At 42.1% G+C, this 55,963-nt stretch overlaps 2 protein-coding genes across 5 annotated transcripts; both read right to left on the minus strand.

Moving 5' to 3' along the window:
* Positions 1-1,011: 1,011 nt before the first annotated feature.
* Positions 1,012-3,164, minus strand: LOC133983382 (endothelin-2). The gene is made up of 5 exons (XM_062422451.1): positions 3,095-3,164; positions 2,293-2,434; positions 1,922-2,023; positions 1,190-1,255; positions 1,012-1,075 (listed from the first exon to the last, which is right to left on the minus strand). The coding sequence occupies exons 1-5, from the start codon at positions 3,150-3,152 to the stop codon at positions 1,012-1,014; spliced, it is 432 nt and encodes a 143-aa protein (XP_062278435.1). The 5' UTR covers positions 3,153-3,164.
* Positions 3,165-9,661: 6,497 nt separating this feature from the next.
* Positions 9,662-52,282, minus strand: LOC133983223 (transcription factor HIVEP3). Of its 4 annotated transcripts, none has more exons than XM_062422223.1 (10): positions 52,053-52,282; positions 28,906-28,951; positions 20,564-22,926; positions 19,653-19,942; positions 17,402-19,435; positions 17,062-17,207; positions 13,087-13,262; positions 12,816-12,917; positions 11,434-12,077; positions 9,662-11,273 (listed from the first exon to the last, which is right to left on the minus strand). In XM_062422223.1, exons 3-10 carry the CDS (start codon positions 22,575-22,577, stop codon positions 10,602-10,604), a joined length of 6,078 nt encoding a protein of 2,025 aa, XP_062278207.1. In that variant the 5' UTR covers positions 22,578-22,926; positions 28,906-28,951; positions 52,053-52,282; the 3' UTR covers positions 9,662-10,601. The 4 variants fall into 4 exon arrangements, with proteins under 4 accessions (XP_062278207.1, XP_062278208.1, XP_062278209.1 ...); XM_062422224.1 differs by lacking the exon at positions 28,906-28,951 and adding an exon at positions 49,420-49,533; XM_062422225.1 differs by lacking the exon at positions 28,906-28,951 and having other exon boundaries at positions 11,434-12,074.
* Positions 52,283-55,963: the final 3,681 nt, after the last annotated feature.

Genomic DNA, 55,963 nt, shown 5'->3' on the forward strand with positions numbered 1-55,963 from the left:
TGAAGGAAAACCTGCTCCTGAAATCAGAGCCTCATTAACACTTGAGAGTCGTATTGTTCATCTGTGTTGTTTGATCAGACCAAATGGCTGTCGTTTTATTCATTAAATGGTGGTTGAATTATCTCCTGAGATTATTTTTCATCAGCTTCAGCTCTGTCTGCCGGCTTGCATATTCATGCATGCGTGGACGGTATGTACAGTACAAGCAATCAGAAAGGAACACGGGGTGACAAGACCACACCATACCTCTCTCTAACCCCCCTGAGCAAAGTTACAAAACACTGCATTCTTTCCACAGATCCTTATGATAACACAGGCTGTGATGATTTTGAATAGCAGGTAAACTTATTATTTTAATAATCAAACGCCTTAAAAGAGTGACACAAGCAAATATTGTCATGATTAAATATATAATTTATTAATTTCAAACAGTGGCACACAATAATGTTCAATACAGAGGGGTTGTAATTCTAAATGGTCAGTCTTAATGAGATGTCTAACTAATCTTCAATATTCTACAAACATAAAACTTTTTCAACATGTCTCCTAGATCACCCGTGACAAAATAATTTAACTGAAACTCATTTGACAAAATAATAAGTTAAAAACATGTTAAGAATGTCAGAAATTCCTCTACATGTATGTTCAGTACACATGTCTCTCTCCCTCTTACATTATTCTCTATCAGTGCTGGTCTGATCTCTCAGTACAGTGACAGACAGTCCAACTCTTTAATGACAGGGGGCAAAAATGACCACAGTAGCCCCCCTCGAAGTTGATCCTCCACATCTGCTTTCCATGATGTGTCTGCAGACCTCTGTCATGTTTTCCACCCTCTATATTCTCGGGTTACAAACAGACATCTTTGTGCTGCTTTGGCCTTCCTGTATCAGACACACCTTTTGGCAGCCCTTTGTTTCCCTCCTTTCTATCAAAGGAGCCTCATTTGTTCAGATGCTCGTTGCTCTCTTTCTTCCTCTCTCTCTTTCGCTGCCTCAAGAGCCACACTGTTTAGCGAGCGCGTTCTCTTTGAGCCTCAGAAGACTCATCTCTGTTGAACCCGCTGGCCACAGCTCTGAGGAGAAAAGCACATAATTAAAAAATATGAACAAATTGTAACAGAAGTCATGAAAATACATGTTTTTCTTGGGCAGTAGCGTTCTATGTAATCATGTTTATCAAAACTCACCTCAGGATGCTGAGTAGTTCAAGTTGACGTCTCTTCAAAGACTTCTCTGGGGAAGTGATTTCAAGGCTGCACACAATGAAACAGCATAATTAACAAATTTGATTTATTATCACTGCCTTTGAAATGATCTGACATTGACTACTCGAAATGCTTTACTGATATTGCTGTAGTTAAAGAACAACCCACTTAAATTTCACTTTCAGTAACCTAAAACGTCCTATCATTTCAAGCTCAGTAAATGTTTTATGTTACAACATAAAAACGTACTCGCACTCAGCATGCCTCATCTTATATGTCACCCATGTTCTGACAGTGTTTGTTTGCCATTCCCAGGAAATGTGAATTGTCCACATAGCCTCTAATCTCCTACAGACCTTACTCCTTGGTCCCTCATAGCCAATCAAAAAACATAGTGCGTGAACTTTGTGCACCAGTCTGAGATTATTCTACTCCCTTAAGCCTCAGATGTATTGATTTCATAATCACACCCTTAAGGACAAGTCAAACAAAGCAGTAACAACACGTTAGGCTAACAATAGCACTGAAGTGAATGAGAGGTTCCCTTGCACTTCATCACTCCTTGTCCTCTACAAAAGCAAAATAATGGCTGCCTTTGCCAACATAACTCTTAAAAACCCATGTTGGTACACAAATGTGGGCTCACATGGGCCTTTAGCTAATGCTTGACAGTCTGCCGTGGGTTTTGTGTGGGATTCAGCAGCCCCGACTCACTTGTGATAGCAGAAATTGGTACATGTGCGATCATCAGGGTTGGCACAGGTGCAGCGACCAGCAGACCTTCGGAGTCGACCAAGACCATAAACTGTTGTCTTGCTGCAGAGAGAGAGAGAGAGAGAGCCTCAGTGCCACACTCCTTATATAAACACTTTGCAGACTTTGCTCTTTATTATGCACCACTGCCCATATAATTATACAGTAATAATAAGAAAGTGATGATGCATTGACATTTAGGGTGTGATTACATACATTCTGACCTAGATGCTTATCCTAAGAAGAGTTTACTGCATTTTTGTGTACAAGTGTACAAGTGAGTATGCTGTATGTGTGGGTGTGTCTAATGCAGTGTGTTTCCCCATGCTCACCTGGGTGTATTGATCCAGACGATATCCAGGTGGCAGAAGTAGTGGCACTCAGAGTCCAGAGGGCTGCTGCAGGCACAACGTTTGGTCCTTACTCTCTGTGCTGTCTGCTTGTCCTGGGGCTCCATCACTGGAAGACCCAAACCTACCAGAGAAGGAGAACCTCTCAGTGATCCAAAGTCCACAGCATCAACTCTAGCAAAAGCCAAACCAACTGATTCCCTGTACTGTTGTTCACGTTATGGGTATGTTACTTGACTCATTTATAATGTATAGAATGTGAAAGTTTGAACATGATCAGCTATTCTTTACAGACTCATCACTCTTATATGTTCCCTCTTGATATTTTGCAGTGAGCACTCAGGATGGAAATGCTAAGGTGATGTCAATAAAGGCTCACAAATGGTTTTAGATAAAAGCCTGCATGATATGGGAAAAGTACAGCCATACTCACACACAACTTGCACTTGAGGTTTTACAAACTCTAGCTCATGTAACAATAGGAACAATCTCCTTGAGATTAAATGAGCAGCTGTTGTGTAATAAATGTATTAAGTGTTCTGTGCACTGACATACAGTGATGGCTGTTATTGCTTCGTGCAGATCAATGCAAATACAGCACATGAGTCAAAGTCTACAGTGCTGTTTAACAAAAACACAGATGTGTAGCAATATGTTTTGCTCCTCTAGCATTACTGAGAAAGTTCTTGTTGTCGATGAAAGGATGATGAATTTACAGCTTATAGCATGCACATCCCTCTAAAACAAGAATTAACAAAAAAGTAGAAGTAAAAAGTAGACTTACCATCCTGCAAAGAAGCCCAAAGAGCGATGAGAAGAAGAATGCTGGTGTGAGAAGCCATAGTTAATAACAGATGGATCTCTGCAGAGAGACTATTATCCGTACAGTTACAGCTGGGTTTTTAATTCACTGCTGTTCTGTTTCTGTGCAGGTGTCTGAGCTCTGTCCCTTCTTATACCACTGCTCTCCTCTTCATCCCATGATGTAATGGTAGAAGCTCCACCCACAGCTGCCTGCCATGGAACCATAGTGGACGACCGCAGGGTGTTCGGGCCTGTGACACATTCCAGGAATCACTGTCACCTGTAAGTTTGCATTTATTTGAATGTGGAATTGTCTCTTTCCTCTGGCTATACATGAGATTTGAGGGGGAGGAGGAGAGACATAGGAGACAGGAAGTCTAAACAGGGGAGAGGAGAGAGGACTTACTCATATGGCAGCACAGGGAGATGGAGGTAGATCCAGTGGGAACACTGGGAACACAAGTGGGAGGAGATAAGAGCGGAGATGCTTATGATATTCATTGGGTTTTCCCAAGGCCAGTTTCTCCATTGGAACAAAAATAAAATAAAATAAAGGGTAATAACTGATATGCAAATCACAGAACCAAAAGCTTTGCATTTTCATTATTAAACTAATGTGAAGCTCTTGATTTAAATACAGACACTATATCACAAGTACAAGTTTTAAATGTATTATAAAACTGTATCAGACACATTTTTTAAATTACTGATGCTGTTTTGAGCTACAATAGATTAATAAACTCCCTTTTGTAATAATAAGAATAATTAATTAGCACAGGACTGTCCTGAGTGACAGAATGATAATCATTTGTGATTCAATTTGATTTATTTGCACATATTATGTACAAGAGATACAAGTTGATATACACAGAAACAATAAAAAAAATGTTATGGAAGAGGTGCCAAAAACACTTTCCATTGTATATCTTAATCAAATAAAAAAGGGGGGGAAACCACGGGAACAAAAACATTTTAGTAATAAATTGGCTTAATTATTTTTTGTTTTGTTGTTGTTGTTGTTTTTTCCCAAGATAGAGACTCATCAAGCTGTAGGCCCAGAAGTCATGTAGACTGAGCTTTAGAAATGATAGACTTATTCATTTCAACATTTGTTTTATATTTCACCATTACCTGGCCAAATACAAAAGTACAAGTTTTCTTAATATTGATAGATTTGTTTCAGTTAATCCGATCACTTATCTTAATGAGTTCTTTATTTAACGCTTTAGTCATTTTGTCAGGGTCTTTATTTGAGTAAAAAACTGTTGTGTCATCAGTAAAGACAATTTGTTTGAAATATTACACAATATCATTAATATAGATTAGAAACAATAATGTCCTAAGGACTGATCTTTGAAATACACCACAAGTGAAGAATTCATATCATTATAAGAGACAAACTGCTTTCGGTCTTTAATATAACTTGAACTTGAAAACCTGAACAATGCAGATTTTTACTTCAAGGTGGGAAAGTTTATGAAGAAAGATGGGATGACTTGCTGTATTGAAAGCTTTAAAGAAATCTAAGAAGATTCCAGTTGTGCTTTCCTTTCCTTTCTATCTCAAACGTCATAGGTTTCATTTGCAACATATTGCCGTATTGATATGCACACAATAAAAGTTTGACTTTATTAACATTTAATAAATAAATTTTTGGTAATTTTTTGACTCCATGACAGATAGTGTAACAGTCACAAAAGAAATTCCAGTGGTACATTTAACTGAATTGATGCCTCCCTGATGGCTGGTGAAGGCCCACACATACAAAGATAAGCAGGCTGCTCTTCCCTGCCCGCAGGCACTGGTGATTCTGGTTATTTCCCACCCACGTGGTGCCCAGCATGTGGTTCAGTCATCCCATAGTCATGCAAAAAGCCTTCACTTATGTAAATGTAGCAAATGCACGCTCAGATTACCAGCCTGGATATTATCTTAACCACAGTCATTATGCACAAGCTGACAGGTTTATTGCCAGTTAACCGATAGAGAAATAGACTAATGGATATGAAAATTTGGAGTAGATCAGGTTGTCATTGTTTGTCACTGTAAACTCAGATTATTTTCAATAGTATGTTTGTTGTATTCATCACATAAATACACACAACCTAATCACAGTGCCAATCACAGGCCTGAGCAAAAGGAGAAAGAAAGAAGCAAGAATACAAATTAAAAACAATTAAACTATAAAAACGCGTTTTAACACACACACACACACACACACACACACACACACACACACACACACACACACACACACACACACACACACACACACACACACACACACACACACACACAAAGGTAGAAGGGAAACATTGTTCCTCTACATTACAAAGAATTTACAGGAAACAATTGGTGCTCATTTACACTAAATGTACCCTATTCCTTTGGATTAAGTCATGTGGATCACTGGGTAAGTGATTCTATTGGAGGCCATCATGTGTCCATAAAACTGCTGTCATTTTCCTTTTATTTTACAATGCACATAAGTCTGGCTGCACAGATGATTTTTGTTGCAGTAGAAACATGTTAGCAGAAACTGGCAGTGTTTGACTAAAGATGTGTCATCACTTGTTTGTTCAGAAGCTCTAAATATAAGGATACATTTTAAAAAACAAAACAAAACAACAACACATTTTCTATCCATGTGTCACTGTGTTTACTTAAAGGTGCTTATCATCCACTTTCTATGAAACCTGATGCCTGGCCATATAAAACACATCAGAAAACAGACAGTACTTTTCCTCTGAGTGATGGGCATTTCCAACACTCATAAAAAACACAAGTGCCTGTAAAAATAGAGAAGAGGACAAATTAACAACATAAAAGGACAAGGGGAAGGACAGAACAGAACATAGGACAATCATTGAAATTATTATAATACTATATAATAGAGTGTACAATACTTTCAGAACACATTCACACAGTGTGATGTTTAAACTTTCATTCAAGAAGCATATTCGTAAACAATCTAGATCCTTTCTTCCCTGACTCTCGGGGGAAGATATAGCCATAATTCACTCTACCAGGATACTCCAGTATCTAATACATAATCTACCAGACTTCCGGCGGAGAGGGCAGAATATGTTCCACTCACATAATAAGGATGTGTGGAATGTGTTACACAGTGATGGGATTGCCACATAGCATCATGATAGCATAGATTTTACAGCACATTCTTCCACCAGAGGTTACAAGTTCAGTTCCCTCAGGAGCACAGATGTGCCCCTCTCCACAGGCATCACATCACATTAGGCAGCCCCGTCTCTGAGAAAATGGATAACAGTGAAAGATGCAATTCAAAGGACATGTCTTCTCTCCAGCCACATCCCACTGTTAAGACTCTCAATGTATCTGCCTTTGTCCTAGAAACAGGTGTTTATTTTTAATTAGCAACGTTACCTCCTCAGTTTACTCCTTCTGAAAATAGAATTTACTAACCCTGCATGACTCTTTGTGTAACTATTGTCAGCATGTGAAGGGCTTCGGGGGAGGAAAAAGGACCATTCACTGATGTGGAGTTTCTAAAAATACAGGTGCCTCCATGTTAGATGTTTTGTAACATTTTCTGTCGAACTTTGAGTCACAGCAACAATCATCTTTTGGTGTTATCCATGTCTTGCTGTGCCATTTAATGTTGTTGTGCAAAGGGACCAGTGAGAGTGAACTGGAAGCATTTCTGTAGTGTGATGGGAGTGATACAGTTGAATATTCATTTATATGTGGATATATAATACCAGAGTACTTTGAACAGCCAAGAAAACTACACTTGGCCAAAGTATACATGGTTAGCATTCAAGATCAAAAATCAGATTCAAGTAATCAAAATCGGCCTGCCAAAAGTGATAAAGTTGTGTCTACCAAAACAAATGGGATGGGAGTTGTCAGGGAATGGTTACAGAAGAGCTAACTCACAAGCAGTAGACCTTTAATGATTATCATAGTTTGGAATTTATGGATGTGTCATTTGATCTCAGGCTGCTTCAGATTTGATAAGAACAAGTTCTTCAGAAAGGCGTGTGACTGATCCCAACTGACCCCAATCAACACTAATGCCAAGGGAGCCAAGGGATGGCAAGTGTCACTGTACATCAGGTTTAAAAGCACATCACATATCAGCTGCATGGATGAGAAGAATGTTTTCATGGCTAAGGGTTAGTGACAAAGTAATGACATCTAGTGGCACAACTAAAGAAATACAGCTGTGAAAAGAAATACTATTTCAGCTATTTAGGATGCTTTTGCTGTCTGTAAGGTGCAAAGGGTTGTGTCCTTGAAAACTGAAAATTGCAGTCATTAGACCTCAACCCATATGACAACTTACAGGGAATTTTAGACAGCAGACTCCCATCATGAAAACAACACATCTTTTGGAAAAATGGTCTACAATTCCTGAGTTCAAATCTATGCGAAGAGATATTAAAGCTGTTCTGGCAACTTGTGGTGCCCCAACACACCATCCGTAGTTGCATCTCAGTCCCAGTATTGTTTTCATTGTCTCTCCAAAAAAATATGCCATTTAATCTCTCTTTAGAAATGTTCACAAGCAAATATTGTTTTAGAAATGTTACACCAGATTCACCAGAAGATACATTTAAGAAAAGTGGGTAATGGAAGCCAATATAATAACTAAAGATGAGAACCTGGAAAAGACGTGCTTGAATAGTCATTAAACCCATTAATAGGCCAATATAAAAATCATTTGATTGGAAGATGTTATGACCTGGCTCAAGTGGCCACAACAAAAAGGAGACAAGCCATGGTAGCAATTCAACAAAAGATATTTTATTTAACCCAAAATGAATCAAACTAGAAATGTTGCCAAATTAAAGTAATTAAAGTATGAGGTATGGACATCAGTGGCATTAGTAGTGTAAGAGCTGGGTGATTAGCGCATGAAAGTGTGTGTGAGGTTGTTGAGAGATGCAGAAAGCAAAATAACTATAACTGAAACAGCATGCTGCAAACCAGACTGTGCCTCTGGGGAGAGTCAGGGGGAGACAGTCTGCAGGGAGGTCAGAGAACACAGCACAGCACACAATGAATGAGACCAAAGAGTCTCAAATAAGCTACAGGGCACTGGGACCAGGTGCCCTGAGTTACTGCAATCAGCCGCAACTCATTCACCTGCAAGTGAGAAAAGAAATAGCCACACCCCAACACACGACCTCACAGGGGCATCAAAGTAGACCAAAACAATTACTTTTTGAATCACCACAAGTGACCTCTACATTCACCAGACTGACATCATCATCATGTAGGAGAGGCTGTGTGGAAATTGGTGACCACACCCACATTTTTGGGACTTTCCAAAATGGTATTGGGAAGACATACACACTGAGATTAAATCTATTTAAAACACTGATGTACTGTCAAAACGGTGTTGCTTTATACTGGGAAAAGTACCAGCTGATGTTCCTTGTGGTAGTATTTATTTTAAGATCTCTATTGTTAATTGAGGAATACAATTACTTTTTGCAGGGTACAAAACCAGCCATGCAAAATCAAGCAATGGAAGGAAAGACTAAAACAAGTACACATGATGGAATACGTCACAGCAAATTTACAAATGAAAATGAACCTCTTTATGAACAGGTGGACTACAGTCACCACATAAAGTACCTTGCCACAGAAGGTGTTCTGAACCTGAAAAACCCTATGAGATTGCTTTATTACTTTAGGAGAGCCACTGGTTGTATCTTGTGTATTCATTTACATTGTACTCATTCTATTATTGTAGTCTTGTGTCTTTACATATATATAGTATGTGATTGTACATGCAAATATACATGTCATGTAAATGCTAACATCTTTTGTATTTCTATGTGGAGCTCCTGTTGGAATAAGAATACTGTCTTTCTTTTTTCCCCTCGAATAATTAATAATTACTGTCATTATTATTTTATTTTCTCTAGCTAAAAGGTTAAACAAAAACTGTTACAGATGAGACATATTTAACATTATGGGAAAAACTAACTACCACTTGTTTTTGGGAAGGAACATGAAAAACTTTCTTAAGGTGGGACATGTGAAGGATTGGGTTGTTCTGTCACCACAAATAGCCACATATTATCACATGACGTCACACAGTACAACTAAACATATCACAAACTACCACTTAGTGTAAATACAAGGTAAAAACACAAAGTACTATAAGAGACATGACACAGTACTGCAAAGAAGCACCCATAACAACTGATGTCCTGCCTCACAGTACCAGAGAGAAAGTTGGATTTCTGGGATATTTATTGTCTGACTGTCTCTAGTCTTGGTCTAACACACCCAGCAACAACTTATGTTCTTCTCAAAGGAGGTAAACACTACTCCAATCAGCTGGACACAGTTAGAGATATTTATGATGTAGTTTTGATATTTTCTTTGTCGACATTCAAACTTCACTGATTGCTTTTGGAAAAACTAGTTCAATGTGGTAAATAACAAAAGGCAATCATTAAACGTGTCCTAAACCTCCCACTGTAATTAAAAAGAACTGCAGTACAAAGTCAATTTGAGCAAAAAACAAGATATCGAATACAAAATGGAAGAAAGGCACAACCTCAAGGAAGTGTGGTGCATTTTTTTTTATTTTTTCAATGACTAGAAATTTTGCTGTGTGTGAAATCTGCAGGGCACTTGATCTTCCGGTACCAGCCAAACTCAATCCCTCATCTTTGTCACCAATTCAAGTCACAAGAACATCATGAAAAAGACACACAGATGTAACAAAGAAAACGTCATTTTTTTCAAATAACAAAAAAGTTAAAAAAACAACAACTTTGAAACAATGATCATTGTCATCAAATAACAATAAATAAGGAGCGCTCTTCCCTGTACAGAGATATATTCTAATCTAAAGTCTTTTGTAATAAAAAATAGAACTTCAGTGCATTTCCTCTCACACGTTTCTGCTGCTCCTTCAATATATCCGCGATGCAACTCTTGGTTACCCTGGCATTAAAGCAATGGCCTGAAGAACAGAAACAATAAGAACACCAAATATAAACCCTCTTTAATGACACAAAAAGCGGATATAAAATTTCACAGCCTTCTCTTTGTCTATGTGAACTGTACACCTCAAAACACAAACCTGGACAGAAAAGGCACAAGTAACTACAATTTGAGTAATACTGGACAAAATTTGGACAAACAAAAATGGAATTATTTTTGATTTAAGATTTTGGTCATTTACAAATGTATTCATATTCATTTTACATGTATTTAAACAGACATTAAGATTACCAGTATCAATAGAGATACAGGAGGGATATATTCATATATATATAATTTATATTTATATATATGTATAGATTTACAGAAACATTATTTTCACAAAGAAAAAAGTGCATTTTTTTTTATAACAAACCTGAATATTGCCAAAGAACAAACATTTAAGTTAACAATTGTATTGAAAACTGTATAAAAACAAAGCAATTAAAAAACAAGACTAGTGTAGCAACCAATAAAGCAAAAATGGGATGCATGATGCATCAAGGTGTTGACACTGTTAAGTTCTCTGATCTGTTCTGGCAGTCTCCTTCGGCTCCTCCTTCCACCAGGTCACTTCCAGGTAGTGGCTCCTCCCCCTCTGACTGCTGTCCAATGACACGCGAGGCTAAGGGGGCTGCTAGACTGAGGGATGCTCTGGAAAAATTGTCTCTGCTGCAGCGTTCGGTGGTCTCAGTGGCAGACCTGCGAGTGTGGGCGGAGCTATGTGAGCTGCCATATTGCTTTGAGTCTGTGGTCTCCAACTCCGGCTTGGAACATGTTAGTGCTGTGCTGAGACTGCACTGCCCTGACAGACTGGTTCCTGCTGCCTGGTGCTCTGACCAGTGGTCTCCAGGAGTCCTAAGCCCTTGAGTTCTGGGGGTCCCGCCCCAGTATGATTCAAACCTGGCCAGTGATGGCCCTTCCATGGGGGGAGATGTTGGGGACGAGAGGGTGGTAGGATGGGACCTTGGTTTGGCCTGTACCATTTGGATCCCACCAATGGGGATCATTAGATAGGGGACCTTGGCTTGTTGAGAGTGCATGGGAAGATGGCTAAAGATGTTGTCTGTTGCTTGGTGGCCAGGATAACCCTCACAGGTGGAAAGACGAAAAGCAGGTGGAAACAAGCTGGTTTCTGATGTTTGCCTTTCTCCTGCCATACCACTTTTGTCCTGTAGGGGGAGCAAAGACTACATCATTACAAATTATGGACTACAGTCAATACAGTAGGTACTGTACACTGGGTGCCTTTACAGGAGGACAGCATAAAGAATATGCACTATGACTGCTGTCTTATTAAATTTCGAGGAACAGATGCAAACTGAGACTTACGGGTGTGACATGACTGCCCTGTGTACCAGGGCTCTCCCAGGGCAGGTATCCAGGGGTCCTGTGCTGCAGCCCAAGTGGCAAGGGAGGGGTCCGAGCTTGTGATGGCCAGTAGCAGCTGGGAGAGATTGGACGAAGAGGAGAAAGGGGTCTGATGGGAGATGGTCCTCTCTCAGGGGAAGGTGAGACATGTCGGCCAGGTGAGGGCAGCTTGGTCCTAGGGGAGAGGCTGTGTATGGGTGAGGACAGCTCCAGGCGTGGGGAGAGGCTGCGGCTTGGGGAACAGCTCTTGCTGCTGGGGGAGAAAGTTCTTGGTGATGCTTTCCAGCCTCGCTGGGAGAAGAGTGCTCTCCTGCTGCCTGGCGAGGCGGCTCGTCTGCTGTGCCAAACTCCCCTCGGGGAGGGCTCCTGACCTTGGGCCTCAGGCTCAGGTGTGCCCTGCTGAGATTGCCTACTGCAGCTGGAACGCCCCCCTGTTGATGGATGGGTGTCTGACGAACAGGAGGATGGCGGGTCATCATGAGATGCGGACTCCTCTTCCTCCTCCTCATCATCATCGTTATCATCATCATCCTCAGACTCCTCCACGTCTGAAAACTGATGGTCCTCCTGTTCCTCTGAACCACACACACGTTCTTCACATCCTGCTGAAAAACATACATTATTTCATTTATATCCTTTGACATTTATTAGGTAACAAAACTCTTGCGTTGAAGTTGTGACAAAAATCCCTACACTGAGCGACATGCAAACACACGAACAGAACAAAGCACAAAGGGTAAGGACAGTGTACTGCATCTTTCTGTCAAACCTCACCCACCACCCATCAAACCCATGTTATAAATAGACTGGAATTTAATTGAATAGCACCATGCCTCTATTCACAAACTATCTCAACAGCCTTATGAATGGAAAGATGGTTTAAATGGCATGTCCTTGGCTGTGATGAGTGTAGTCTGTCAGCAAGAAAAGGACGGCGAGGGGAGGGGTGGGAGGGATAGCAGAGGAAGGTTAGGAAGCAGATTGGGAGCTGGCTTGCTTTGAGGCTCTTTTATGGCTTTGATGGAGGGGCAGACATAAGTGTTGGAATGCATATTGTTATATGCCAGCAACACATCCTTGACAATAAGGTATTTTTGCCAGACTGCCGCAACTACATCAAGATACTGTGGAATGCTCTATATTCTTCATTTATTTATCTTCTACTTTTTTCATATTTCTTATGCAAGGCCAAAAGGGAGGAGAATAGAACATGGTGTTGCATAACCTGTCAGTGCTGAGCAGCTACAATTCTTCATAGGCAGAAGTTCATCCAGCTGTGCACCAATATTTCTCTACAGTGGAAGGGAAATATGTGAGATGGCTCCCCATCCGCTCTTAAGTACCTGTTTCCTCACTCTCCGGGTCGTCCAGGGATGATTCAGATATTCCCATTGCCTGGCATTTTTTCCCATGAGCCTTTGACTTCATGTGTTTAGTAAGGTTCCCTAGGAAGGAACAAAAGAAGGATGTTACATTTACACAGGGTGAGGAAAATGAGAATATTTCAACAACAGAATGTTTTTGTAAAATGTCATGAACAGACAAAAAGTAGATGAACGAATAGTAATAAATAAAAAAAACAGGTTTTAAGTGATTTGTAAATTGTCCCTTTACCTTTGGTTTTGAAGGCAAAGTTGCAGTGTTTGCAAATGTACGGACGGACGTCAGTGTGCGTTCGGATGTGCTTCTTCAGCATGCTCGGCTTCTTACAGCGGATGCCACACTCTCCACAGATATACTTTCCCCTGCCGCGACCCCTCACGTAAACATACTCTTCATTAGACTTATACCTGAGACACAGGGAGACAGAGAGGACAAGTGGGCAGAGAAACAAACAGAAACATAAGATTTGGTCACAACAAAATCACAAATTGGGGTCATTTCTATAGAGACCCCAATCTCACTGCCTGGTAGAATGTGGTAGAATTTACATTATACTGTATATCCACCTTCTGATCAAAAATGACCAGATGTAAGCTTCATAATCAACTGACTTAAATTAATTTGCACTATTAAATTTAATGGTGCATCAAAAAAGTTTTCTGAAGAAACAATACTGACATATTATCACCTTGTACAGTTTTGTTAGTAAATTTGATTGTGTCAGCAAACAGTTGTCTAATAACACATCCTGTAGACAAAGAGCAACAAACATCAGGTTACATTTGGAGTTGTTTTTTCTGACCACTGGATAAATATTCTTTCAATACTGGTCCCCACTAACTCATTTGAAAAATATCCGTCTCTTTGTCTCCTAAATTCCTCATTATATTCACTATCTTTATCTGTCTGTTGTGAGACATTAGTTGTGATATGTGATTATGTAGAGTTGGTTTATCAGAACTTTTTCCCTGAAAACTTAGAAACAAGGTTATAACAAAAAACAAAACAATTCAATAAAAGATGCTGAAACGATGATGTGAACTCCAGAGTGCAGTGATAATTCTCTGTGACTTCGTCACTGCGAGCATCCCCTCATTTGATGTTTTGTTCTTATAAAAATGTTGATTTGTTCAGCTTTAATAATAATGACGACTGGGGATGTTACTTTGTGTGTTCGGCACAAATACATGCACACACATGCACCCAAAACGCACACATTGATACAACAGAAACTGGGAAACAAGGCTCTCTTTATGGAGGCGTGTTAGGGAAGCCCCACCAAAACCCCAGCAGCACTGAGTCCCTTGGCTGTTCCCTCCACTACACCCTCGACACACAGAGAATACCAGCCATTCTGCTGTGTTCGGCTGGCCCTGCCAACAACAGCAGCAGCTAAAGAGAGGGAAGGGAAGCCTGGCGATGGCCAACAACCTAAAATAGACACTATATATAAAAATCAACAGCACATTTGGGTCTACTCTATAAAAAACACTGGTTATACACAATCTTGATGTTTACCAAAAAGCTATTTGTGGACACAGTGGACCACAGACAAGTTATATTTGAATGAATTGTCCTCTATGAAAAACTCCATCTGCTCCCACTACTCATGAAGAGACATACAATCCATTTTCAATTGTAAATATCCAATGTGTGCTGACTGTTTTTAATTACAGGATATGCACCACATGTACAAGAACCCAGGCTGTGAATGCTCCCTGTTGTATACCAGAACCAGCAACAGGGAATCATAACAAATTGTTACACAACTGTAAAATAGTCTCAACAGTGGCATTATGTTGTAGTCACTCAGTAGCTGGCTACTGTTCACTGGCATGTATGTCTTGCCACTGCTAAAAATATCCACCCACATCTCAGGAGTAACATGGCAGAAGTTGCACTTCACACATTGAGCTTTAAATCAGCAGCACGTCTCTCGATAAACTCAACCGACGATCTGCCCCCGCTTGTACTGTAGCTTTACGACCACCATGGCAGACTGGTGGAGCGAATTCCACTTCTAACCAGAGTGTGATTGATTGATAAGACCATTGAATTTAAAAGCAGCAGCAACTGAATGACATTAGAAGGCATTTCGATCACCATTTGGCCGGAAACAAGTTCGACACAACTAATCCTCTTTACAAACTCTGCTCAGAGGGATGGTTATACTCCTTTAACCTGTATGGTTAAAGTGTTATGACAAATCTGCAATGTTAACCACTTACACCAAGGAAATCAATTTGCGCGTTGTAATAGAATCCAGAAGGAGACAGTTCAGCATGCGTCTAAGAGGGATTAAAGCTGATGTTCCACAGACTTTTGCTGCCACCAAGAAGGAACAGCTATGCTTACTTAATTGTTGAGACAAGTGTTGCTGCCTGGATGCCACATCTTTTGCTTTAGCTATGTGATAGTAATAAACTCTACAGACTCCAGCACCCCTCTCTCTTAAAAGAATCTTTGAAATTGGGAGAATCAGAATTAAATTGAGCAAGTCACTGCAACATAAAAAAGCTGCATGATGTATATTTATATAAAAAATGAGTCCTACTGTAACAGAGTCAGGGTACAAAACATTCTGTTGTGTTCAAAGTGTGGGTAGCTGTGCTTATTTGCATGCAAGAAGAAAATACAGGGCATCAAGGGATGCAGGTACAATGAGAGAGAGGACACAAAGGAGGTTGGGAGGGTGTAGCATTTATTTACTTTGCATTTTTACATAATTTCAGAACCACACCCACCTATACATCCACATACTGTACGGAAGAATGAGCATGTGTTGATCGTGTGGCAATAAATGAAGTATAATTGAGAAAGAAAGTGACATTTGGTTTGTTCTTATCGAACACCCCTACAGTGGAGCTGGATTTCCTTACTAACCAGTTGTAGCAAATAGTACTAGGGTAACACCACCTGTGTCCCTTGTTTTTACAGACGGAATGAAGAGTAAGAGAGAATACATGGCTAAGTAAAACTGGAAGAGCTGCCAGAGAGAAACAGAAACATAAACAGAGAGAGAAGGGTGGTAAAATGGAGACAGATGAAGGGAAGAAGGGAGGAAGCTGTGGGCTGTTTATGGATGAAAATGCACTTCCTGAATATGTGTAATGTGTGGCTTCAAATGATAAAGACTAGTAATTAGTGTCTTATCAACTGCTAAGCAGACAACTCTTTCACACTCAATCTGTGTGCACATAAGCACAAAAACCAGCCCTAATGTGTATGTATTGACACACACACACACACACACACACACACACACACACACACACACACACACACACACACACACACACACACACACACACACACACACACACACACACACACACACACAGCACACACACACACACACACACAGCACATACACACTATCAAAAGCCCTCCCTACAAATCTCCTCTATCTCCCCCTGAATATCTTTCTAAAATATTTTTTCCATGTCCACCAAAAGGAAAACCAGTGTGTTCTCATTTTACTTCTCTCCATTACCGATTCCATCTTTTTTTCCTCTTTCTTTTGTTTCTTATCTATTTCTAGAATTCATAGATTTCAGGGGATTAATTGTGAATAGATCTACACAGGATCAGCTTTTGGGGGAAACTTTCAGCTCTAAACACAGTAAACCTCGGAAAGAAGACAGGCTCCAGTGGAAACGATCACTCAGACATTTATGGAATACGCAAAGAGTCTGTGAATATGTGTACAAACACGTACAGGTCTGAAGACAAACACAATGCAACCCAACATGAAAATCATGACTATGACTCTGATTGCTTGCAGATTGCTTCATACTGTGCCTCTCTCTTTTCTTATGTAAGTGTAGAAAACAGGTATTAATGAGAGCCTCACAAAGTGAAGTTGGCGACAACCTTTTCCCCTTCACACATACACACGCACTCACACACTACCATCTCTGCAAATTAACACTTCTAAAACACAGAGATTCATGCCAGCAGTAAGAGGAAAAAGCTTGGCTGCAGGTACAAATGAAGTCCCTGTGGGCTCCACTACCTCCCATCTGTTACTGTAATTTTCTGTACACTCTTGTCTGCTCTCCATAGTTACTGTTTTGCTGTCATCAGTCATTGGTTTGTGACAGGAGAACAGATTACTTGTGTAATGAGGCACTGCCATTAATCGCAAATTTTGAATACTGAATTAAAAGATGGGCATTTTAATGGTCTTACTCTGGTAATTCTTACCCGCCTTCGAAGATGCGAACACGAGAGGCCTCACTCTGTTTGGAGGTGGAGGGTCCTTCCTCTTCTCCCATCTCTTTATTCTCCTCCTTTTCATGGTGCTCCTGATCCTTTACTTCAGTGACGGTGCTGGGTGGGGTGGCATGTACCTACACTCGAGACACACATAGGGAAATTCAAAACAACTTAAAATAAAATGTTACATTATTAACTGTTTTAATGTTGAACATATTAATGGGGCTACATGTGAAACCTAATTGCTTTCTATTCTGTAATGTCTCTTTAACAAAGTTGTCTAAATCACCTTATAAATACAGTAAGTGTATATTGTGGTTATGTTTACCTCTGACACACGTGGGGTCCTGCTACTGGCAGGGGGCAATTTGCTTTTGGCTGGGATCGGGGCCATGGCCATGGTGTACGTCTCTGAACTGTGCTTCTGTTTGGAGCACAGCAGAGACATGGCGACCTTAGTGCTGAGGCCCGGCAAGTTGGGGTTGTGAGCACTGACACTCCAGGTAGAATAAACCGAGGTACTGGGGTCCCTCTGTGGAGATGGGTTAGGTTTGACATAGTTCCGGTAGCACCAGTTGACTGTTGTTGAGGTGTGGAGGCTGGGATATAAAGGGGTGCTTGGTTTCTCAATCCCCTTTTCCACAACTGGCACGTCTTCCTTTTTTTGACTTGTCTTCCCTGTTGATTCCTGCTCCTCCTCCTTTTTCTCCCTATTAGGTTTTCTTTGTGCTTGCTCCTGCTCCCCCTCCACTTTTACGGCAGTCACCTCAACCCTCTCTGGTAGTTTCTTCTCTCCTTCTTCCAGTTTTCTCCCAGTGGCTTTACTTTCGTCCTTATCTCGTACCTTCTCCTCTACTTCCTCTTCCTCCTCTCCAGCCTTATGTTGCTCTCCCTCCTCTTCTTCTTTTACCCTTTTCTGGTGACGCTGGGCCTCTGTACTAAGCTCCAGACTGGCTGCAGGAGAGAGCATGCGTTTACTTCCTCCAGCCCCAAGAGGACCGTATCCGTCCCCAGATCCTGAGGCCAGCTCCGTAGGCAGGGACAGGGGAAGGAGACTCTTGATGTCTGGTGAGGGGACCTTCAAATAAGACCTCTGCAGTTTGTCCCTCTCCACCTGGCCCATGATGACCATAGCTGTGCAAGAAATGGGCTCCTGTGAGCAGGTGGAAGTCAGGATCTGGGACAAGGTGGTATACATGGCACTAGCATAGGTAGGTATATGGGTCTGGAGGCGCACTGGCACCACAAGGGAAACTGTTGGTGTAAACTGAGTCAGGCATGTGGCGATGACTGGGCGTGGGTGGTGGTAAGAGATCGTTACAAGGGACTGATGGGTAAGAGCAGAGGACATGGAAGAGATGGAGGGTCTGCACTCTGTAGTGGGAAGGGAAGGAACATGTGTGATAAGTCTTGGAGGAACAGGCAAGTACAGAGTCGGACTAGCTCTAGTCCTTGAGGAGAACTGGGGAGGAACCAGTGCCGAAAGCTGATGGAGTGGTATACCCAACCGTTCTGCCATGTGGATCTGTGCTGGGTGTACCTGTATAGGTGGGGGTGTTGTCTGTGAATGTAAGAAGTCTCTGTGGATGATTTGGGTGGTGAGCACTTCAGAGATGGCTGTGGTGACTGGGAGTAGCTGAGATAGTGATCCTGGAGGAAACGCTTGCTGGCCTCTGGGCTGCAAAGGCAGCACATCCTGAGAGAGGATTTGTGGATGTAACAGCTGCAAGCATTTCCCTGTGGCCTCCAGACTTAACTGAGGGCTTGCCTCGATTGAGTAAAGAGGAGGGTGGCTGGAGCGGGAAGGCCCAGGCTTCGGACTCTCTGCTCTGGATAACTGGCACATGCTGGCCCCCTCCTCTTGCTCAGGTTCCCCTAAGGTGGCATGCTTCACAAGGAGACACTTTCTCCTTTCCTTCCAGGAGGATGCAGACTGCTGAGGGGACAGGGAACCATAGTCAAAGGACTTACTTCTGGTCTCTGAGGTCTGCTCTGTTTGTTGGGGGCTGGCTGGGGTCTGCTCTGAGGCTGAGCGCCTCATCTCCTTGTGGCTTTGGTGGTGTTGGTGGGAAGCGGATGGCACCATCAACATTTGTGAGCTTTGGCTACTGGAGGCCCAGATGGCAGGCTCTGATCTTGATGTATCCTCAAAAGAAGCAGAAAGGCTTGAAGTGTGTGAAATGTTGCTCTCTTGACTGGTGCTGCGAGGCAGAGACACAGACTCAAAGCTCGACTCCCCAGAGGACTGGGCTGCTTCTGCCAGTCGGAGTCTCTTCTTCTTTGGTGGCAGTTTCTCTGCAGGGAGCTGGGCCAGAGTCTGGCTACGCTGAGGCCACTGGAACTCCTCCACCCTCTCGGCCTCCTAAGACAGATAAATAATTTAACAATTTACCTCCTGTGTAAGATGAAAAGAAACTGCTCACCTTTAAAAAAAAAAAATTCTGATGACAATACCCTTATGTTCTGTGAGGAAGCAGATGAAACAGATGAACATTCAATGATAGATAAAGGCAAGGTGGTCAAATACAATAAAGCATGCAACAATAATTAGCTAAATGTTCCTTAAAATAATTATGTACCTTGGATAAGGATGATGTCACTGGCGGTGACACAGATGGCATGTCAGCATCAGGCTCCACAGTAACAAGGATCTCTGGCACTTGGATGTTGGACTGGCGGATGAGGCGAGATGTAGAGGGTGATGGTTTTGGCTCGGGTTGTTGTGTTTGCTGACTCTCTCTGAGGTCTGGTTCCTGACTTTCCATGGATATACTTTCCTGCTTCTCAAAAGAGCTTGTGTGTTGGATGACAGACACACCCTTTCTGTCCTGCTGCTGCTGTTGTTTTGGCTCAGTCTGTAAAGAAACACCTACAAACAAACAAAGCGATACAACATAGTAGCTATAACATTATATTGGCATACTGGTTTTGAATGACAACATGTTTAGGGATTTATGGAATATAATAGAAATTAATTCACACTTTCAATTTCTGATGGCTAGACTGTAACTTCCTCTACACATGCCTCAGATCATCCAAAATACAGCAGCCAGACTTCTAATCAGAACCAGCCGTAAGTCCCATATTACCCCTGTTCTTGCTTCCCTCCATCGGTTACTTTTTTACCATTTAATATTTATCTCAGCACTCTGTGCACTCTTAACTTCTTTGCACTATTTGTATTCTGTTTATGGTTCACAGAGGTGGTTTCACCTGTATATAGTTAAAATCCTTGTGTATATGTCTGGAGATTGTTGCGTTGTTATTCTGTGAATGTACACTGAGAGCCACTAAACCCGAGTCAAATTTCTTGCACGTATAAAAATACTTGCCCAATAAAGATTATGTATGTTATGTATATATTTATGTATATATTTTAGTATTCAGATATTAAAAATAGATAAAAAGGTTTTAAAGAAAAGAAACTTATTGCTCCTACAGAATAATGTTATAATTTTATCTGCTACTGCAGGGATATTCAAAAACAAACCTGAGAGGCTCTGGCTGTGCTCTGGTCTGCTTGGCACTGGGATGACTCCTGCAGAGCTGCCTGACATGGCAACAGACCCAGGGCTGGGAGGATCCTCCTCCAGACTCTCCTCTTTCCTCCTCTTCCTCACAGCCATGGCCAGCGCTCTGAATTTATAGTGCATCATCATCTGGGGACGATCCTCCCTGAATGTTTTACTGGCATCCCCACTCTCATGTTCCAGTGTTTGCTGTCCTGGGCAGATGCCTTTATGGGCCTCGTAGCCTTCACTGTGTTGGAAGCGAGCCCCGCATGCTTCACATTCAAACAGACTCAGACTCTTTTGCTGTTGTTGTTGCTGTGGCTGCCTGGCTAGTTCAGTGCCTCTGGCTGAGGAGGAGGAGAAGGAGGTGGGGCCAGTCTCCTCCAGCATTAGCTCAGCTCCCAAGGGAACTTCTATGGCAGGCTGGCGCCTCAGCATGCGCTGGGCATGACCAACCCTCATCTCTGCTACCAATGCTTGCTGCTCATCGAATGACTGGCAGAGACGGTAACCTCTGGAAGATATGGTGCCAGAGGTGGAGGGCTCTTGTGGGCTGGTAGATGATGGCATTGAGTGGCTTCTAAGCAGAGGCACTGTTGAAAGCTCTTGGGTACCTGTTGGATCTGTCTCAGGATTGTGGAGATACCTCAAACCACTGGGACCAGGGACCTCTCCTTTGGGATCAAATGCATAGGGATCTTTAGGGGCAGTAAATTTGGGTGACTCCATGCTGCTCTTCCTGGACAGAGATGAACGTCTGGGCTTTACACTGTCAATCTCACTTGTGTCTACCACTGCTTCATTGATAGTGATAAGCTTGGTAATGTGTTCTATTACTTGCGTTTTGGGAACAGCAAAGGGAATGCTCTTCTCCTCTGTTCCTGAGGATGAGGAAAGTGCAGGATAAGGCTGCTGTTGATGGGGACTACGCTGCTGTCCACCCAGCCTTCCATATTTCCCTAGAATAATTTCTGCGTAGGTTTTGGCACTGGCACTAGGAGGACTAACTTGGGACAGATCAGTGCTTCCTGATCCAGAGAAGTAGCCAGACTCTGTGCTGCCCTTACTCCCAGGGCCTAGAGAAGAAGATGAGGTGGAGAGGGAGGAAGGAGGGTCATCCGGAGAAGCCATGGGGCCACGTTTCCTTTCACTAAGCCTCAGTGCTAGCCTTTGTTTGACAGCCTGGGAGTCCTCAGGCCGCTGGCTCTCCTCTGAGCCAGCAAGCAGCTCCTTAACACCTTTCCTCTGCTGGCCCAACATCTCCTTAGAGGAGGATTTTCTGTGTTGGCCTGTCTCTTCCTCAGACTCAGTGCTTTCTCCCTCTGTGGGTTCTTCAGGATCTTCTCCAACGACACTGCCCTCTGGTCCACTCAAACTGGGTTCATCACGACTGGATGCCAGGCCTGCTTTAATGCGATGGGCATGGGACTTGCGGTGTTTGTACAGGTTGCTCTTGGTCTTGAAAGAAAAGCCACATGGGGCACAAGGATAGGGTCTTTCTCCTGTATGGGAGCGAATGTGTTTTTGAAGAACGCTTGGCTTGGCACATGGACGGCCACAGTAAGTGCACACATATTTCCCTGGTTTTTGGGGTTTCTTCTCCCCTCTTCTGGGTGAGCTGACCACTTCTTTGCTCTCTTGGCTTGAATGAGATGGGGCCCCTTGACTATGTTCACCCCGGGTGGAAGAAGTGGAGGGGAGGGATGAGGTTGATGGGGAAGCTGGAGAGAAGAAGCTGCCTCCTGAGGGACCTGGTGTATCTGAATGCTGCCATGCTACTGCTTGCTGCTGCTGTAACCGAAGCAGAAGGTCAGTGCGTTTGGGTTGGCGATTTTGCAGGCGGCCCAAGGCTCTGTGTACAGGACGAGGAGTAGGGGGCTGCTGGGGCTGCTGAGGTGGACAAGGCCCTTGTGAGGATTCAGCTGACACATGCTGCTGCTCTTGCCTTCCAGAGCGCTCCCCATCACCCGGACGGCTGGGCTCAGCCTCCATAGAGTGGGGAGGAGGCCTCACAGATACGTAAGGGAGGGCTCTCTGAGCCTCATGGGGCTAACCGCATGGCAGCAGGGAGGTCAGAGGCAAGGGATCATCGACAGACTGAGTTGTAAATTACAAAGAAGGGCCTTTTTCAGTGAGGGCCTAAAGTTATTCAAGAGGACCAAACGCGGCATCATTAAAAGGTGCCCTGGAGCTGCATGGATGCAGGTAAACATAGGTCATTTCTCAGTACAAAGCAGCTCTGCTTCTGTCCAGTCTCAGCCATGCTAACAACCCTCCTAATGTCCTTCCTGCATCTCCTTTGTTGGCTCTCAAGTGTTAGTGGTTCAGCTTCTGGATGGGTCTAAAGAAACACAGAGAAAGACAAGCACTGAGTACTGAATGAAAGTGGAAACATATTAATACATACCAAGATGTATGGTAAAGTGCTGCAGAAATAATATTCAAAGTGAAAACATTTTTCTCCTCAATATTCAATAAATAGAGATTTTTTCTGAATAAAAGCAAAAAACAAAACAAAAAGAGAGGTGATAAAGAAGTTATCTCTGCTAATTTGCACTTCTTGACATGCTAAGGGCTTCCAAAAAGAGAGCTGGTAGCAGAGTATAAGGCCTAAATCATTAGTGTCCTATTATCAAACTTAAAAAAATGCTTCCACATATCATATTTTGACAAATAGTGTCTTGTGTAATCTTGTGATGTGATATTGTAAACGACCTGGGTGTGTGAGAGGGAATGAAACAGTCAAACATTTTTTCCACATAACTTTTTAGTGAAGTCTGAAAACAGATGAGCATGCTGCCATTACACCTCTCTCAATCACTGCAAACTCTCACTTCTCTCTCTCTCTTTCTTTCTCTAGCCTTTCTCAACTCCACAAAACCACCCACTGTCCAAACAGCACAGCCCAGCTGAAGCAGCTGACACTAGAATATCATTCAAACACTGCGTTCACCAAACGTATGTAAACAAGATGACAGGCAACAATTCAATAAGAACAGAGTAAACCCATATTTAAACTTAGGTTTGCACAACTTTGGCCATACAACACACTTTCACTCTGACAATACTGAGTGGGATCAGTGTTGTAATGGCATCATTAGTGAGGTAATTGCATCAGCAGAATGTTATTGCTCTCATTTGTGCTGGCTTCAACTCTTAATAAGCAGATTGTGTGCAGTGATTCAGGAGACAGAGGCACACCTACTGTAAATCTATTTAGAAATGTTAGGTCAAGATTTTCTATTATTGTAACATTTTCAAAAAGGCATGATGAGTATCAAGTACTATGTACGTGTCCACCCAGCGTATAAACACGTGTTAATCCCTTTAGAATTAAAATAAAAACTAAAAACTTTAAAATTGAGACAACTTCTCAAAACAAACATATTTGATTCCTATCTGATTCATGACTGGCGTACTCTGCAGGAGACAGAGCAGCTGAGGGCCAGCCAGGCAGCATCCACAGCACTGGCACCAACAGAGGAGACCACAGTGTCAGGGCAAGGAGTCAAAACAAATGTTGGAAATATAGCCTATGCATATCTGATCTGGTACTAAAGCTAAAGGGGGAAAATGGAGAGGGGGCTGTTTTCTAGTGAATAAGTCTACTGGGCGTACATCCTTCACTCTACTATTATACAGCCACCAGGGTACAGTATTTATAAGGGGCCAAGAGTGGTTGCTTGCTACAAAACCCATTGAGAGAGGGTACTGTGAAACCTTTTATCAAGATAGATCTATTGTAATATTTCCCACTCACATTTCTAGAGAGCTGCCTTTATGAGAATCCAAGTATGGCTGGTCATGAAGACTTGGAGATGAGGGTACGTTGAAATCTCCTCTTTTATCAAGATGTATGTGCTATAATATTCCCCACTTACTACAAATCCTGCACTCTGTCTCAACTCGAGACATGGGATTCTTGTGCTGCAGCCAATCAAAACACATTCTGGGAATGGATGGGGCCAATCATAACATTTTCACTGAGCAGCCATGCTCAACCGCTGACAATCCCAGCAAAAAGCTCATCCAATGTATCAATCATCCTCTAAGACACGGAAACTACTTGCAACCCCCCCCCCCCCCCCCCTGTCTGGAGATCAGTGCTCACAGAAGGGGGATGCCGTGTGTGTTCACCTCACAGCTGTGATGATGTGCACGACATGCACCTCCTCTGACAGCCAAGAACATACCATGAGAGAAGATAACGAGGGAGGGAGTTCTAATGTTTCACATGGATACAGAGCAAATGCATAAATTGATTGAGAGGATGTGAGTGACAGAAAATGTATAGATGTAATATCATAGATATGCATAAGAAATACAGTAAGAAAAGGTGCAAGATTAAGTGAGAAGAGGTGGGGAAGAGAGAAAAGAGTGAATCAGTGATCCATTGGCTGAATAAACAGGCCCAGGCAGAAGACTGCAGCTTAAGGTGCCAGCAGTGGCAAGGCAGCACTGACAGTTTTTTTTAATGAGCCACACTTTTGCTCTCTCCATATGTCTAAAAAAACAATCTGCACAGTCAGCCTTCATTAGAGCCAGTTTACACTGGGAAAAAAAGAAAGAGAAACACTCTTCCTCTTGGAAACAACTTGACAGATTCTCAGCTCCAACTCCACGTTACCTCACATCTGCTAAGGGCCCATCATCTGTTTAGCATGTCTCTCTGAGCAGGCCTACGCTTTGATAACAGCAGATTTTAACCATCAACAATCAGCAATTACGCAGCACAACAAACCAAACCAACACCATTAAAAATCACTTTTCTATTTTGCTTGTGTTCCACTTTCTCAGCTGTACAGGAAGGTTTTTGTATATGGCAGCAGCTATAGTTTTTTCGGTCTTGAGCTTTGAGTATGTAGATAAGTTAGATCAGGAGGGAGTGGAGCTCACAAAGAGTTGTGTAGTGGAGAGAAGTGGAGGAAAGGGTTAGAAAAGCAACCAAGTGGGAAAGACGGTGAGTGGGTCTGGATGAAAAAAAAAGTTGATGTTGTGCATAGAAAATAGAAAGATTGAGGAGGAGGGCACGAAGAGCCAGACAAATGGACCTCTTCAATCCCCCTATAATATATGTCTTTGCTCATGTGGTTGGTTATCAGAGTGTAAGCTTAATGATCTCTGGCATAGCTGTTGATGCAGACCTTAAACAGGATGATTAGAAGGTTTTAAGGTTGGGGAGAGCGCTGCTTACATTATTCATAGCAGCCTAGACTGCCAGCTCTGAGCGGGGGAAACACACAGTCAGGGCCTTGCCAGGAAGATGAGGGGAAGGAATGCCAGAGTCTAGCCTACATTAAGCCAAAACACACACATGCACACACACACACCCTACAGCATTCATACAGTGTACAGTAAGACTCCCTGGAGAGCAGTACCCACTACACACACAGCAGCCCTAAATCCACTCTGACAGATCAGATCAGCCAATCAACTACACTGCGCTGAGGTGACTTGCCCTGGATCCACTAAGGCAATCCTCTTGCTATTGGATGAGGGTTTTTCCTCCTTCTCATCATCCTCATTCTGCAGATATGACTATGGGCTTGTGTACACACTAATAGAAACCAGTTACTTATAGGTGAAAGTGATATCACCATGATAAGACCTCACATGCACGTTTGCTTAACCTTATCAATGATGGTGGGGAAGGGTGTTCCTCACTGTGCTCTATTTTTAGGCTGCGGCGCTAACAGGAAACCACTGATGCAGATGTTATACAGTGTCATTTATTTATTTATTCTTTTGATTGAAGGTCAAAATAAAACCGACAAGCTAATAATAGTAGCCCTGCCCCCCATTTTTCTACCTCTGGCCCGTTTTGAATGATCAGTATGATTATTCACAGAACAGTCTCATGGTGTACGCAATGATTTGTTGTGTGAACTAGTTTCTGGTGTCTGTACCGAAAATGTGATTAATGACTGGTCCACAGAGAGAAGACGAGAGAATGAGTGAGGAGTGTGTGCAGAAATGTGTGTGTGTGGGTGTGTAGAGGCATGCAAAGAAGCTTTGTCAGCAGAAAACAGGCACTGATGCAGGTACCCAGGGGAGCCCTGACACATGGAAGAGCTCACACTCCATCTTCTTACACACACACACACACACACACACACACACACATGCTATCACACACTGTCTCCTTCCGTCATCTCTGCTGCGTCGATCAAGTCCAGCAGTTATACTTTTACTTGTAAATCCAATAAAACAACCATTTAGTTCAACTTCTGCTCAGTAAGTATAGTGCAGGAGCTTTGCAGCAGTCTTACAGTTAAAACTTCATTATCATGCACAGGAGAATACGGCTGGTTGATTCTGTGTTCATTTCCTCATCAATAGCCAGACGTTTTCATGCAGCTGGTAATGATGGATAAAAATATGGGCTAACCATTAAATTACCTTGTGTGCCCTGAGAACAGATAAACCCTCTTAAGTGCTTTAAAAAAAATCTGCTGTCATACCCCCCCAAAGACACACACACACACACACGTACACACACATACACACACACGTACACACACACGTACACACACACACAAACAAATAAACACACACACATCTCTCTTTTTTTCTCTCCCCATTCTCTCTTACTAGCGGTAGCCTGGTGCAGGTTCCCATGGAAACCAGCCTACTCTGAGCAACAGCAGATGGAGAGGGAGCTGGAGGTCTAAATTTATCTCCCAGCATCCTCTCTGACTACAGGCGCACACTGGCAGCAGGAAGTGAGGAGGGGAAATGCTCGGCCTCCGCATGCATTGACAAGTTGGCATGACCCTTGACATCCAGCCCCTTTGAGTGACGATGGGTCGATGTCACAGCCGACAAGCACATACAGTACTGTCTGCGACAGCTTGATCCACACTATTCCTCAGTCAAGCGATACAGCATTTGACACTGCACAAGAGGCTCTGTAGCATTTCCTAAAGATAAGGTGTGTGGAAAAAGTTAAATCACAGTCCTTTTCCTGCCATCACCACCACCACCACCAAAACACAGAGCTGTCAATCAAACTCAAGCTCCAAATCCTAGACAGTAACACTAACTAATCACAGCAGTTTGCTTTGGTAGTAAAAAGAAACCTCGAAAACAGAACCAGACGCCAGAGAGAGTGTAAAACCTCAGAGACCAAGACTCTCACTGACCCAGGAATATCACTTCTGTCAGTAGCGCTGAGGGGGACGTCGTCTGAAAACACTCCACATACCAGAGCCCTCACTCACTCTCTCTCTCCCAGCTCCGTGCAGATACGTTGGGATTGCTGTACCTCTGAGGTGAGAGGGTGTAGGGAATAATTTCACAGGGCTTTGATAAGACAGGCAGTTCAAAACCGTCACAGTGTTCACTTTGATTAAACACAAGCCAGTGAACTGCAGGGCAATACCAGCCTTTAAATCAAACACGAGAGGCTCAGCGGAGCCGCGTAATGCACACCTCTATGGCAGGAGAAGATTGCACTGAGAGTTTTAATAATAGGATCCTCTGCTGACATAATCAACTGTAAAAACAAAGTGACCACAACTTTGGCTAAATTGCAGGTTGCTGGGTTTTCCATCACTTTATTTGTGGCCAGGACAAGTCATCACTTTGTCAGTGAGTCAATTTGATTGATGTAGCTGAAAAATCTCAAGGGCTTTACAATACATACAAGATACAACATTCTCAGACCCACAATTGAGGTGAGGAAACCTCCACAAAAAACTAACTTCAATGGCAAAACAACAGAGGAGTGATCTCTCTACCAGGACAAACACGCAATAGGTGTCACATACTGTATATAAAGTCTTGTACTGAAAAAGAAACTCCTGACAACTTAATATTGTATGTCCAAATGCTTCAGTGACACCCTTTGACATGATAAAACACAACATATATCATCCTTAAACCAGTGAAAAAGAGCCTCTGGCATTGTCAAAGTGAAGTTAAATCCTTCAAACTGGGTGTTAAACCAAAGTACTGAGATACATTACTAAATAGCAAATTTGCAACAATGAATTATCAAATGCAGACACAATTTCACACAACTGCTGCAAAAATTAAATAACTATGTTTAACGTAGATGACAAGTAAAGGAATAACGAGGGAAAGAGAAAGGGAGGAAGTTTGAGCAGAGTTAGACAGAGAGAGGACGACAAAGGTGGATTTAGATAATAGAAGAAGATAGAGAGTAAGAGGGGGAGGGCAGAGAGAGAGAGAGAGAGAGAGAGAGAGAGAGAGAGAGAGAGAGAGAGAGAGAGAGAGAGAGAGAGAGAGACACAGAGAGAGGCACAGAGAGAGGCACAGAGAGAGATAGAGAGAGAGAAACAGACAGAGTTTAGATTACCTGACAGAGCAGTCTGGTCTTCCCCCTTAGAGACGCTTCACAGGCACTGTGAGACAAGCAGGGAGAGCCAGAGAGTGAGAGCGGATATGACTTTTTGAGTGGGTGTGTTGCCGAGAGAGGGAGAGAGGGAGAGAGAACGAAGGAGGGTGGGGGTAAGGCAAAAACAGAGTGATGGAGAGAGAGGGAGAGAGGAAGACACTAAAATGACTTTCCACTGTAAAATGTATTGGGGGAAGGATGAGGAAGATGCAGGAGGAACTAAGAGCGATTCCTGTAGCATGAGTAATGTCTGAAAATCATCATTTAAATCACATGAGTTGTCAACGTTTCTTATTGCCAATGCAAGCAAAGTTCATGACAAATCATAAAAGTGAAACAAAAATCTACAGATTCAAGACAGGAACGCCTGCTGATGTTTTTCTTTAACTCATTCACATTCAGTGGCAGTGGTACACTGCCTGTAGATACGATTACAAAACAGGTCTAACATGGGGTTTTCCCCTGCAAGACAGAACCCTGGAGGCGATTCCCCACAATTATCACCTTCTTATCAGCTAAGTTGTCTTACTGTAGTGGTGAATGAAGATAAAGGGAAAATAACAGCCTTCTTCCTGATAAACACGCGACCTACATGACTCATTAACGTAATCTTCCAGTCCCAGCCAGAGTGCCACTGTAATGCATCTGTAAATGAATTCCAGAGTGGCAACCATTCAAGTAAGCCCCCGCATTACGCAGAGCTCGGGCTGGGCCTATCAGCAGTGCAATATGAGAGAGAGGGAGAGAAACAGAAAGAGAAAGAGAGAATTGAGAATGAACGGAGGTCCTGCTGTTCCATAGAGCTTTGCCTGCACTGGCAGAGCACAGGAAGTGTGAGTCACACACTCTAAAATAAACACACAGCGACGAGCCGACACACATAACTAGCGAATGGCTGGGCTACTGATCAGAAAGCAGGCAGAGGGAACATGGGTCCACACAGGCCCGCAACACGTGGTGGTCTGGTGGGACTCACAGCCAGATGACAGGATGGGTCAAAGGAGGAGCTGCTTCCCTTTTTATCTAATTGCTCCATTACTGTATATTTCAGGTTTTGATTTTTCTTTTAAACCTCATTTTACCTGCTGATAACCTTCTCTTTATCAAATCTCTACCACTCCAGTTTTGGTTCCCTCTCGTCTTCCCCTGTGCTGTTCTTCTTGGACCGTTCACATGCTCCCTATTCTTTCTCTGCTCTGTGTTTCCTCTCTTATTTTATTTGGTTCCAGTCAATAGGAGTGTTGTTCAGGACTTGGTGATTACCCCTCGCTCCGTGCGGCTGTTGGCTGACTACTGTAGGGACTGCTGTGCTGGCCTGATGCTGGCCTACTCTCACAGGCTGCTGGCTATGCTGGCCAAGGCACTGTATTGTGTCTGTCTGAATGTGCTCATTGTCACCCTTTACAGCACACACCTTCTATACTGTACTTCCCTGTGAGGGACCTTCACCCATCCGTCATCCCTTTGTCCTCTGTTCCTCAGACTGAGGGGTTCTGACGGGAAGGTGGGGAGAGAGGGTAGAGGCCCGGGAACAAAACTGCCACTGTGGCGATGATTGACAGGAAAGTTGCTCTACACAGACGTAACGATTAGCAAGTCCGGGGACCAGGCTGCAGACACAGTCTGGTTAGAAGACAGAGTGAGCTAGGAGGTGTTAGCCATACAAGCAAAAACACAAGAAATAATATTTTTCAGCATTGGGATCAACATGGGATGTGCAAAGAATGTGAAAGCAAGCTTTCATGATGTTGTAATAAACAGAGACCATATGCTACCCACTGGCCCCAAGCATGTAAAGCTGATATTATGCAAAGCTGTTCTCATTTACAGTAAACAGAAACAATGACTCCCCTGTGGTATGGACATATGAGGCAGTTTCACGTATATAACACAAACTTATCTATATAATATAATGCAGAGGCACCTAAAATGCAAATATCATGCTTTTAAAGAAACTTTTAATGTTGTTTTGGTGCAGCCCCAGACTATAATTTAGACCAAATGAATGGTTTGTGCAGTTACAGACAACCATACAGATGACATATTTTTGGTCTTTCACCCCATAAACTGCAGACACAGGCAGTAAAAGGCAAATATGGCAGAATTCAGAGAGGGTTGTCTCTGTTTTGAGGGAAGATTATTTCAGACGTGCAGTGTTCCAGTAAACTGACCCCCCTCTGTCCATATGACTGTGGTATTATGATAGAAATAAGATCCATTTAAAGAGGGATCCCACCTAGCGTAAAAAAAAGCCACTGTAGCTCTGTATTGCTCTACCTGTTTACATTCATTTGGAAAATAACTGAGGACAAAAAAGACAAGTGGTCTGACCAGGAACAGGATGTCAAACCTTTAAATCTAGTCATTAAGTTGGCAAATGCTGCTGTATCATTGGTTCATTCTCCCCTTTCACCTAAAACATTGACTTGGTTATTCCATACATCTTATTGTGTGACATAACATTGAACATATGTAGTTTTCTCCTGAGATACATCTATAACAAGTTTAGTTTGGTAAGACAGAATGAAAAGTGGAACCACTGTAGATGATTTTTACCTACCAGTAAATACAATAAAAACACAATAATAGACTATTACTGAGCAGATAATGGGGGTTGTGCAGCCTGTATAACATATATAGATCTGATGCACAGTTTTTCAGGACTTGTTTGAGCATTAACATTTCCCATTAACATTGCCAGGCTCTAAGGATGTCAATGTCAATCTGTGAGTTGGTGAGGCCGTTCACCACTTTGATCAAGACTTAAATATCTCAACAACTATTGGGCGTATTGCCATGACATTTTGCTTGACATTCATGGTGACACAAGGATGAAACCATTTGTGTTTTTTGTGGAATGTTTTAGCATCTGCTGGATGGATTTCCAGAAAATGTGGTTCGTATGTTCATGCCCCACTCAAAGTCAACTTTTACAGCTTAAAATTTAAATGTGTCCAATACTTTGATTGATGACAAAATTCTTGCAAAACAAACAACATCCCCATCAGCCTCAGCTGCAGTTATCTTTAGAGCTGATCAGTCATGATGTAAACTAAGATGGGGAGCATTGTTGTAGAGTCTTTAAAATGCATTTTGAACTTTGACTAGATAAAATACATGAGATATGAAATATCTACAGTGCATCCGGAAAGTATTCCAGTATCACACCCCTTCACTTCCCTCACATATTGTTATGTTACAGCCTTATTCCAAAATTGATTAAATTCCTTTTTTCCCCTCTTCAATCTACACACAATACCCCATAATGACAAAGTGAAAAAGGTTTTTTAGAAATTCTTGCAAATTTATTAAAAATAAAAAACTGAAATATTGCATGTACATAAGTATTCGCTCCCTTTGCTATGACACTCAAAATTGAGCTCAGGTGCATCCTGTTTCCACTGATCATCTTTGAGATGTTTCTACGACTTGATTGGAATCCACCTGTAGTAAATTCAATTGATTGGACATGATTTGGAAAGGCACACACCTGTCTATATAAGGTCCCACTGTTAACAGTGCATGTCAGGGCAGAAACCAAGCCATGAAGTCAAAGGAATTGTCTGTAGACCTCCTAGACAGGATTGTATCGAGGCACAGATTTGGGGAAGGTTACAGAAAAAATTCTGCATCATTGAAGGTCCCGAAGAGCACAGTGGTCTCCACCATTCATAAATGGAAGAAGTTTGGAACCACCAGGACTCTTCCTAGAGCTGGCCACCCAGCCAAACTGAGCAATCGGGGAGAAGGGCCTTGGTCAGGGAGGTGACCAAGCTTTTATGGTAGAGTGGCCAGACGGAAGCCTCTACTAAGTAAAAGGCACATGACAGCCCGCTTGGAGTTTGCCAGAAGGCACCTAAAGGACTCTCAGACCATGAGAAACAAGATTCTCTGATCTGATGAATCCAAGATTGAACTCTTTGGCATGAATGCCAAGCGTCTCGTCTGGAGGAAACCAGGCACCTCTCATCACTTGGCTAATACCATCGCTACTGTGAAGCATGGTGGTGGCAGCATCATCCTGTGGGGATGTTTTTCAGCAGCAGGAACTGGGAGACTAGTCAGGATCGAGGGAAAGATGAATGGAGCAAAGTACAGAGAGATCCTTGATGAATATCTGCTCCAGAGCGCTCAGGACCTCAGAATGGGGCGAACGTTTACCTTCCAACAAGACAACGACCCTAAGCACACAGCCAAGACAACAAAGGAGTGGCTTCAGGACACGTCTGTGAATGTCCTTGAGTGGCCCAGCCAGAGCCCAGACTTGAACCCGAAATACCCCAAATACAGGTGTGTAGCTTCATACCCAAGAAGACTTGGGGCTGTAATCGCTGCCAAGGGTGCCTCAACAAAGTATTGAGTAAAGGGTGTGAATACTCATGTACATGCAATATTTCAGTTTTTTATTTTTAATAAATTCTAAAAAAAAACGTTTTCGCTTTGTCATTATGGGGTATTGTGTGTAGATTGATGAGAAAAAAAGGAATTGAATCCATTTTGGAATAAGGCTGTAATATAACAAAATGTGGGGAAAGTGAAGAGGTGTGAATACCTTCCGGATGCACTGTAATTCAAATGAACAAAATAATGGGTTAAATCAGGAGATAAAAGTAAGCAAGGAAGAATAAGTAATGTAGCCAGTGCGAACTTTTAGCACACATTTGATATTTTCTTCTATGGACACAATTTGGTTGGTACTCAAAATGATTGAGGTTCAACAACCAGATTTAATGGTGCCTTGGTACAAACCTATAAATGCAATGAAGTGTTATAGGCTTGTCTTCAAATGTACATAAGCACATCTATTTTTACACAAACATACCCAGACAGCAGTATTATTCAGCTAGGGGATAGAGGTCTTACACATGCGACCAACCAGCCAGCTAATGGAGTTGAGCATGCTAGTCTTTTGTTAATGCCAATCGATATGTATCCTCAGCAGATGTGATATCTGATCCTGTAAAACACTGAAAGACTGAACACTCTGTTTCACTCTCTCTTTTCATCTTGGGGGCTTTCTAACTCCTTCTCTACCTCTCCCTTTTCTATTTCTTAGACACAGAGAAATGCACAATTCTCCCCTTTGCAGCCACTCTCTCCCCATTTATAGTAGTTCTAAATTTCAGCCTCACAACACACTCATTATCTTTTCCTTCTCCATGGCACTGAGGCATTAATAAGCACTGCTGTCTTTATATGCAGCAAAGTACACTTCATGTATATTATGAGGAAGGCTACAGGAAATCATGTCTCCAGGGTTGCTGTGGGTAGTGATTATGGAAAGTAGCCTGGCCTGAGTAAAGCCCCTGATTGATAAGACATATCACACATTGGGCAAATCTATCATTAGCAATTTGCAACAGTGGTAAACCCCACGATGATTGTTAAACAGTATTTTCTGAGACTTAGGTTAGATTCACTGCCCAGAAGACAAAAAGGTCCTCTGACATGAAACAAATAGGTTAGTGACAGCAACAGTGTCCTCTGGTTGGGAGTTACTGTAACAGAGGTGAAACAGACCGAGTGTCTGTCAAAGAAACTTCATCTGCCTTTGGACAGCTCAAACATGAAAATGCAGCAAGAGTGGTGTGCAAATGAAATAAAAGAGTGACAAAGCACGGGGAGGGGGAGTGGATAAATATAGAAAGAGGAACTGACATTTTCAAAAGCTGTCCTCCCTGCACCCACAAGTTTCACTGATGCGTGGATGTCAAGATCACAGTGCAAATTCTCCCACGCAGCTTACTGTACCCGTCGTTCACAGTCGGCTGCTTTATATTTGCTCTCTCAGTCATGACACAAAAAAAGGGGGAAAAAAGCTAGGCTGAAGAAAACCTGAGGTGAGATGATACTTTTCACTTAAAATGATAGGACACAGGGAAACTGTCTGGTAACTATACAATGCAATGACTCATCATTGTGAGAAAAATATGCACCTTGCTTCACAATGTAACTTTCATTAAATAATTACCTGCTGGACTTTGGTTGAGGATATATATATTAGAAAGTTTTGTGATTATTTGACAATGAAACCATGATAATATCAGCATTTTTATACACTATCGAATTTTTAAAAAAAGCTTCAACTGTAATTTTTTGAGATCTTTCTTTGAAGTCACCCATGTGGATTCCTCAGTGATGGGAGAGCCTGTGCTAGTTCCTCCTTTCTGCAGCTGCTGTACTGCATCCTGTGTGAAGCTGCAGCAGGTACAACGAGCGCTGCTGTAGCGCTGTGCATGACCTGGCGCCAAGCCTTATCTGCACATCTCAGTAACCTGTGACTATGTTAATCCAAAGTGTTAAGTTGGAGCTGCTCGTGCTTTTAGTGCTGCACAAACACAGACACAGGGAATAGTCAACAGGTTGAAAGCTCAGCCTGAGTATGTTCAAACACGGGGACCAGGCCGCAGAATGTATCAACACGGCCTCCGTGCCCGGCCTGTGAAGGGGCACCCTTCTGATCAGGGAGTTTACTCAAGACCAGTCTGGTTCATGTAATTGCTACCTGCAGTGACAAACAACTCCATTCAGCCCAAGTGTTGGTTTACAGTTTACACTCCATCCTCTGCTGCGTGCCCCTGTTGCTCATTCCACCCAGTGCCATGCTGCATTAGTGGCTTGTCAACAGAGACTCTCAGAATGCATCAACGCCTAGTCAGCCACCCTTCAAACCCAACGCACATATACAAACAGCATCTGCCAGAACCTGTCTGTATGTTTCTGTGAGCACTTGAATGTGGAGGTGTGTGAGCTCATGTGTTAGACAGAGCTGGAAAAGTGTGAGACTAAATGTGTCTCAATTCTCTTATTTAATATGTCCTTGCTCCTCAACCCTAGCTTGAATTGGGAGTCGGTCTGCTATTTTAAAAACTTATCTCAAAGCTCTGATTTCTGCTCAGAGGAGTGAGCAGCCTTCACGGAAGTCTTTTATCAGCTGATACACCCGCCTTTATTAGATGTCAGTTATTGATTGGACATGGCTGCTGATCAGATTGATCTGATACATCACAACATCGCTAAGTAGAGGCAGATTATAGATTAAACTGAACACATTTTTATATTTTTAATTTATTTATAATCAAGTCTTATATTCTAAGTTTTCTAATACACCATCTAGTAAAACTTCTGTGTTAATTTGTCGGTCTGAACAACAAAATAATCATAAACAACTTTCTACACTTATTAGAAAGGTTTTTCTTTTCATGATCTGCTATTTCGCCCATTAAATATCATTATAGATTAAATTAAAGTCAGGGAGAGGAAGAAAGTCTGAATGTCAGCAACACTCTTAATTTACATCATTTATCAATTTCATTTACTCACATGTGAGGCTGAAATTTCTTGATTGCATGTTTATTATGAGTTACATCATTTCAATTTTCCCTGAAACATTTAGCCCAATAAATAATTTCCAGTGTTCAAAAGACACCCTAACCGCATTCTGTGAATCAATTGTGATTGATTGTGAATTAATTGTTATTAATTCATAACAATTAATTCACAATCAGAATATCAATAAATACAGACACAAATAATGAATAAATAATATAATCACATTCTGCCAGTAGAAACGGTTCATGTGCCTCTAAGCAGGACACAGTTCACAGTATAAATACAGAATACAAGTTTTAATTGATGTGCAGGAGTTTGTTGAACAGGTAACAGGCCACAGAGAGAAAACAGCTGCTCTGGCAGTGATACAGAGTGTGCACATCTTTATTAATATTAGCACAGTGCACATGTGTACCAACACAAACTCTGTCATCATCTCTCTATTAATCCACGGTGGGAGGGACTACGATGCAAGTGAGGGAAACGTGGATGAAATTTAAGGGAATTGAAATTATCCTAAATAACAAGAGGGAAAGATAGAGAGAGAGAAAAAGAAGGAGAGAGTTCTATATGGTCAATTTGTGTCCTCACTACACAGCTCCAACCAACAGTAGTGACTCTATCAGCCATCTGAGACAATCTTATAAAAGGCTATCAAATGTGTGTGCAGTGTGCAGCTGCTATATCTTGAGACTGCAGCTCCAGGGCTGGGTGAGACAGCCCATCAATCACACACAACAATCAATTGCAGCTGAAACAGTCTCTAAGTAAATCTGGGTGTGTGTATATGTGTGCATGTATGTGTGTGTGTCTACTTGTGTTTATAGAGTTGCAAAATGCTGAATCTACAGAACACATGAATATGTGATTTGTACTTAAGGTTGCTTACTGTATGCATAAATGTTTCTAGTAATTATGGACAACAATATTTGAAAAATCAGAGCACAATCCCTCAACCACATAAACCTAAATGTTCAATATTTTTCTAAAATGTAGCATTAATTACAGAACTTTTTTTTCTCCATCTACCACTACTAGTGTCTGCTCCTGCCAAATGAGGTATTGCTAAAAGATTGAGATTGATTAAGATTTTTATCTCCACCCCAAAACAATGGAGGTAAATGAAATGATCATAGCATTAAAGGAAAACTTCAAAAGCTCAAAGGCAACATCTCTTTCCAGAAATATGCCCAGTTACTCTGTTACAGTTTTCACTATAAACGTTTGTCGAATGAAGAAATAGTCACTTATAAAACCAGGTGTCGTGGATAGTCCACAGTAACGCAGACACTGTTCCTGCAAAATATGTTACTGTTAGTTTTTTTAAATGTAATTTTTCAAGGCTTTGAGCACCACAAACGAAATCCCATTTACCCCAAAACCTAATTCATTGTACTGGGGTGAGCCGAAACTTTCTGCATGAGCAGAAATCACTGAATTTAAGTAAGAAAATGAAGTATGTTTTTTCAGAATTAATGGCTGCACCCCAGATGTTTTTGCCAACAATTTCATCCTGACCCATTTGTCTATATGGAAAGATTGGGTTCTTCACTAAAGGTTAAAATTAAGTCATTTCAAGTTGGGTTATGCTCATCCACACAACATGAGCGGGCAAAGATGGATCCGATCCGAAGGTTTAATGAGGCTGAACATTTTAAATCATTGTGCAGCTTTCTCATCTTTACAGCAACAGTTGTCAACCACAGAGAGCTAAAGAAACAGCGCCTTTCTGTACTGTAAACATAAGGTCGAGAAGGATTAAGATGTCAAGGTCAGTGTCAATACCTGCACGCTGCTTAGTAACAACGTGCTGGAGACAAGCAAACATACACTGGCCTCCAATTTTTCCCACCAAAAGTCTCACTACAAGAAAATCGAGTTGCGGTAAGAGGTTTTTTTGCAACAACCAAACATAATAGAACAGCCCACTCTACTGCAAACCAACTGGCCCACTTTGCATTACCAGACAGACAGAAATGTGCCACTGGCTGTACTCATTGTTGCTGGGAGGTGCAATCTACTCTGGCCACTGGGGAAGGCCACACACGGCCACACCGTCTGGTTCCAGGCAACACTAACAAACCCAAACTCCTGGAATAACGCACTGCTTCTGACTGAGATCAAATCTACAGTGTATGACACACACACATAACAAGAGATCATTTTTCTCTCTCCGCTGACCACCCTGTCTGTTCAAATTGCTTTGGATGGTAACAGAGCACGGAGGTCACGTGACCCGCGTTAGGGCAATTAGCGACGCGTTCCTCCAGCTGTCATCCCCTCATGGAGATCTGGTTGGGAGAAACTTGACTCCAAAAGCCAATTTCCACCTCTCTTCTCCCCCTCTCCCACCTCCTCGGAGCTTCATCCTCCTGCCTGTGAGCCCAATCATTTGAATACAAAGCAGAGAAACAAAGATGTCCTTAAAATAGAGATGCTGTGGCACAGCCAGAAAACAAGAGAGCAAAAAAACGAGCGAGAGAACAAGAGGGAGAGAGAAAAGACGGCGAGACTAGAAAGCTTTTGGCGAGAAAGTGAGACACTGTATTGATGTAGTATAGGTGGCTGGATACATTGATTTCCTGTTAGTTCTTGCCCGGTTACATGCGGCTGATTTGTCACCCAATACAGGTTGAAGCACTGTCTCTGAGCCTGCCCTAAGCTGGGCTTCACTGGCTTCTCTGTAAGGATAAACACATATTGGATCATTATGCTCCCTAAGAGAATGTATCCCCACTGGGAATGTTTACTGTAAGAGCTTATGGTCATGTCTGGTTCCTAGATAATGCCGCAATTTTGAGTGTTACCTCTGGTGCACAATTTACTCATCTCAGAACTGCAGATTGGTTATCAAGTAGTTGCATAATGAAGCAAATTAATAAAACAATAAAATGCAAACCTACAACCACATGGTTATTAATTTAAACATAAATTACCTTATCTCACAACAATCTCATACGGGCACTTACAAGCTGCTTTGCAAGCACGGCTGCTAGCTACTTTTCAAGAATTAATAACGATTATTTCATTATTACTCACTAAAATAAATGAGTTAAATGAGGCACTTTACTCAGCAGCCTCTCACATCGAATTGTTTAAATGGAGTTAGTCACAGCAGGGTATGTGGCAAACAAGTTGAATGTACCAACATGACAGAGAATATGACAGAGGCAGGGGTATCCAGTAAGTCTCTAAGTTTAACAAAAGAAAGGTTTAACATCCAATCAATTCAATGAATCTTTTACAGACACCTGAAAAATTGCACATGGTCAGAATATGTGTAACATAAATGGAATGACAAACTTAGCTGATATTGTTTATATAGCCCCAATTTTATATTCATATACTTGTCTGCTCTAGGTCTCCTGATTAATCTATGTATTTATTTTTATTTATTTTTTGTTTTCCTTTCTATTTCTGTTATGGTTTTTTTGTATTGTAGCGTTTGGTTGTTGTAATGCAACAATGAGATGCTTAAGATGTGTGTAAGCACAGCATATACTAGTGATAGATGCAAACAAGTACATAATATGTATCCATTGTTCTTTTCCAAAATTATATGATTAGACGTCAAATAAAATCTAAATAGCAAAAATAACAACAACGCAAGCAAATATTGAGGACAGTAACACCCTTTTATGTATCCTGGGACAGCGCATTTTCTCACACTGTTACATTTTTTGTTGCTGAAATTTCAATAGTTTTCATGCTTTGAATTCGCTGCCTCTGTGGTCAGTGCGGTCCAGTTGATCCAGCGGCTGCTGAGTCAGCTGTGCCTCAAGAGAGCACCTCTCATATGGATCTCAGAAGAAGTCTCGAAATTCACTAAATAAGAACTTGTCATAGTTTTGAATTGAGGCCAACTTTGATGATAGTGTGCAGGAAATGAAGCTATAATGTATCTTGTAAACATCACACAGCATGTACTACTGCACAGTTAACTGTTTCATGTGAGAAAGTTCATTTTCATACAGTACTGATGTACCCGTCAACTGAGAGGAACTGAAAGCACACTGGTTGCCCAACAATAGTATTTTGATTCTTTATAGCCATTAAATAATATGTGGACATAAAAAGAAGTGGTTCATAAAAACAAGTCAGTATTGATTAATTTTTTCAGGGATGAAATTCATCTATAAGCCTTTAACAATAAAAAACAGACTATGCATTCTGACTATGTCTTCACAATGCAAGCAATTTAATCAACAAGTCACAAGTTTATTTATCTTCTAGAGAGCTGACCAACCAGGGAAACCTGGATGATGATGTAAGGTGGCTAACAAGCTGAGCTGACCTTTTGTGGTCAGAAGATGCTGATTCAGTTTTTACGAAATATGACATGAAGTTTCCCTGCTCTCCACAACGCTAATTAAAATGTATTTCATTAGTATTTTATACTATACTAAATATAATTGGAAAGATAGCAAAATATAAAGGCATCAATATCAAAATGTATTAACTATATAATCCTAAATAAGATTAGAGCTGATACAGTTAGTCAACCAATTGCATCACACTGAACACAACTGGTCATTAGCCAAATCACACACAGTACAAAGCTAATAGTGAAGAGTTGAGGTACTTTGGCTAAACAAATCTACAGACCAACAAAATAACTTTCTGGAAGAATAGAAATTTGTTTATAGACCGTTTAAGCAGGAGATGAGGAAGTCATAAGCCTGAATCTACAAAATATAAACAAATGGCAAGACGTGCCCTCTAGTGAGCTGCTAAACAGAGATGAAATCTAATCTAAAGAGCAAGAAAATCAAATCTGGGGACTGGCAAATCGGTTAACTTTCACTGTTGAAGCAGTCTGACTACAATCTTAAGAAAACTAAAACTGTGCATTCCATCAAAGTTTAACTGCATCTGAACAAATCCAACTAAGGAGGTACAGTAAGGAGCAAGCTCCACAACTGAGGTTTGGGATTTACAGTAGAAGATGGGGGGAAAGAAAGACGAATCAAGACACTGAGAACACTGCCTGGATTTTACAGTCTGGCACACATACTGTGTGCCCATGCACACTTATACGTGCACATGCAAACACTGACACCTACCAAAAACATAAACTGTCACATTCACAAGCAAAATCACATTAGGCAGGTCTGGCAAGACTCAATAGGCATTTGGTTGGAACGGACGTCATCTCAAGTAGGCTGTATAACGAACGATTGACAGGTCTCTTAGACATCAACATGAACTCTTCCTCTGTTTAATGCAAGTAGAAAGTTTCTATAAAGGAAAAGTCTTATAGAAACATTAAAAGCAAGAGCTGCTTTGGTGTAAAATATGAACACAATCCCCCTGTTTTGCTTTATTTTGGGTTTGTTTCAAATGAAAAAGGTTCACTACTGTATGTAATGGAGATTATAAGGTGAAGGAAGGCCAGGCTAGACCATGAGACAGCTTTTTTTTTCCTTTTTAGCCCAGATGTAATTATTTTTTTTCTGTTCCTGTGACATTTGTTGTTGTTGATCTCTTCCCCTAACTACTCTGAATCCCAAGAAAAAGAAACACTGAGTATGCCTAAACCCAACAGGCAACATTTTTGGAAGTGATATAATAACTGAGTCTCCACTGCACCCAGTTGGCTCTAAAGTGTAAAAACAAGACCATCATTTCCCTCAAACTCTGTTATTTTAATTCTTTACACGACTGTGTCACCTTTTGTATGTGCAAACACCATGAATGCCTTTGAGGAAAGATTGCTTGTTTGAACAATTAACACATCTCACTGCTCTCTGTGATGTCAGGGCTTTTTCTCCTACCCTCCCTTTCTGAATGTGGCCCTTCGAAAAACAGCTATAAACACTTTTTCTTTCCTGATGTGATTGAATGACACATATGAACTGATCATATGCCTTAAAAGTCCAACAGTTTTGTGAATTAGGTGCCAAAAAAGGCATTAAGTTGCCTAAGTTTCAGAGTTTCAAGAGGCAGTGAGTTGAGTCATGCAGTGCCCATAGTTCACCATAAATGTTGACTTGAATCTCAAAGCATCACTCTGACAATAAAGTGATGTCCATATTGGTATTAGTGTAGCTTTAAAGCTGTGTCCGGTGTAGTGTCTGTTACTTTCTGTGTGTGTGTGTGTGTGTGTGTGTGTGTGTGTGTGTGTGTGTGTGTGTGTGTGTGTGTGTGTGTGTGTGTGTGTGTGTGTGTGTGTGTGTGTGTGTGTGTGTGTTATGAATACCATAGCCAACTGGCAAACAAATGTCTCTGGACTGGATACACACAAAATGATGCCAAAATAATTTCTATAATATTTCACTGCAACAGAAAACTGTTCCTTCATCATATGATACATTTCAAAAGGTTAAATGGTTAAAACTGGAAATTTGGTGATTGTGAGTTATACAAATATTAAAAATAAATAAATAAATATAGGATTTAGACTAAAAAAATCAATAGATGAATAGCCTGCCACCTTCGAACGTGACTTTTAGTCTGATTTTGGAAGGATGACATATTTGGGAATCTTTATACAAGCCTGTTTGATGACACACAGACCAAACCAGTAAAGATTTGGAGGATGAGATGCAGAACACAATGTAGCACAATGTTATCCATGAAAAACCACACTGAGGATAATCTGATAACACTGTAGTTACACAGAAAAGCAATAAACAGTGCATTACACAGATTGATGGGATGAAACACTGATACAGGAGTTGCTCTGCAAAGTTAACTGCAGCTTCTGGGAAATGTGTATTGCAGCACTCAACAAAGAAGAAAATGCTAGAACAAAAAATACATGACCTCTTTCCATTCTTGCCAATTTACCACCTGGTTAGTAAGTGGCCAACCTATGACCTGTGTATCTAATGCTGAAAACATGATGACCAACCATGCAAGTAAAAACATGCAATTATGGCCAATGAAAAAAAGACTATTGCTGGTTTAGCAACAAGGGACAGGTCGCTCTAACAAGACCAGAAAAAAACATCCATCTCGCAGGCTGACAAAGTAACATTATACTTTCTTTCACACAAAACAAATCTTTCCTGGCATCCAGCAAGTTAAACTCGAGACTTGTTAAGCTGCCTGATATGAAGCAAATTTTGAAATCGTGTAATCGCACACAGGGCATCTTTCTTACCCCAGAAACAATGTTGTCACTCACACTCTTTCACTAAGGGACAAATTGATTTCTCCATTCTATACCCTCCAACCCCCCTCCTCTTCCTTTCTCTCTAAACTCTGTCTCTCACTAGGGTTTCACTTGTGTTTCTCCTGATCTCCCTCTTCTTGTGTAATTCAGGCACTCCCACAGTAATGGACACCGTACTCAGGAGCAGTGAATGGGAAACCACCCCTGCTGCTCGAGCTAGTGTACTCTCACAGAATCCAAATCAGCTACACAGATAGCTAGTTTGGAGGCTGTTCAGATGACAGAGAAAGAGAGAGGGTCCTGGTGAACAAGGAGAAGTGGAGTTGGGGGAGCTGAACCCTCTGTCTCCTCGGCTGGTTACATGCTAACGGCCCAGCCGCTCCTGGTTTCCCTATAGGTTCGGGTGTCAAGAGTGAAATATGGCAACCCACCCTGAAACACAGATGCACCAGGAGCACCATGTGGCCCTGTTTCTCTGCCATCTCCTTCTCCTTCCCCCTGGCTCTTTCACTGGCCCTCCAAGCTGCCAATCAGCTGACACCAGGGCGAGGGGGTACTCAGAAGATGAGCGCAGCACCATCAAGCATATTAGAGTTGCCGAGTGTTGATGAAAAATCTAAATCTGCAGTGACTTAGCTGGTGTTGCTCCCTATAGCACCGTGCTGACAGTGCAAAGCTGGAGAAAGAGGGAGGCGGTAAGGGACTACCTGGGTGCAAACAGTGCTACTGCTGACTGATTAAGGTTGTTGAGGACAGCAGGATTACATAATAGAAACTATTGTAACTCCTCTGACTGAAGAATAGCTTCCTACAGCATTCTCCGTCCTTTTACCCCAAAACATACTGTCCCGTATCTTTGACAATCCTACAGGTTATGGCTAAAAATCCTAATTCATAATAATCTATATTTACCAGCTAATTTAAATTGAATGTTATGTGCTGCAGATCTCATGTTCCTGCATTGATGGATGGATTATATGATGGACTTTCATGTGTTAGCCTCAACTATTTGCTTTCACTCTACATCTTCACCAAGCCACTCAGCCACAATCTATCCCTCCTCATCCATCCAAAAGGTGATGAAAACCTTGGTGTTAACATCCTGCAGCAGAGGATAAACATGCAACCCTATGACGGGCGGCACACGCTTTTTCCCCCGTCATCTGTTTATTTTCTCAATTACAATGGGTGAGTCTGTGTCAGCAGCTCTGGGGTTTTGCTCTGGCAAGAGGAGGGAGCAGGGGAGGATCCTCTCCTGGGGTGCACCTGGGGTGCAGAACTTTCTAGAGGAAGCATGGCACAATCAATGTGTGTGTGTGTGTGTGTGTGCCACTAAAAACACACTGTTTGATTAAGTAGAGCAAAGTGTAGAGGAAAGTGATGAACCTACTGTGTGACGGGGCATTTGCATTATCAAAAAGAAAACGTTTTCTCTATCTTCCATCCACAACCTCCTTAACAGAGGGATTCATGCTGAGCAGCACCATCACCTGATTCATCTCCACCTGTTAATCCACCTTGACAATGTGACAGAAGATTACTTCACTGATATTGCATTGCTATGAGGGACGTGATCCTACTCAAGGGGATTCACCTACTGGCATGCCTTTTGTGCGACTATGAGGACAGTGGATGAACTGACATCACATACAGGGTTTGTCAGGAGACTCACAGTCAGTAAAACATATTTGTAGACTGATACTAATATGAGTAGTACAGTAACGGTGCAAACACTTCTGGTCCCATGCAGTGCCAAGTTCAAAGAGTCATACCAAAGTGTTTTCAAGTTTTAGCTCATTAATGAGAGAGAGGAAGCAGCTCTATGAGGCTGTAGTTACACACAGCTGTACCTTGAGCTAAATGCGAGTATGCTAACATGCTCACAATGGCAATGCTAACATGCTTGTCTTTAGCAAGTATAATGTTCACCACCTGAGTTTTGCTTGTTAGTGTGCTAATATTTTTTAGCAGCACAAAAGAAAAAGTGCTGCTGCATTAAGTATTGGACAAATGGAAACTTTAACCTGCTGATATCACTAAATGGAACTTTACAGGCTCATCAGTGTTATAACAATGGATCATGAAGGGAACATAACTATTGAGTCTGGGATTACCACATAGGCTATATTATTTGTACAAAATCTTATGGCAATCAATACAATAGTGATTGAGATATTTCAGTCTGGACAACATAGGTGGTTGCACCAACCACTTTGTAGACCGACATTGCCATCCCTAAAGCCAATAAATTGCTAGCATGCTATTCAGTTTTTGATTTTATAATGTATTTTTTCATACTTTTCTTGCTGATAGATAATCATTCAATGCCTGGAACAGCAGTTTATATACATCAAATACTCAATACAGCAGCATGGCTTCAAAAATGTTGGTGACTTACTACATGGGCTCAACCACTTATTTAGTCCTTACACTGGGTCTTTGTTTCCTGTATCTGCTGTGACAGTGCAGTTTGCTCTGTGCTAGTGAAACTTAGAGCACTGTCTGACTCAACAGATGTGGACCACTGAAATAAGCCCCTGATTGGCCAACTCTTGCTTTCTGTTTCCTTTCTTTTCTCTCTTTCTTCTGAACTGTTACCATTTTCAAAGTCCCTGTCTCTATAAAAAATAAATACATTTACTATCCAAACGGAAAATTACAACATGTTTGCTGAATTTAATTAGCCAGGTGCCAAATGTTTCTGAGAACCATTCCACAGCAGTATTTAACAGCAGAACCTTTGAACTTTTGAAGTTAAGACCTATTCTTTTTTCGATTTTACAAAACCAAACAACTGTGAATGTTGTTTTTTTTGCCTCTCAGAATAATAGTGGTTCATGAAATACCTTTCTATAGATATAGTGTAGATAGATACTGTAGGTCCAGCAGTGCAAGACTAGAATATGACAGGCACTCTGGTTTTTATTGAAGTACAGTGGTAGCCTGTGTTCTATCTAGACCAAGCTAGGAAAGTTGTCTGTAGGAATGCTCATGCAAATATTGACCTTCAATTAGGTGAAACAGACGCCCTCGCTTAGGGGCTGCAATATAGACGCATCAGCAAAACATCATACACACAAACAGCCACAGAATATATATAAACATGTAGAGGCATACCTGCACAGTGCGCACAAACACATTTGTGTAAATACACCTTCGTTTGCAGTGTGAACTGACATCAAATGGAAGACAACTGCAAAACCGTAAGCCTTTAAAGGTAGTTTTAACCTCAAACAGGATGTCAGCACAGCATCAGAAGCATCACAAACCCACAACAAAATATGAGCAGTTATCCTTAACATAACACACACAGAAACCGAAATGTGTTGAGTTTTGTGCCCTTTAATAGGATGAGGAGCAAATGACCTTCCCAAGTGATGGCAGGCTACCACACTCCTGCATAATTAACAGCATCTAAAATGAGGTGTTTTTTTATATGACCTTACCTGACAATGTCAGGGCACAGCTTGCCTACAGGGACTCTATGGTAAATAACAAATGTACATGCATGCCACCTACACTCACACCACTCATACGTACCTACTTTTTTATTGTATATCTCATTTCAGATATTTGATGATTTAAAGTTAGTTTCAAAATCATACTGCAGGGTATGACCCAAAGAATAAAAAACAGAATACCCCCAGAGCTACCCACAAGTCAACATGTTTCATAGCATGAAGCCACACCAGGTGAGAGGAAGTGTTCCTCAAGGCTGAACACAGTATACTGCAGACTGACAGCACCATGAGAGAGACAAAACACACTTTTGGATTCTACTGAAGACTACCGCACAGATTTTAGAGGGCTTTTAAAGAGTACAACTGAGGAGTGGGTCCAGGGGTTAGTTCAACTGCTCTGCTTCAGTGACAGTGACACGGCTGGGGAAGATTGTGCTGGAGCATCGGCTGCTGCCTTGATTTACTCCGAAGATCCGCGGCAGGGTTGGAAGGATTTTCTCCAAAGCCCTCTTACCCTCCCGCGGAGCAGAAATCCCCCTCCAATCCTCACTCGCAGTTCCAGCCAGAGTTACCGCAGGGACACGTTACACGCTGGGACAAAGAACTAAAGAAAGGGAATTTGAAGAAGGAAGCCAATGAAAGATCATCAGTAGAAAAGCATATTAATTGAAAATGTATAGTTTACTGTCACTCTCCCACTCTCTCTCCCACTCTCTCCCATACATTTTTACATTTTGCTATGGGACCAGCATAAGAATAAACAGACGGAGAGAGATATAAATGAGAGATGCAGAGGCTCATGGAAAATGAAGGGGAGAGACGCAGCAATGGAGGCTGCAAAATTAATGTTGAAAAACATATCTCAGAGGAGGTAAACCACAAGTTATCTTTGCAGGTGTTAGTCACTTAAGACAGATTAGTGATGTGAACAAACATCTGGAGTTTGTGATCTGTATTCAGCTGCAGTTTTGTGCTGTGGGGTGTGGTCAGAGGGTATCTTAGGACCCAGAGAGAGCAAGACAGAGAAAGAGCGAGAGATGTGGATATCAAGTTGGGAAATAGAATACCTCGTCTGTATCACCAATCAATACGCAGACCAGGCGTGCATCTATAGTTTATCTCCCAAGGCAGTACAGAATCTCAAGAAGTTATGTGACCGACCTCCTGAAGGTGAGGTTTAATTCCTTCATTCAAATCTGAATATCTAGTAATAGGTAAGCTAAAATATGTGTGTTATCACTTTTTTCACCCTCTCCCACGTATTACACAAATCTTACCAATGAGATTCTTGCCAAGCCCTTCCCAGACATACCTGTGGTGTTCTGCACAGAAGCTTACAATCACACTATTACACAACGCTGGCCACTGTGGAAAATGAACACATGCACAAAAACGCCCTCACTGTTGATACAAGGGGAAAACACATAGATTGTAACATATACAGAGAGGAACAATAGAAAATGTGAATCTAGCCAGACACATTATGAAAACTTGTGGCCTATTTTGAGGGAGGATTGCCGCTCCAAACAGCAAACCCCTTGATATTCCACTTGGAAACTGTGCCGATGCAGGTAATGATTAACTCCTATGAAGAGAGTGTTTGAATGAGTAACCCCTGCATAACCTGTGCTGTACATCACTGTCCGTATATATCATCACATAACGCAGGCTGGCACACATGGGAGCGGGCCAGGCAGTCACACTAACACACATACAGTATAGAGTATGCTCCCTGGCAAACACAAGGATATTCTATCTCCATTTAAAGGGGCAGCCAACAACAACTGGGCCTGGGCGAGAGGCTGAGTCCAGGCCAGACACTGATAAACAACCACACACCCCTGACAACAACGCTTACACACATACACACTGACCAAAGTGTTACAAAAGTCGAACCACGACATGGACTGTGGACGCAACCGTAAGACTAAATAGCAGAAAACATTCAAACTTCTTCATAATAGATCTATTCAGAATGCATTACAATGCGTGCAATAAAATTATTAGGCCAGTGGGGCATTTGTGAAGATGCCAGACTGGCTCCTGGCCTCCATTTTGGATTATGAGCGTGTGTTTTGTGCATGTGTTTGTGAGCATATGTGTGTGTATCCAAGGTCTTGTTCCTGGTTCACTCTGGTCTCCCAGCACTACAGTGGGTCTATTCTTCTCGGGTGCTTCAGAGAACAGGATTAATGACCAGCGTCAGGGACATGAAAAGGTTGTATCCACCAGCCACCGGGATTTTACGGCCTGGGTGTGTATGTGACTACGTGTATGTTGATTTTGCTCATAGGAGATTGATAACAATGCCACCTTTCTTACATGAACTCTCAAAGAAAACAAAACTTCAACATGCTTCTACATGCCATTCAATACTTTCTTTAATCTGTCGAGTTGACAGTCATGCGTGAAGCGGAGCAGACGGCCAACAACACCCTCGCTCACTTTTTCTACAGTGTTACAGACATCACACCATCGCCTACAAAAATCACATCAAGGGTTCAGCCTAACCTGTCACTCTTTCTAGATGAAAAAACTGCAGATCATCTCTTGATCCCATCAAACCTTGTTATCTGTCGGAGGTGTGTCTAGGGCAGCAGGAACCATGCAACCCTCTTGCTGGTGATGGCATTTCATGCATCTAAATCAACACCTTGCCACCTGCAAGGCTGACTGAGTCTGTGAGAGAAGAAGAAGTGATGAGCATATGCCAGGTGAGTGTGTGTGCGTGCGTGTGAAAGTAAAGATGCAGGTTTTAAGTGGTGAGTGGCTCTCTGTTAATTGGCAGAAAACTACCCTTCTCCATCTGGAGTGTTTCTAGTGCCTTGGAGAGATATAGCTACACACAAACCTGTCTGACTAACTGATTGAGGACTTCTGTAATCAGTGTCAGAGCCGACTGAGAATTACATTTCACTTTTATTGTACCTGAACAAACTCATTGTGCAAACCCACAGCTAACATACTGAATACCAAAGTATTTTGTAATGAATTGGCACTGCTAAACTGTTGACTGGTATGAAAACAGGTCCTACAGCTATACAGACAATAACACATTCACTTCCAGCTTTAAAACATAGTAATTATTCTTAACAAGCCACCTTCTAACATTTCTGCCAAGTTACAATGGTATAAAAACATCAAAGTAAGTCTGACTCGCAGCTTTTCTCCCCATCCACGTTGAAACCATAAATGGCAGTAATCCCTAAAGCCTAGATTTTTTTCAGTGATCAAATGCTTTATGATGTCAAGCTCGTCGAAATTTGCAAGCAAATGGAGCAGCGCTTTCCTTGGGTGCCTGCTGAGCTAGCGCCTTTCTTCAGCCAGCACCACAAGTGGTCTTGATCCAGACCAGAGCGGAGCACTGTAAGGCTGCCACTTTGTGCTGATTCAATAAGAAATAATTGCATATTGGCCTCTCTCCACTCATCCCCCTTCACCACCACGGCCTGACACTTTACTGTATTTCTGTGCTGTAACTTACAGCAGAGTATCAGAGATGGGGAAGGACACTGCACCATTGCCGCTACTGTTGCATTTTTTTAAACATCAGACTTCTTCTGCATTAAATGTGAGGATGCATGTATTGGGAACTTCACTGTTATGATAAAAATTATTTCTAAGCAGCCCCTCGCTTTAGAGCAAAAGCTGTGTAACCCATGTCATCTTCATCTACAGAGAGCGACTCATTTCAAGTGCTATCCTTACCTCATTTCCTGCCAAACTGGCATAAAAGAGAGCACACAGAGAACAAAGACTTTGCCTCATGTCAAACTCAAAATGTTCTGACTAATTCAGCTGGAGTGTATTTCTTTTATATTAATGTAGATATATGTTCTAAGCTTGTTAATAATGATTATTTAATAAGATCAGACAGTGGGACCCTAGGCACAAACATTCAAAAGACCCCCACCCTCCTATGCAGGTGCAACACACACACCAGAGTGAAAGATGCAAAATGACTACAAACAAAGCAGCTGTTCCATTATTACAAGAGACTGATCAGAATCGGGAACTAAAAAAACTCATGATCACGTCATCTCTAGTTTTAACTGAGTACTGTGACTTTTTAAAATATGAATTGTCACTTCAAACAGAGGCTATGGTCCTGTGTCCATCAGGCCTATTCAGGTAATCCAACCATGAGACCACTCGATACTCAAGTTGACTTCCTGTGACTGTGGTGTTTAGCACAGTGGTTTTTACATCAAGGACCCCTTAACTGACACAATACACCACAGACCCCCAATTGATAAGATTTTTGCTTTTTTATGTTTTATACATAAAATGTATGCATTCCATGACCAAAATAGTCATACATTCTGTCATTGTGTTACTTATGGCTGGATTTATAGTGCAAATATATGATTCAACCTTTTTGCTGGAAACCCTCTGGAAGTCCTTCAAGGACCCCTAGACCACAGGTTTAGTAAGTATCTGGGACTGTAAGGAAACTATTTTGCATAGTAAACAAGTCCTAAAAACAGTCATACAACCGTACACTGAATCTGTATGCAAATATATTTCAACATCAATATTGTCACCACCTTGAGATGAAACTTGAGCAGAAAGTCTAAATAATACAGGAATTTAAGGTGAAGCAGTATCGGTGTTACTACTTGTACAGCCGCCAAAACAAACCCGGTTAGGTCAACTTAGTCCACCTACCCTAACAGTGAATCAACTGAGTACAAAAGCATGATGTCATCTTCTAAAAATCTGGCAAGTGTAGGTGTAGTCCGATACAAACAAGTTCACAGGCCTGATCGTAAATCCTACATTTTTCTTAACCTATCCTGCGTATGTGTGTGTGTCAGCCCGCACTGTTGCTCTCTTCAACTGGTTTGTTATTCAGGACAATCGGGGTGAATGAAGGTACACGATGAAGCATATGCAGTCAGCTGTATGTGCAGCGCCCCCGCCGCTACTTTACGCACACTGCTGCACGTAGTTTGGACCCGCACAGTCCCCCAAAATCCTGGACTGGATGCTATGGTTCGCCGCATGCAGCCCATTTTCGTCTTATTTCCTCTCATTTTAACTTATTGGAGACAACTTCATTTCACTCTCTTGCTGTAAAAACACGAGTGAGATCATGCCCTCAACTTCACACTACATTACTCCCTCTCTGTGACAACCGCTGCAACACCATCGAAACTAAGTCCTAAACAAGCAATGATATGAGGGTTAATATTTACCAGCTTGCTACAGAGCGGGCGCTGCAGCCATTTATCCCGTAGCGAAAGGGCCAGAAGTCCGCATTTCCTGGATTATGATGCGCCGGATAGAGCTGCTCTCGGTGCCCGTGTTTCTGTTGAGGGTGAGCCGTAGGGGCTCGGGGTGCTTCCCACTGCTGTGTCAGGCCGGACAACGATGCCACATTCAGCTGATCGCCACAACAAAACAACATCTCGCCCTACGCAAAACACACTCCGCGGCTCCGCACCACCCCGCACGGCAGGTCCGGTGGGCGCCGCCCCCCTCACTCTGCCTCCGCCAGTGGGCTGGTGCGCCGAGTCCACCTCATGAATAATCATGAGGTGACAGTGGCAACCATTGGTCGATAGGAACCTTTCCTGGTTAATTCTGCTATTAATTCTAATTAGCCAGGCAACCTCATGCAGTTGCTTAAATGAAAATTAGTTGAGGTCAAGAGACCGATTGAGGAAATCTGAGCTTTAGATCTCTTTCGGATTCTGCAGCAAGCTGACAGCGTGGTTTGCAAGTTGCAGCACCACACACAAACACCACAAGAATGAGTAGTCTACCTGAAGTGATGTCGACATAGCATCACACAAGAGCATTAAAGGGCTATAAGGTCAGTATCTGAGACCACAAATCACTTCTCCTGGATGACGAACGACGTGTGTGAACTGTCAGAGGGTCACGCAGCAACGTTTTGCAATTTTTTGCAAACATCTCAGTCCTCTGACTGCATTTCCTGCTGATGTGATGGCCCTGTTTGTCTGACCTCCCTGTACCTAAGGGACCGAGGGAGGGAGTGATGAGGGTCACATACAGTAAAGGTCATAGCAGTCCTGGTGGCTGTGGCTGCTGTAGTTGTACCCTGGAGATCAAATGGAGCTGTAAAGGCCAGTGGACATCAGAGCATGCAGATATGTAGACTGGCAGCCTCTTTTTCACCTCACATCACTGTCAGGTGCACAGGGAAACCCACGAGGGGACAAAGCTGTCCTCAAATGACCTGTAAGGATTATAAAACATTCAACGACTGAATGACATCTTGAGTAGTAGAAGAGAAACTGATGTAGAACAAGTTACATTACATCCTCTCTGCACACAAGTGTACAGTTAGTCCCACTCTCTTGTGTCTCATATTTTCAGAGCTGTCTGTGCATCAGCATCCAGCACGAGCTAACTCTTTGTTCCCAGTGCTGAGAACAGTGCTGCAGCAAAGAGGAAAAGGAAAAGTGGGAGGGAAGAAAGGTAGGGAGAGGTGTAGAAAAAAGGAGAGTAGAGCAAAGAAAGAAAGGCAGTGGGAGGAAGTGAGAGACAGAGCAGGAGACGGTGAAAGGAGTGCAGGGACACGCTGTGGTGTGAGTGCTCCGTACTGCTACAATATGACTCTGACAGGCTTATGTAACCAGACTGGCCTGGCATTTGGCTCACAGCAGACGCCGGCTGCACTGACTGTTATATAACTGCATTTAGCTGCTCCTCTGATCTGGGGGGGGGGGGAGCATGCGCACAGGAGAGCCCTCCAGACACACTCACACACACACATACACACTTCCAGCCTAGGACAGAGTGACTGCATTACACCGCAGCCAAGGTTCACCAAGTAAATGAAGAGGAAAGGGATCGAACAAAATGAGAAACACCCCTTAAAGTTCAGTGGGAGTTCATCAGGTTATTAGAGCCCACATTTCACTTGCTGGAGAGATGAGTCTGACAGGCATCAGCATCTTCACTTCCCATCATCCAGCAACAAGTTTCCCATCCCGAAAAGCCTAATTGGGGCTTAATGTTGGGTAAATGTTTCCAGTGCACATGCAGTATGCCAGCAGGGCCCAAACTCAATTAGCTCCCCTGCATGCAGCACATAATTTAATGGGCCTGGATCTCACTCTTAAAACCCAATTACACCTCAGACAGGCACTTCCAGTCATTCTGTCAAAGAGGTGGTCAGGGATGCACAGTCCTCCCACAAAACAATGCGTATCAGAATCAGAAGTGGATGATTTGTTGTGATAATAAATCCTGAATCAACACTGAAGTATTATAATATACATGGTGACCTTATTCTTGATTCTAAATGCAGCTAAACACTGACATTTCCAAACGGATGTGGGAAAAGGGTAGTGAAGATTAAGGTCAGGGATAACACTGCAAGTGATAATCATTGTTTCAGTCAATCTGCAATTAAAAATCCCAGGATGCCTAACCAAGCATGGTTGCTCCAGAGCTACACTAAGTGGTTCATAATCAGCACATTACAGCCTCTGATCTCTTATTACAGCGACAAATTGCATCTGATGATAAGAGAGGAAATGAGGGATTTATGACACTGGAGCCAATGGCCAAAGACGGAGTGTGTCTTAAATCTGTCCTCAGAGAAAAACCAAGTTCACATTTGTAGGCTACACCTGATGATAACAGGGGAAATAAAAGAGCGATTTATGACGCTTAGCTAATTTGTTCTCAGATGCTGTTGGCTGTATTCAGAGGTTGTTAAATTTCAGATGAGACTAATGTAAGAGTATAGAGCAAATAGTTCTTTAGTCTCATGAAACTAAGTCTAAGAGTTATACACTATAGATGTTTTGCTCACTGAAAGAGAAATGAAGAAATAAGGTTTATGTTTGAAAGAGTGAAGGCAATTCTTCTGTTAACATTATTAAAATAGTAATAATAAAATTAAGATCAAAACACGAGAGATTTGGAAGAGATGCTGCCTGTCTTTTCCTGTTAGAAGAGTGACATCACATAGTGTGAGTTTAAAATGTCCCCCCCCCTTCCATGCATCTGACCCATTTAAGTTAAGCCATGGGTCAGGTCACTATGCTACAAAGAGACACGAAACGACTTCCACTCTTCAAAGCATTCGTGCAATGTGCGATTTTCCAGCTTCTCTGCAAGTCCGGTGCAGCACCACTGAGGGGGTCAGAGAGTTTACACAAAAACACAGAGCTTCCAGCTATCAGTACTGAAATGTTAGGAGTGTTTTTTTCCTTCACTGGCCCCTTGTGAGTTTGGTGCATTATTGCTTAATATTCTCTGCGCAGTGTTCATTTTTCCTCATATGTGAATTCATTATTATGTATTTGCACTTTACATGCATCCCTTCAGATTTGATATGACCTGCATTTCTGCCTCTGCGTTAATACCATGAATTCATTTGAATATTGTTTCATAGTTCTGCACTGTATCCTCCCCTTTACCTGTGTAGGAAGTGAAAATTCATTCTTATTACTAAACTGTTACACAATTCACCAACTCAGGATTGTCATCGATAGGCTGAGAGAGGGGTGGTGTTGGGGGTGGGCGGAAGTCGACAGGAGGTGGTGTGTCCTGTACAGTTGCCGACAGTGCCAATTGGATTGAGTGACTGTAGCAGCCAAAACCAACAGGCCCCGTCTGCCAGCCAGGCAAGAAGGAAATAACACAGCGGAGGCCGCAAGCACTGGCAAACAGTCGTCTGTCTCTGTACTAGCACAAGGGACAGGTCAGACATGTTTATTGCTTCAATTTGCAGTTAGGCAAAAGGTGAAATCTTGTTATTCTTTACTGGGCTTTCAATTTAGCTTTGGACTTCTGTCACAGGAAGCAAAAAAATCAGCCAAGGGTCAAAACATCAGGGGTTGATTTGATTATGTCATCACTCAAACAACTGGTAGAACAAGGTAATTTCAGAAAGAAACAGTGTAACAGTTTAAGCAGCCAACAGGGAAACCCAGGCACTGCAGCATAAGGCCAAATACTGAGACAATTCATCACACATAAAATGTTTACACCACAGCAATGTCTCAAGCATATAGTTTGTTTGTCTTGGGAGTGTCAGTCACTGCTTCACTCTGGGTACAGAACATCCTGCACTGTGTTTATTAGCCCATCATCAGTCCCCAACTCTGGTGCCTCATGACCCAAA

This window comes from Scomber scombrus, chromosome 7 (assembly GCF_963691925.1).
Source record: "Scomber scombrus chromosome 7, fScoSco1.1, whole genome shotgun sequence".
In the NCBI taxonomy this organism is placed as follows: Eukaryota; Metazoa; Chordata; class Actinopteri; order Scombriformes; family Scombridae; genus Scomber; species Scomber scombrus.

What these genes read in the sequence shown, in the direction of transcription:
- LOC133983382 (XM_062422451.1), bottom strand. Translation starts at nt 3,152, where the DNA reads ATGGCTTCTCACACCAGCATTCTTCTTCTCATCGCTCTTTGGGCTTCT. An exon ending in GTCTGGATCAATACACCCAG is followed by an intron (nt 2,024 to 2,292) that starts GTGAGCATGGGG and finishes CTCTCTCTGCAG; the next exon opens with CAAGACAACAGTTTATGGTC. An exon ending in ACCAATTTCTGCTATCACAA is followed by an intron (nt 1,256 to 1,921) that starts GTGAGTCGGGGC and finishes CATTGTGTGCAG; the next exon opens with CCTTGAAATCACTTCCCCAG.
- LOC133983223 (XM_062422222.1), bottom strand. Translation starts at nt 22,577, where the DNA reads ATGGAGGCTGAGCCCAGCCGTCCGGGTGATGGGGAGCGCTCTGGAAGG. An exon ending in GTTCGCATCTTCGAAGGCGG is followed by an intron (nt 13,263 to 17,061) that starts GTAAGAATTACC and finishes CCTGTGTCTCAG; the next exon opens with GTATAAGTCTAATGAAGAGT. An exon ending in AGGGCAGTCATGTCACACCC is followed by an intron (nt 11,274 to 11,433) that starts GTAAGTCTCAGT and finishes CTCCCCCTACAG; the next exon opens with GACAAAAGTGGTATGGCAGG.